Consider the following 72,089-nt stretch of genomic DNA (forward strand, 5'->3'; position numbering starts at 1 on the left):
AAGATTACAGAAATCCCCGTAGGTAGGTATATATATACGAACTCTTGAGCTCTCATCGGAAAGGATAACACCCGTCGATCACGAGTCCAGCACTTGACCCAAGACCATGGAGTGACCATGGGTGAAACTGCGCATTGGCTACATCCTGGTGGTGTCTGTGACAGTGGCCTTGCCAGGCGGAGTTAATGGCACTTGAACTATGTCAGCTGTGACCGACGTTGGTTAAAGGACACCTCACGCTCTCCTACAAGAACAGGTGGTTTCATAGAAGTCTCACCACACCAAAGAGGAACATCATGTTATCGTCGTCGTCGTTTTCGTTACTGGTACTAGTGGTGATGGTGGCGGTGGTGATGGTGATCGTGGTAGTGATGGTGGTGTTGGTGGTGATGATGGTGCTGGTGGTGGTTTCAAGACCACCGACCTCCATCATTCTACCTCTTCAGTAACTCCTCCTGTTCCCGAAGGTCCAGCGGCGGCGCCAGGAATTTTTAGTTGGGGAGGCTTAGGGGGGGGCTGAGCAAATTTTGGGGGGGCTAATAGTAATATGATATTACACATATATTATCCTCATTTCAGAAGGGGAGGGGGTTAATGGTAGGGCTAGCACTGATGGCTGACAAATCTTTAGCCCTGGCAATTAAAAATTCCACTTAATAAAATTATTTCAATGAGTGTTTTAAATTTTCAATTTGCTCATTTCAGTTGGGGGGCTAATGGGGGGGGGCTGGCCACTTTTTTGGGGGTCCTAAAGCCCCCCCCTGGCGCCGCCACTGCGACGGTCTCCCAGTCTTCCGTTTCTCTTTGCAGCACGCGCCTCTGCATGTCCCTTGTCACTTTTCCGTTTTCTTTTTATTCTCGGAACTAAACCACCAACTTCCTCGAACTCGTAGTACACTTTCCTCTTCTCTACGAACTACCGTCTCATATTTCACTAGCTTCCCCCCTTCGGAACACCTCTGCCTGTGTGCAGATCCTTTCGAACAGGGGTTCCCAAACTGGGAGAAATTTGAAAACTACCAGTGGGGAAATAATTACACTACCTACTAACTAAAAAAATCTCAGATGAATTTTCTCATGTCTGAGAGAGAGAGAGAGAGAGAGAGAGAGAGAGAGAGAGAGAGAGAGAGAGAGAGAGAGAGAGAGAGAGAGAGAGAGAGAGAGAGAGAATGCCTGTTTATCAGTATATATGTACATTTGAAAAATAAATTAGTAAATAGTCACTGTGTTTTAACTACTCTTTCCCTCATACACATGAAGGGGGAAATCTGGATGGTTGAACTGGGTGCAGGGGGGAAATGACAGAAAAAAGTTTGGGAACCACTGCTTTAGAACTACCTTTAACACCTAACACCTATATTTCTCTTGACACACCTCCCCGAACTCGCAACCCGCTTTTCGTACGATGTCCTGAATCTTTCCACCAAAACCCCGTCCATTTCAACTTGGCGAGTTTCTTCAAAAATGTCACTGAACAGTCGATTTGTTAGTCCCAAATTTCACCGAATTTACTTTTCTTTGCGATTCTTATCATGTTAACATGAGTGATTCTTATTGATAGTAGGTTTGTAATTCACAAATATCACCTAATTTTCTCTCCCTTTTCAAAAATTTGAACATGCATATTTCGTAAGAACAATAAGTTTGTAATTCCGAAATCTCAATGAATTAATTTTGTTTCGTTTTCCTATCCTCTCTTCGTGTTAACGTTAAGATCCTTATCCCGATGGTAAATACAAATATATTCATTTTCAATCAGATTTATTGGCTTGAAATAAACATCTCCCTTCCTCTTGCCCATTGATCATCACCTTCTGGTCCATGGATCACTTGGGACAATTCCATAAGTTGAGGTTAAAAAAAAAAAAAAAAAAAAAAAGTGGATGCCTGAAGATTATATTCAGTGTTGAAGAGATCTGCAGGGGGCTAACGAACGGCAATGTATGAAATACATAAAAAAATATTCTAAAATTCCCGTCTCTGGCCCCATCAAAGTCCTACCCTACCCAACCCCAGAACTCTCGTTTCTTCTTGACCATCATCAGCTTGACGCCTTTGGCAACGCTGAACACCTCGATGGAACTCTCTTCTAGTGCTCTTCTCCAAACTTTCGAACGCACCAAGCTCGGCCCCAATACACACTGCTGTCATCAAAGTCAAAAGAATGAAGTCATTACCCTCTTCACACCGGTTGTCACGAACATGTTAGCTACCCCCCCTCCGTTCACCTTCCTTCTTTCTTCCGGAGCCGTGGACGGGGAAAGTTTGCCCACTCGCTCCCCAGGCACCATCTTGCATCTATCGCTTGCAGCCTTGCTGCCTACCCGCCAGCCATTTCGGCCATCAATGAGAGCTTAATCTATGATACTAATGACACTGAATCTGTGCTCAGGTATGTTCAGTCGGCGAGTTTGGTCAGCGACTCCGGTCGGCGAGTTCAGTCGACTAGTTCACTCGACGAGTTTGGTCAGCGAGTGCAACCGGTGAGTTCAGTCGGCGACTCCAATCAGCGACTTCAGTCGGCGAGTTCGGTCGGCGAGTTCAACCTCTCTCCTCAGTTCCGTCCCTTCATGGAAAGCGTGTACACCATAGCTAGGTAGGTAGGTACATACGTAGGTACTAGCGTATTAATACTATGACAGGGGAGGGGAGGCAAAACATAGATGCAAGAAGGCACCTTGGGATCACATGACGCTTACCGACCAATCACGCGCCACCAGTTCAGTCCAAGCATGGCCAAACTCCCTATAAACGGCTCCGGTTTCTAACCCCCCCCCCACTCTACCTACCCTGTTCTCTTTCTACTACATACTTCACCTTTTATTACATTTTTCCTTTCTTGTACCTCCCCATTTGTTTTTCTTTTGTTGTTTTTCAAATGCTTATTTCCTTTGCAAAAGACTACTCTCCTCTATTTGCAATTTCTGAAGGTTACTCTTCTTTTCGATCCTCCACTTTCGTCTCCTTGCTAGCTGCCCCCGGAGCGGAACGAGAGCGGAGCGCGACCGGACCGATAGTGTGAATCAACCCTTATCCTGTTTCTAACCCTGATACATTTTCCTCCTCCACTCCATCTTTCTCTTTTGACCCGGATCCCCTGCTACCTCTGCCTCCTTGTACTTCCTTGGCCCTCTCCCAACTACATTTCCCCTTTTATCCTGAAGCACTTCTGACTTTTTGTCCTTCGCATGCCCTTTGCTTTCTGTTCTTCCTATCCCTTTTCGTCGTCCTACTCCAGTCGCCACTACCCTTTCTCTTCGTTAGCTCCTGCCTCCTCTCCTGACCCGAAATCGCTTCAGTCTTCTTTCCAGCTAGTCTTTACCGGTTTTACCTTTTTTTGGTCGGCTCCAGGTCCTACTCTTTCGGCGCTATCTGTCTGATCCAGATTCGTAGTCACTAGTGCCCACCTACTCTTTATCCAGTCGTTCCTCTTCTTTCTTCAACTACCCCAGCTCCTCCTCCTCCTCTTCCTTTTCCATCTCCAGCAACCCCTACTCTTCCAGTTCCTCATGTTCCTCTTTTCTTACTCTTCTTCCACAGGTATTCCTGTTCGTCTTTCTTCTTCTTCACTCACTCCTACTAGTCCTCCTCCCCTTCCAGCTACTCCTATTCGTCTTCCTCTTGATCTCCTAGCTGCATCTCGATTTCTGATATTCTTTCTCTTCTCTGCTGGCTGCCTCTCGATCCCCGCTACTTTTGCCACCCTCCTTCCTCTTCGGTCGTTCTTGTACGGAGATTATCCCCCAGCTCCCACCTCCGTCTTCTTCTCCGCGAGCATCTATCCCTCCTCCTCTAACCATTACCAACTTTTTATCCTTCCTCTGGCATTCCCGATGTACTCCCGTCCCCTCACCTATCACTTTTCTTACAAAGGAAAAACATACCGACAAGAGACCTTTTGGTCCATAACTAGAGAAATAATAATAAACAAATAAAATACATGAATAAACAGATAAATAAATAAATATGTGATTCACCATGGCCCTCAGTCAAGCAGCTCTCCCCGCCTTTTGTACCCATCCTACGCCTCTTCCACTTCCCCCTTTATCCCATTTCACTCCTTCTCCACTTCTAATTCCGCTCTTACTTTTACTCTGTTGGTTGCCAGGCCGGACGGACCTTCACCGTTTTCACTATGCCTCTCCAGATGGTTCTATCCTCTGACAATTCCTTCCAGTCCTCTCTTGGTGCCACCCTCTCCACGTCTTCTTTACTCCATCCATCCATCTGTACCTGGGTCTCCCTACTGGTCGTCTGCCCTCTACTCCTCCTTCCATCACCCTCTTTGGTAGTCTGTCTGCCTCCATTCGTACGCAGTGTCCACCCCATCTTGCTCTTTTTCCCCGTATTTTATCCTGAATATACGGTTGCAGAGTCTGATTTCTAATTTCCCTGTTATGTCTTCGTCTACTTTTCCCTTCTTCATCATATACTTCTAACTCCACCCTCTACATTTTCCCTCATCTTCTTCTACCTTCTCCCCATCTCTCTCTTTCCTACTCCTGAATATATTTTCTTTCTGTCCCTTCTTTCCTCATCCCTTCCTTATTTTCATCTTCTCCTCCCACCTCGTTATTCGCTCTTCCTTCCTTCCTCCCCTACTCATCCTTCTCTTCCTTATCCTTCCCTCCCCTCCTCCTCTTTTTTCATCTCCTCCTTCCACCTCTACTAATTATTTTTCTCCTCCGACGTAATATTAACTACAAGGATAGAAGGCACCGGCCAACTGTCAGCCATAAATAAAAATCACCCTCCTCCTCCTCCTCCTTTTCCTATATAAAGGAGGGTTCGACTTCAGCTGCCCGTGCCCTATACACCTGCGCCCCTCCGTTATCTCCTTTCCAGCCTTTCAGGTTCCCAAATTCCCGCCCCTCCTTTAGGTGCAGCATACACGCCCACGCGCACGTGCGCGCGTGGGCGTCACAAAGTCCTCTCCATTGCGGAACCACCGGGGACCAGCGACGGGTACCTGCAAGTGGTAGTTCTACAATACGGACGTCAGAGAGGATCATCTCCCGTCAATACTCACTGTCACTGGGAGATGCAGTCTCAATGGGCTGACACTTGATCTCTGGACTAGGCCTAAGATTTCTCTATAAGCTGATAACCGGCGACAGCTCTCTTCCTCCTTCCTACAAGCCGGTGACATAGTTGCTCCACAATAACAATCCAACGTTTCCTTTCGGAGAGATCTATGGAAGGACCCGAGGATCATTGTCAGCCGGTGCAGGGCTGCGGGCTTCCAGGCAGTGAACCTCGAGACATCAATTGTTGCCGTTACCATTGTCATCCGAAACCACGCTCGATTCTTCTCTCGTTCCATATCCTCATCGTTTCCTCCCGTTTCTTCTTGCACTTAATCTTCTCCCGACTTCTATTCTTTTCTTTCGCCTTTCCTCCCCCCCTCCCACCTCACCTTCACCCTCCTCCTTTTCCATTTGGCCCTCTTTACCCCTTTCTTCCTAATTCTCCACCTCTTCCTCCTCATCCTTCTTCAGGCGCGGGCAGTCGACGGCAGAGCCTGTGTCACAGCAATTAGTGGAGCCGGCGGACTCTGAGGACGGGCCGAAAGTGTTGCTGGCCGTGCGGACTTGAGGACCGATGCTCAGCCCCCGGTAGGAGCACCCAGACTCCCACGCCCACACCGCATTGACCACACGTCCGCACATTCCTCATATCTAACCCAGTCTCTTTCTCAGTTTCCCTTTTCCCTTCTCTTCTCAGTTCCCCTGATAGTTTCCTTGTTATGGTCAACCTTCCCATCTTTCTTCCCAAGCATCTTTTTCTCCTTAATCTCCTCTTATGTTTTGGTGAACAGGACACTCAGTTGGATCCTGCTGGACGTAATCGTAATCGTAATTGTATTAAGAAACAGAGTTCATCAATGGGGCACATTCATACTTACGTTCAGGACACCATCCAGCATCAGAACATATCAATACAGAGTAGGCCAAGTTACAGAATCGAACTGCCACACAGAGGACATTGAATACTTCATCCTACAATGCCCCACATTAACAGTCTCGAGACCACGCAATTTCTCTTCCCCCCGTGACTTGTGAGGCTTTCTGGTGGACATAACCGGTTGTCTGGAATGATTGATCAAAAGGTAGTTTATGAACCACATTGCAATGTTAAGTAAATGTTTACCCTCAATGGGAGGGAGGGTGGAGGGGTGTGGTGTGTTTTCAGTGATGGAATGGGTGGGAATGATTTTATGCCTTTTCATTTTTGGCTATCTCCCTAGTAAGGGGGAAAAAGCCTTGGCATATGTATGTATGTGACTAAATAATGAAATGGCATAATTCAGGGCAACATCTAGCATGGACTAGCATTATCTTGTTCATGTATTAATAATCCTCATTAACTCAGGAAAATTTTACCATTACAATTTTGGCAGATATTACTTTTTTCTCAAAGGTTAGATTTTTTTTAACAGTCAGGATAATTTTCACACACCAACTCCAAAAATATAATCCATTTTTCAGTCTGGTCAGGATTTACTGCTATGCTAAATTTTAAAATACAGTCGAACCTCGAAAGCCCGGACCCCGAATGCCCGGACCCTCGTATGACCGGTCGAAATGAACAAAGGGCGGACTTTTCAAGCAAAGTTCCCTATTTCTCCGGTAGGTGGCAGCGACGGCCGTACACGTGTACTCAAACCCGGCCCAGTCAAGCCGCCACCAGGGCTGCCGTTTAATAGAATTTTGTACCAAAATGTAGGAAAATAGCGGCATGTGGCAACTGCACAAGGACATGAGGAAATTTTTTCTACATATCAGCGGGCTGTTCAAAACATTCAAAAACTAAAACTTTTGTTTAAAAATCATAGAACTAGTTATCAAATAATAAATGGTACATCAAAATATGACTTTTATTGGTAATTGTGTTACTGTATACTCATACTATACACATCTCAAAAGGTGTTACTGGTATTTATGAATTATGTTGGGATCAATGACAGGTATCTGCTTATGGTGCTTCTGTAAAATGGACAATGAAGCTGCTGGTGACCAGTCATAATGTCCCAAATTCAAAATGTCCCACCCAATAATCAGTCAAAATGTCCCTTGGTCATAATGTCCCAAATCCAAAAAGTCCTTTGGTCATAACTTCCTAAATACAAAACATCACTAGGTCAAAACATCCCTTGGTCATAATGTCCCATCTCCTTCCTCAAACGTACCATTTCTATTTCTCACTTGTTACTTGCACTTATCCAATATATTCTAAGTAATTTCTAAATATTCGATAGTCTTTTCAGTAAGCTGGCCATTCTGAAAACCTATCAACCCTCCCACTTTCATTAGGAGGTGCAGTCTTAAGATCTCTCTTTTAACTTCAACTGTATTTATTACATTTTCTTACACATGGGAAGCTGAACAAGGTGACTACTCTCCTCTTCCGACCACTTTCAGCCAGTGACATAGATACAGTCCCACAATGATACAACATGGACAGCATTCCAAAGCTTCTTCCCAGAGGGATCTGCAGAAGTTTCTGAGGACTGTTTCTAGTGTGGACCCTGTGTGGAGCTGCCGGTGTTCCACCTAGTGACACTCAAGGCAACAACTGATTGATGAACCATATACTTGTTCTGACTTCACTTGGGAGCCTTTAAAGTAACTTTCTTTGCATCAGCTGACATCAGGGTGTCAAACAAGGATTAGTTTTATAACAAAGTCATATCATGCTTACTCCTGAGTCAAACTGGGTAACCAAGATAAACTGTTCACTTTCCCCATATCTGTTGTAAAGCCTTTGTTCAAAACCCATTGAATTAGATTTGAAAAAAAAAAAAAAAAAAAATGGTGTTCCAGTAGCATGTAAGGAAGAAAAATATCACACTACAAAGTGTTATTTCTGTATGACACACATCTACAGAACAACAATCACAAGAGCAAGCATCATGTGCAGTATCTTGCCATTCCACTAGCCATAAAACCAATCCCTCTTGGCAAAGGTGTTCCTATTCCTTAAACTAATCTCAACATAGGATCATTATCTGAAAAGACTAGAGATGTGACTGAACAGATTATTCTGGTACACTTGAGCTAGCAGACTGTCCAGTACCACTGAGCGAAGGAGTTTGCTCAGCCGTTGTTTTATTGCTTTCACGAGAAACATCTACTAGCACCTGAGATAACGTTCTTCTAGTATCAAAACCATGAGAAAAGGTTTAAGAAATTCTTTTCCTCTGATGCAGCATCTTCACCAGTCTACTACAACACCATAGCTAACCTGACCAAATTAATGAGTTTGAAGTGTGGTGCCACAGAGAAATGTTGTGTCTACCCAGCACAACTAAGTCACTGAAGAGGTCATTCATCACCTGATGAGCCAATTATAATATGCTGTACTCTTTTTGAGATCTATAAGAACCACATGTAAAATCTAAATATATATAAAAGTTGAATTATCCTAATAGGTCAATCATTAATATAATGGAAATGAATGTTTCAATTTACTTAATAAGATTGAGCTAATTGAGAAAGTTTCATTATTTTTTTTAAATCAGCACAAGAAACTAATCTAAGAACAATAGACATATCCTTTGCCTTTAAAATAATGCATACCAGTGTTTTATATATATGTATATACACATAAAATAACAGATCTAAATACTAAATACTGATCTATCATGCCATGTATTCCCTCCCCTTTGTAATTTTAGCTTCCTCTACCAACTGCCTTCCCCTGTCCTCATTCTTACAGATTTTCTATTGCTGAGGCGGCACTTAGGCATGTAAGGGCTCTGATTAATTCAGATATACTCATAGATGTATTACTCTAGTTAGATCATCACCTTCCTCTACAGGTGAAAAATACACTCCAACCTTCACCAGCCTTCAAGAGAATGCTGTGTGACTCTGGGTCATAGGGGTGTCACAAGTTCCCATAATACTGACTGCATAAATCTGTGAAATCAATACCCACAGATGGAGGAATTTGTCATAGTGCAAAAGCAAATATTCTGAAACACCTAACAACTCCATGGGAGTACTATACAATAAAAACCTAGAATTAACCAGAATAAAAGAACAAGTATCATTCACTCCAGAAGGGGCAGGTTAACTTGGCTACTAAATATAACACAACTACATAAAATTTGGCATTAGCCAGAATTTAACAAGTACTTTCATGAAAAGGAAGAAATTAAAGACAAACCCAAACACCATAATAAAAACTCATCATGCAAGCACCAAATTATTTACCCCATTATGTGTTTACCAAACAAATTACCACAAACAATCCAATGAGTAATCTGTCCATCAATGGTCTAAAGTTTCACTCATTGGAAAACCCACAGCCCCACAGTGGCTGGTATTGGTCTTTAAAACCTCCCACAGATCTCTCTGGGAAGAAACTTTGGAACATATTGTTGTATTAGTGTGGGACTGTTTCTACACCACTGGTTGAAAGTTGTAGAGAGAGGACAGCAGCCACCAGCTGTCAGTTCTCCATGTGTGAAAAAGTGTAAGAGGTACAGCTGAATAAACAATGTGGAGGTGCATTTCATTATAAACACATTCCAAGTACATATCTCATATAAAAAACCTACAAAAACAGTTGCTAACACAGAGAGGAATTGTAACTAAATGTTCAACAGAAGCCAAAGGCATGACAAACAGAAATATTAATTAAAACTGAATAAATGCCTGTGGAAAAAAAAAAAAAAAAAAGTTTGAGAAAGCAATCAGTCACAACTCTGAAATACATGGTTCTGGTCCGTTCATAGCAGATACCACAGTTGAACAGAAAACAATCCTCTGCTCGTTTAAGGCAGCCACTGGTTTTGAAGTAATTCCTATTCTGGTGGTGCTCAATTTAAATAATCCTGTTTTCATTCCATTTCACACTTACGAGTTGACATTTCTATCCTGCGAATGAACCATTTGAGTTGGTAATGATAATAACTTCTTGCATACTTTAGATAAATAGCTTACTCCACAGTTCTGTCAGAACCAAATCAGTTCTAAAAACAGGGGCTATTTTATTACCAAATTTTACTACATTTCTACATTACACAAAATCTTAAGGATGCCAGATTAGGTTTACTACTCTAAGAAGGAGGGAAGCTATTGCACGTTTCTTCCATCATATGTTCTGAGAAATAATTCATATGTTGCAAATGGGTGAGGCACTACTATGGGCTTAAACCTGTACAAATGGAAAGAGTTAATAAATTTGTAACTAAGCTGGTTGATATGAGGCAATTTGGAAACCATTATTCCAGGAAAGATAATAATGATTAAATACAACATCTACTGAAACAACCTCAGTCGAACAGCGTGTCCTATGAGTCACGATCCTCATGTAAATAGCTAATTACCTATGTACTAGGCTTGCCGCTCTTTGAGCGTAATAAAATGATTAAAAAAGAAAAAAAATACTGAAACAAAATTTGGCAACCCCAATCCCTACTCAACAATTTCATCTAACACTTTTCAACTAAAAATATTGATGACCTGATAGCTCGTCAATGTCATTCTTGTGCATTTTAGGAATGATTTCTCTTCAGTATTGATGTTTGGGTTTGATTGAATCATCAGATTTGTTGGTCTATTCTGAAATGTTTGTTATGTGATTTGTGCTTGTGTGTTTTTTGGATAGACAGACTTATTGTTCTTGTTTAGATCCTAGAGCAGTAATGACAAACCCTACCCAAGAGACTCCCAGGTCTCAACTCCTGACCCTATTCCCATTAAAATTCAAAAGCCTTTGGGATGGGGCTCAACCTGGAGCTTCCACCATATAACCATTAATTGGAGCAACTACGTCAGTCCTCATTAAAACTTTGTGTACAGGGTATTTACTGCATAAATATTTTGCAGTCAATATTTGAGGACCTTTATTGACATCTCCACAGACCAGAGTCATGCAGCATTATTTAGTAACTAGAGACTCATCTCTCTTTTGAGTAGAGAGAGGTCTCCAATAATACTGATCACTCAACTTCTGCTAGCCTTCCCTTCTGTCATCCTCATTCAATCTCATCTTCCACCTAGAGAGACAGAAAATTAAAAACTCCCATGTTGATCTCAAACAGGATCTCAAACATCCACCCCAAATACCATGGCCAATCCATGGGACCCTTAACTGATATTTTCAACTACAACTGGTTACATAAAATCTCTCACATCTGGAAAAATAGGTCAGATAATAAATTTTGAAACAAAACAAAGCCCAAAACTCCTGCATAATACAGGCCAATCTCAGTACTATTCACAATATCCAAAATAATAGAAAGGTTGGTAGCAGCAGGATCAGATCAGAAGTACCTACCTCCTTCAACCAACATAGATTTAATAAATGCCACTCCACCAGCACATTGCTCAGAAACATCACACAAGTGTAGGAACGATTCAATAAAAATGACCCACCAGAAAGAAGTTGTGGTACAGATAGATAAAAACACAAAGATCATTGGGCCTGACATTCATAACAATGGCAAAAAGTGACTAATCAGCTTCATTGTAGGATAAAAAGAATCCTAAAATAGGATTCTCCACATTTGCTAAAATACGGCCATCATATTGTGTGCTTACTGGTAGTGATGGGACTCATTAGGTTACAAAAAGAAACCAAATAACTACAGGCCTATAAGCTCGACTTCAATCATAGGAAAAATTATGGAAACTATCATCAGAGATACTATCAAACATCATTTAGAAAGTAACTGTTTGATAAATGATAGCCAGCATGGATTCAGATGGAAACATTCTTGCATGACTAGCTTACATTCTACAACACAATCATCTCGAATTATGACAAAAGAAACAATATAGATTTAATATATCTAGACTTTGCAAAAGCTTTCGATACCGTCCCCCACGAAAGACTAATTACTAAATTAGCTTCACATGGAATAAGTTGTAGCCTATTAAGTTGGACTAGTAATTGGTTGAATGATCAAAAACAGAGTTGTTCTAAATGGCAAAACTTCTAGATGGAAAAATGTTACGAGTGGAGTTCCTCAGGGTTCCATTCTAGGGGCAATTTCTATTCATACATACATACATATACCAAAGGATTTTCCCCCCCTTGTAAGGGAGATAGCCAAAAAACAAAGGCATAAAAACCATTCCCACCCATAACATCCCTAACATACTACACTCCCCTCCACCCTCATATCTTGGCACTTCATGGATGGTGGGTTATCCCTGCATCTTGCCCACTGCCCTGGGTCAGCAGTGTTGCAAGACACAGCACATCCACAGCAAGGCCTCTTCACTAAATCAGCAATCCCCCCTCTCCGTCCCCTCATGCAGAAAAGGAGATGGGGAGAAATCCCTTCGTGCTGAGTCAATTCATTTCTCACACATACTCCCCCAACCCCCATCCACACCTCCTCATGCATCACAGCATCATAGTATATATAGATTATATAAACCTCAGATTAAAATTATTGTCTCCAAATTTGCTGATGATACAAACTGTGCGGAATGACAAATGATCACTTAAACCAATTCGATATTCAAGAAGATTTAGATAAACTACAGCAATGGTCTGAAAAGTGGTTAATGAAATTTAACACAAGTAAATGCAAGGTTATGCACATAGGTAAAAATAACAGTAAGTACGATAACAAGTTATTTGGAAATTCATTAACAAAAGTGGATAATGAAAAAGATCTCCGCATAATTATCAGTAATGATCTCAAATCATCTAAGCAGTGTATTTCAGCCTCTGCAAAATCAAACAAGATTCTAGGACTGATTACACAGTCTTTTGACTTTAAATTTCCATCTCTCATTAACAAGCTATATAAATCATTAGTTCGTCTATATTTGGAATATGCTGTTTCCGTATGGTCACTGAATCTTAGTAAAGCCATTGACAGATTGGAAAAAGTACAACAGTGAGCCACAAAACCAATTCCAAAGACATACATACATACATATACCAAGGCTTTTTCCCCCTTACAAGGGAGGTAGCCAAAAAGGAAAAGGCATAACATCATTTCCACCCATTCCATCCCTGAATACACTCCACACCCCTCCACCCTCCCTTTTATCTTAGCACCTCCTAGATGACAGGTCATCCCTGCACCTTGTCCACTGCCCTGGGTCAGAAGCAGTGTCGCAAGACACAGCACATCCACAGCAAGGCCGCTTCATTAAATTGGCGACCCCCTCTCTCCGTCCCCCAATTGCATAAAAGGAGAAGACTGGGAGAAATCCCTTCGGGCTGCGTCAAATTTTGCTCACACATACTACCTCATTCCACCTCATGCAATCACAACATCATCCATATACAACCATTCTCCATTCACCCGTCTTCTGTCCTCTCCCGTCCTTCCTCTCCAGACATTCCCCTCTTCCCCAAACCCCCCTTCACCCCATCCATCCATCTCATCCTAGGACATCCCCTCATGTTCACTCCCTCCACATCTGCCTTCCATACCTCTTTTACTAGTCTTTCTTCACTCATTCTTTCCATGTGTCCAAACCATCCTAATATTCTTTCATCAACCCTATCTCCCAGCTCCTTTTCCACCCCTGTTCTCCTCCTCACCTCTTCATTTCTCACTCAATCTGGCCTAGTAACCCCTGTCATACTTCTCAGACACCTCATCTCAAACACATTCAAACTCCTTCTCTCTTCTTCTCTTATGTTCCATGTTTCTGCCCCATACAGTGCTGTTGGCACAATCACTCCTTCATACAGTCTCCTCTTAGCATCCATTCCCAAATGTCTATTCCTCATTACACTCTTCAATCCACCAAGGCATTTACTCACTTCTCTCAATCTACATTCTACCTCCACCTTCACTCCACCTTTTCCTGCCACATTTGCACCCAAGTATCTAAAACTATCCACTTCCTCCTATCGCTCTTCCTTAATGCTCACTTCCAGTCTACTGCCACTTTCACCCCTTACTTTTACCCACATTTATCTTTAGCTTTCTTCTATCACATACTCTCCCAAACTCTGCCACCAACTTCCTCAGTCCCTCCTCCGATCCTGCCACAAGCGCAGTGTCGTCCACAAACAACAGCTGGCTCACCTCCCACTTTTCTCCATTTTCTTTAACCATCTCCAATCCTTGACCCACTACCCTTGCATTTACCTCTCACACCACCCCATCCATGTATAAGTTGAACAGCCAGGGCAACATAACGCATCCTTGACGAAGTCCCACCTTCACCCCGAACCACTCACTATCTCCATTTCCAATCCTGACACAAGCTCTACTACTCTCATAAAAACTCTTGACAGCTCCCAGAAGCTTTCCTCCTATCCCGTATATCTGCATAACCTCCCACAGTGCCTTTCTGTCTACCCTATCATAAGCCTTTTCCAGATCCATAAAAGCCCAAAAAACATCCTTCCCCTTTCCTATAGCTTTTTCACATATCTGTCTTACCACAAAGATCTGATATACACAACCTCTACCTGTCCTAAATCCACACTGTTCCTCACCAATTACTCCTTCTGTTCATCTCCTAATCCTCTCAATCAAGATCCTCCCATAAGCCTTCCCAACTACACTTAACAAGCTAATCCCTCTGAAACTACTACACTCACACTTGTCCCCTTTTCCCTTGTAAAGAGGAACTATACAGGCACTCCTCCAGTCCTCCGGCACTCTACCCTCTCTCCAGCAAACATTAAATAACCTCACCAGCCAGTCCACCATCACTGTACCTCCCTTTTTCAGACATTCTGCATGGCATCCATCCAGACCAGGTGCCTTACCTGCTTTCATCATCTTAACAACTGCCTTCACCTCATCCTTCCTTATTTCTCCTCCATTCTCCTCACTCATCACTCATTTTCTTCGCATTTCCCACTGCAGCTATCTTTCCCTCCCTATCCTCATTCACATTTAGCAACTCCCTAAAATATTCTGCCCATCTTCCCCTTACTGCCTTCTCTTCCATTATCATCTCTCCATCTGCACCTTTTACCTTTTCTTCTCTACTTGATTCGCCTCCTCTTCCTCTTAATTTCTTTCCAAAACATCTTTTTATTACTTTCAAAATTTTCTGTCATACTCTTACCCCATTTCACATCTGCTCTCCTCTTTGCCTCCTTTACCTTTTGCTTTACTTCTTTTTTCTTTTCTTTGTACCTCTCATATGACTCCCTCGTCCTATCTTGTAACCAATCTGTGAAAGCTCGCTTCTTCTCTTCTACAACCTTCTGTTTCCTCATCCCACCATTCACTACCCTTACTTCTATTTCCCCCTGTCCTTCTTGTTCCACACACCATCCTTGCACACTTTGACTCCCTCCTTGAACCGTCCCCATTCCTCATCCACACCCAGCTCTACTCTATCCTTCACTCCCTCCCACTCCTCCTTCAGCTTCTTTTCGTACTCCTTCTCCTTTTCCTTTTCATTCAAAGAGTTCACTCTAAAAACCTCCCTACCTTTGTCCCTTTCCTCTTTCTCCATCTATCCTCCACTCTCAACTTACCTTCCACCAAAAAATGATCTGATATTCCCCCACCCTCTCCCCTTAGCACATGTACATCCTTAACTCTTCCTATCATAATCCTATTTACCACTACATAATCCATTAGTGCTCTATCTACCACCCTTCCCTCCACCACCCTCTCCCATGTGTTCCTATGCTTGACTTTCTTCCGAAACACTGTATTTGCTATCATCAACTCTCTTTCTAGACACATTTCCACCATCAACTCTCCACTACGATTCTTTCCTGGAACTCCACATTTCCCAACCACTCCATCAATTGGACCATTTCCTACCCTAGCATTAAGGTCCCCCAGAACTATTACTTTGACATTTCTTCCTAAATCCTCTATGCACTCATTTAAATCTATCCAAAAGGCCTCCCTTTCTTCTATACTCTTCTCACTGCCAGGCCCATATGCACTTACAAAGACCCACATCTCCTTTCCCAGTTTCACCTTCATCCACATTATCCTTGAGGAAACCTCCTTCCACTCCACTACACGTTTACCTATCTCTTCACTTACTAGAATAGCCACACCTTCCCTCCCTCGCCCTCTCTTCACTCCTGATAACCTCCCACTTACACTCCCAAACTTACACTCACCCTTCCCTTTCAACTTAGTTTCACTCAAAGCCAACACATCCATCTTTCTTCTCACAAACATACTACCTATCTCTTCCCTTTTACTCTCATCTGTACCACATCCACGCACATTAAAAGACCCAAACCTTAGGGTGCTGGTCCGAAAACTCACAGACCCTCTTATGCCTTTACTTTTTCGTTTAGGAATGTCCCCTGTGGGGCTACAAGGAGAAGGATGCCTAGTCCCAATCCCCATCCCTTTCTTCTCGCCTCTTACGATCCAAGTGGGAATACTTGGTGGCAGTATTTTTTTCCCCCACCAAATATAAAAAATAAATCATACAAAAATTGACTAAATCATATGAATCTGTTACAGGTTTTTAAGATTCTAAAGGGAATTGACATCAAAAGTGACAAAATTTTCAAACTGAATGAGAATCTGACAAGAAGTAATGGTCTCAAACTGTCAGAAAATACATTTTATTTGGAAGTGAGTAGAAACAACTTCACCAACCTTGTAGTTAATGAATGGTTAGTTAACGAATGTAGTTAACTTCCTGCAGAGGCAGTGCAATCTAGTTCAGTTCGAAGCTTTAAGATTTGTTTAGATAAACACCTAAGTAAGATGCTGTAATGCCTATTTATTTTATTACTTATGTTATTATTTGTCTGTTTATTTGCATGATTTTCATTTATCATTTATGTCAATAATACAAATATATATATAATATATATATATATATATATATATATGTGTGTGTGTGTGTGTGTATTACTATTTTTTTCCCACTTAATAACTTATGGACTGAACTGGTATCCATGGCCGGTTCCCTGGGGACAGCAGGTCTATTACAAGAGAACCACAGACTGAATGGTGAACATTCTGGATAAATAAAATTTACACTTTTATTTCTTGCATGTCACCCTTTAATGACTTGTCAATGGAAGAAAACTAAACACAAACAACTCTGTCAGGTAATTCTGTGTACTACTGCTTCTAATTCTAATGTTTAAGATGAGGTGAAAATATCAAAGATAAAACTTTACCAAAGTTCTATTTCTGACAATCCAGAAATCAGGCCCAATTAAAGGAATTCTCAGAATGGTTTCCATATAGCAAGAACTATATTTCTAGAGCTGAGAATAAGAAGGGCCAATGTCATAAAGTCCATTTCGAGCACGCATTTGAAAATTTGCTCCATTTATTGAAGTTCAACAAATGTGATTAATCAGGCTATGTTTTATTAATTTTATTAATCTAAGCTTTTAATCACATTTCTCTTTACATAAAAATAAATAACTAAATAAAAGTTACATTAACTTGTAACTTTGATGCTTTCAAAATAAACATTGCTGGTGTGATGTCCTTAATATGCTGATATTTTATAACATTGGTAAAACAAAAACTTCCAGTTCAGCAGTAGGTTACTTTCAAAATTTGCATTTTTTGACATTGGCCCTTCTGGCTCTCGGCCCTAGATTCAAAACATTCATATAGAAAAAAAAATCCTATAAAAATGAAAAAATCAAAATACTTTGAATTCCCTAGCATATAAAATTTAACCACTTGATACCAGTTAACAGAAAATATATTGGACACAGTTATAAAAGAAAAATGCATATCAACATGACAAAACCAATCCATCAGATGGCATTTTATCCAATTCTTTTACTATAAAGAGAGATGATGCATCATCAAGTACCTCTTGCAAAAAAAAAATTCAGGTATTAGTTTGACAGTCTTACTCTAGTCGAATATTTACAGAATCATGATATCCTTGACAAGCTCAAATATCAATTCACAGCTTCAACATCATAAGAAATGTGGCCTTTCACTCTTGAAGTTACCAAAATGTACATAAATACATACACCAGTCTTTTTCTCCCTTACAAGGGAGGTAGCCAAATTCAAAAGGCATAAGTCCACCCCCATTCACCACCCCTCCCTCTCATCTTGGCTCCTCCTATATGATGGGTCATCCCTGTATCTCACCCATTGCCCTGGGTCAGAAGCAATGCAACAAGATACAGCATATCCACAGCAAGGTCACTTCCTTTAATGTCACCCCCCTCTCCGTCCCCTCGTGCAGTAACATTGAAGATGGAGAGAAATCCCTTTGGGCTGTGTCAAAACATCATTCACACATAATTACTCCCCAACTTCCCCCATCCCCCACCCACTCCCTTCCATGTATCACAGTATCATCCATCCACAACCATTCCCCACTCACCCCTATCTTATGCATTCTCCCTTCCTTCCTCAACATACACCCCCCCCTTGTTCAATGCCCCTTTTAGCCCATCCATCCATCTCATCCTCAGCCATCACCTCATGTTCACTCCATCCACCTGTCTTCCACTCATTTTACTAATCTTTCTTCACTCATTCTGTCCATGTTTCTAAAACATCCCAATACTCTTTCAGCAACTCTATCTCCCATGTCCTTTTCCACCCTAGCTCTCCTCCTCATCTCTTCATTTCTCACTCTATCCAACCTGGTAACCCCCACCATACTTCTCAAGACATTTAATCTCACACACATATAAACTCTTCTTCTCCTATGTTCCATGTCTCTACCCCATACAGTGCTGTCTGCACAATCACCCCTTCATACCATCTCTTCTTAGCATCCATTAACAAACGTCTTTCTCGTTACACTTTTTAATCCCCTAAGGCACTTACTTGCTTCTCTCAATCTATAACTTACCTCCACCTCAACTTCTCCCTTTCCAGCCACAAAGTGTACCTACCATCCAAACGGCATGAATTAGCGAGAAATCTGACTCAGGCTGAATAGCTGAGTGAAGTCTTCACAATGCTGCCACCTCAGGTTATACGTATACACTATACACTATTTCGAGAGAGAGAGAGAGAGAGAGAGAGAGAGAAAAGAGAAGAGAAGAGAGAGAGAGAGAGAGAGAAAAGGAAGGAAGAGGGGAGAGCACAGTTTTTATTCCTACAGTAAAAAGTGCACAGCTTCTCATGATTGTTTGTATCAGTGCAATATTTAAAACTACTAGCCTACCCACCCCTGCTTTGCAGGTAACAGCATACAAGTTGGAGAAATAAAAGTATTGGTAAAAAGAAAAAAATATATTTCAGCAAACTCTCCAAATTATTTCATAACTGAAAGAAGGGGCTAAGGGGCAAAAGGACACAATGCTACCAATGTTATATTTACATATGATTATAATACTGGTATCATTATGGATGAATTTAAATAAGTATATATACCACAAAAAGTACTTCCTATGGAGGCACCATCCAAAGTATCTCTGAGAGGGGGAATTCCATAATGCTAAATTGAATCATACCTATTACTGTAAAGTAGCTATCATAATAAATTCATTTGTAATTATGTAAATGTACAGATACCATCCACCTGAAACATCTACAAATTATGGTAAATTACAAATATCTTCAGTAGTCTCATTAATACAATTCTATAGAGCAAGTCATGGCAAGAATTATCTCAACTTATGTAGGCATAATTATTTCACAGTAAATGTATTTTCACAATATTATGAAAAAATTTGCACTTACCACTTATGTTCAAATTTCTTACATTGAGCACCTCTACACAATTCATTATTTCATACCTTTCAAGCTCTTTGGACTGTTTACCAATGCTTCAGTCACATAGTTCCTTAGTTTTTATGTCCACTGCTTAATGATTTCTTCTGATAACATATGAACGCTCTTCCTTTAATCTGAACCAGATCCTGAGCCAGAGCCAGTGTCAGAATCTGAACCTGAATTGGACCCAGATCCTGAACCAGAACCCATTGGTGTTCCACTTCCACTCCTTGAAGAACGACCAGATTTTGCAGAACGCACAGACTTATTGGAACCTGCTGATCTGTGGGAAGCATTCGAATGCATTGAAGTATTGGATCTTCGGGATGCATTTGATCTTGCAGAGGCATTTGATCTTTGGGAAGCATTGGATCTTCTTGAAGCATTAGATTTAACAGATCTGTAATAAAAATTAATGAATACTTTTAATTACACTTTGTTTTACTCATCATCCTCACATTTCAATTAGTCTATGTTTCTACATTATCTTAGACATTACCTTTGTCACCAAGTTTCAGAAATGCAACTACAGTACAACTTCCAAAAACACAAAAATACCAAAAACTAGAGCTACCAACTCAAACAGAATGAGAGTATCACCTTAAAAATTAATTATCAGTGAACTGCTTACTCAAAACACCCATGAATCAAGGAAACATTAATATTAGACCAATTTTGCTCCAGTCACCTCTTCCTTTATACTGGGGACCCAGCACTCTACATAGCAGCTCAACAACACTGCCACCTGGTGTCTGTTCACTGAACCACACAAATTCAATATTGCTGCCATCAGCCAAATGACAACAATGAACACTCCAACAATGCTCAGTCTTTTCTCGCTTTTTCTCCAAAGTATTTATAAGCCAAGGAAACCTATTAACCAGTGAAGATTGTTCACAAACGCTGGGCTGAGGCCTCCCTCTTTGTATTTACCTAGTTGTATTATATGGGAAGGGAGCTATGCTCAGTGACTCATCTTTGTATCTTTCAGCATCAAGTTTGTTCTTAAATTCTTGAATAGTTGTTGTTGTTGTCGTTCCCTAGACTGTCTGTCCGAGCAGTCCCGTCTCCCCAAGGAAGGCCACAGCCGAAACTGGGTTTTCCCACAAATCCTTTATAGAGTGTATGTTGTGTTGTTTGCGTGCATGATTGTGTATAATGCAGTCTTCCATTATGTGTTGTATGGTATGGGGTGAAGTGTTACATCCTGGGCAGCTGTTCACAACACGGTCGTCCAGCCTCTTCTGGTAGCTTAGAAGTGCTGGGTGGTGACCGCATCGCAGTCTGGCCAAGTGGACTCTGTCCTTACGTGGGAGAGAGGATTCAGAAGGGTGGATATCAGGGGGTCTGGCATGCAGCAGTGTGTTGTCTTTCAGTGTGTTAATGGAGCGGTGAGTGATATGATTATGAATATGTTTCCGGAGGCTGGTATTTGGTGGTTGTGGAGGAAGAGAAGAGAGTATCTGTGTGTAATAAAGGTCTTTAGGTGTAGTTTTAATGTTTCTTGGTGTGTGTGGGTGTTCTGCTATGTAGTGTAGCGGGTGTGATGTGTTTGTGGTGGCTGCAGCAAGTGTTTGTGTGCCTCTCATGTCGAGGTGGTCCTTGACTTTGAGGACTTTTGTTTCATGGTGTAAATGGTCTGTAGGTGATGTATTTGTGCAGCCTGTAATTGTTTTTAGGGCTTTGTTTTGTATGATTTGAAGGGTGTTGTGGTGTGTCTCACTGAGATTAGGAGCCCATGCAGGACTCGCATAATTCATCACTGAGCGTATGCATTGTTTGTATATTGTTATATTAGTTTCTTTGTTTTGTCCAAATGTTGTTCCAGTGATTGACTTAAGTGCGTTAAGTCTAGGTGTGCATTTGTTTTTTATGTTTGTGAGGTGTTGTTTGAAAGACATGGATGTATCGTATGTTACACCAAGAATTTTCGGTATGTTTGTGTGTGGTATTAGAGTGTTGTTGATGTAGAGATGAGGTATGTATTTGTGTTCTTTTGTCCAGTTGGTGAGAAGTGTTGCTGTAGATTTGGTTGGAGCTATTTTGAGTCTGTTTGTGATGAACCATGTGTTGAGTGTGTCAAGGTAAGGCTGGATTATTTCTGCAGCTTTGTCTGTGTTACGATGTGTGCATGTGATTGTTATGTCATCTGCGTAGGAAGAGATTTGTATTTCTGAGGTGTCTGGCGTGGGTAAGTCATGCATGTATAGATTAAATAATGTGGGGGATAGAACCGAGCCCTGTGGTACTCCGTTCTTAATGTTTCTGATGTGCGATGATTGGCCATTATATGACACATGAGCATTCCTGCCTGCCAGATAATTGGCCAGCCATCTTTTGGTGTTATTGTGCATGTCTGTGTTATATATTTTATTTGTTAGGTTGTGGCGGGGGATAGCATCAAAAGCTTTACTAATGTCCAAAGTTATAAGAAGTGTTCTGTGGTGGGGCTTATCTGAATTGATGCCATCTAAAATTCTTTGTGTGAGGTTTGTCAGAAGAGTGTTTGTGGAGTGTAGTGGCCTAAAACCGTGTTGTGAGTCAGCAAGGGGAATATATGGTGTGACAAGTTTAAGTATTAGGCGTTCAATGACTTTAGAGGGGGTGCAGAGAAGTGTGATTGGGCGGTGCGATGTTGGGATTGTTGGGTCTTTGTTCGGTTTTGGAATGGTGATTATTTTACCATGCTTCCAGATGTCGGGTATTGTGTTGTGTGAATAGCTGTAGTTTGCAATGTTTGTGAGTGCGTGTATACCTTGTGGTCCAATGTGTTTTAGGTGTATGTTGCTTATGTTATCAGGGCCACAGGCAGATGAGTGCTTGAGACTATGTAATATGAGTTTTGTCTGACTGTCTATGAAGGGTGTATAGTCTGAGTCTGTGGGAAAGTCTTTCTTACGTCGAATGGTGCGTCGGTCGTCAGGGTGAGATGTAAGATGGCTCGTCTGTGCGAAATGACGTATGAGTGCGTTTGCTTGTTGTCTGTTTGAGGGTAGAATATCTGTTGTTGTGATTATTGCTGCGTGAGAGCGTGTAGTGTTAGTGTTGGATAGTGTGATGCTGTTGAGTGTTTTGTACAATTTGCTGGTGTTTGTTTTGTGATCAAGTGTATTGATAAAGTTTTGCCAATTTTGTGTTTTTTGTTCATGTATTTTATTGGCAATCACAGTGTTTAGTGTTTGTATTTGGTCTGCTATGTTTTGAGGGATAGGTGTGGGGGTATCGTGTTTAAGTGTGTCACGTTGTCTGATGAGGCCTTGGATTTCTGGTGTGAAGTTGGGGTTGTGTGATTTTCTGTTGCCTCTAGGGATGTATCTCTTGTCTGCGTTTTGTATGATTGTATTAAAAGCGTGCACAGCATTGTTTATGTTTGTGATTGGTGTACTGTTAAGTGTTTCAAAATGTTGTTCTGTCTCTTCATTAAAGGCTTCCCAGTTAGCTCTCTTGTAATTGGTGTAAGTGTGTCTGTGGCCAGCCGGGGTGCATCTTGTTTTGGTGGTGATGATGATTGGAAGGTGGTCAGAACCAAGGGCTCCGACCACTCTCCATGATGTTGTTGGGGTTAGGCAGGGGGAGCAAAAGGTGATATCAGGAGAGGAGGGAGTGTAGAGGGCTTGGTATGGGATATGTGTATGATTATGCGTGTTGTTCATGATAGTCAATGAGTCGAATTGAGTCTGTATATCAAGCCCTCTGTCTGTGTCAGGGTTGTCGACAAACCAGGCAGACGACTTGGCGTTGAAGTCACCACCCATGATCAGGTTGGGGATTGAGGTTAGTTGGCTGAGTTGAGGTCTGAAGGTGTTTGGAACTGTGGGGGATGATTGGGGGGGAATGTACATGTTAACTATTGTTAGTGTTGAATTGTTGCCTGTGCGGATACGAATGGATTGGGTTTCTGTTGTGTTATCTGTGGTAGGGAGGAGAATTTTGGTTGTGGCACTTGTGTCCACAAAACAGATGGAATGGTGGATCAGGGTGATGAGTCCACCGCCATTGCCGTCAGTCCGGTCTTGTCTGATGGTGGTGTAATTATGAAATGATGGTGTTTTGTGTGAGTGTCTTAATTTTGTTTCTTGTATAATTGCAATGTGTATGTTGTGTTGTTTAAGAAAGTGTTCAAGTTCATGTTTTTTAGTGTTTATACCGTCAATGTTGTGTTGTAATATGTTGATGTTGTGTGTTTTGTATGTGTTGTATGTTGCCGTTTGGGGTTGAGGTTGGGGTGGTAGTGGGGAAGGTGTAGGATCTGGGTCAGAGGGGGGGAAAGGAGAGATCGGGGACAAAGGAAGGGGAGTACTAATCGGGGGTAAGGGCAAAGGGAAATTGTGAGTGGGTAAGGGTGTTGGCTGTGGTTGGGGAGGTGGGATTGGGGTTATTGGAGGGCAGGTAGAACATGTCCAAGTGTTTGTGTATTGGTTTGTGTCAGCAAGTGTTGTACAAGTGAGGTGGGCCCAGTTTTTGCACATATTGCACTGAACTGAGCCCTTTGTCTGTCTGCTCGAAGTAATGGGTTTAGAGCATGTTGGGCATGTGTATTTTGTGGTGGGCCCAGGATTGCTCTCTACATCTCCGGCTAAAAGTAGAAGAAGAGGGGTGATCGCCGGAAAATGACCCCTCAGTGCAGAAAAAACGTAACATTGTGTGTTGGAATAAAAAGGATTGTGGTACTCCCCCAGGTAGGCGTAGCTCCTCCTTGGGGATCGGTGCCATCTGCGTAGAGCTGATGGCCAGGGGTAGATGCTGCTGTTTGGCCCCCAACTCTTGGGGTTGGGGGGTGGTCCCACGACGTAGACGTTGCAGCTCCAGGACCTCTTGAATAGTATTTGCACACACTGTTGCCTAATCCAATCTATTCCAGATATCCATCACTCTGTGTGGGAAGCTATTCTTTTTCAGATCTCTTCTATAACTATCCTTTGAGTTTCTTTTCATGTCCTCTTGTTTTTCTATTGTCCCACTTTAATAAATCATCTCTATCTAGAACTTCCATTCTTTTCATAATTCTGTAGTCAGTAGATCGCCTCTTTCTCTTCTTTGTTCCAAGGTTGGTTGTTCCAATTTGGGCAATCTTTGTATGTCAATTTGGAGTGTGTTGGCACCATCTTCGTCATTCCTCTTTGTATTCTTTCTAATTTCTTTATATTCTTTTAAGTACTGGGTGTCCATAGTGTTGCAGCATACTCCAATCTTGGTCTTATCAGTGTAACTAATATTTTCTTTACCATTTCCTCATCCAAATAGTCAAAAGCCACTTTCATCGACCTTAGTAAATTGAAGGTTTCTCCAACTATTTTGTTGATATGCTTGTCTGGTGACATGTCTGCTGATAATTACTCCTAGGTCCTTTTCCAAGCTTCCTTTTTTGACTTCTTCAGCACCAATGTTGTATTTCCTCGATATTCTATTATTACTTTTGCATTATACTACATTTCTTGATGATAAAGTTTACTTACCACTTTTGACTCCATTTCCAGACTTTATCTTTCTGAAGTGATTCACAATGTCCTCTTTCTGTAGTGATTCACAATCTTCCTCTACTTACATACATACATGCATACATATACCAAGGCTTTTTCCCCCTTACAAGGGAGGTAGCCAAAAAGGAAAAGGCATAAAATCATTTCCACCCGTACTTACTTTCTTTTATTTATTATTTATATTAATATTTTTATTTTATTTCATTTTTTTTTTTTTTTTTTTTTTTTTTTTGCATCTGACCTAGTAATGGACCAAAAGGTCTCCTGTTGGCATACTCTGCCTTTGTAATCCTTTGTAGTATCTTTGCATCATCTGCAAAGAAGTTCATATAACATTCCACACCTTCAGTCGGTAAGTTTTTTTTTCATTCAGTCCTCGGATCCTTTGCCCCACCAGCAGTTTAAATGGTCTTGTTTCTCTTCAAGAGTTCTCTGGCAAATCAGAGTTGCTTACAATATCATTTTGTCCTTGTTGTTGTTCCAGTACCTCGCCACTATCATCTACTTCCTCAGTGTTTTCAGATGTCGATGCAGATGAAGCAAACCCCTCTGAATCTTCATCCACCTCCTCTTAATCACACATGTCCTCCACATTCCTCAATGCCTCCAGAGTGCCAATGGATGATCCACCACAAGTCTGAGGACAATCTGTTTGACCTCTGGGGAAGTTTAGATAATTGGCAAATATGGGCTCTGACAAACACCCCCATGATGAACCAGAACCTGCTTGCCATCCCTGCCAATAAATATGCCTGGACCATGCCATCGCTGATCATCAGTATGCTTAACCACTTCATTACTGGCCAAAATCTCGCGGGCAGCATTAGCTGCCAGACGTACAATGTTTCGTCATAATACTCGCATCATAAAAAATAGTCACCGCTTATATCGATCGTTCTCTCTTTCACCCGTGAATTTTGATAACCATGGAAAATGTGAAGACAGTTTAGAGAGTATGTCATTATGCAGGGGCAACTACAATAAATATAATCAAGACGCCGATATGGCAGCCTCGCGTATCCACTTGCTCCTCATGCCGCCTACGTAGGCGGCACCGTATGGAAGGGGCTAAAGTACACCTCATCGCTGCAACACTATGGACACCTTACACACTCCACTCCCATTCACCACCCATTCATAAACTATTAAAAAGCAAACTGGCAACGATAGAGAGGAAATGGAAAAGAGCTTGGAGACCCTTCCCTTATATCAATTCTTTTCCACTGACGAAGCAGTGGAAGAGATAACAGTGACCATGCATAAAGCCAGTAAGATAAAATTCCATGAGGCTGCAGGAAAAATACCAAAAATAGAATAATGGCAATTTGGAAAATCAAAAATTCATATGAACCACATGTTATGCTTCCACAGCATGGTTCTCAACAATCAGCAAGACACTGCAAATTATACAAAATAAAGCACTAAGAATAATTGGATGTACTAAAACCACTCCAATAGATCACCTGCACAAACTAAAATCCTCTCTATAGAATATCACAAGAAAATGATTGGTATATTGTTCTATGCCAGAACCCTTTACCCCATTTACCCATATCATTATATCACATAGGTTCTATCATCTCAATGGAGGAGGAGGAGGATGAAAAAAAAAAAACTTACTGCTCAAACATATACAACCTCCTACCCATACCACATCAAAACTCCATGCAAAAAATATATTCATTTCTAGATCACTAATCTAGCTCTCCAGGCCAGATTACCAATTTCGATACTAAACCAACACCCCTTAAACAAGAAACAAGAACCATACTGGCATGCTTGTGTTCAGGACACAAAAGGCCTGCCAACTGTATCATACTGCCCTAAATACAATAACCACAAACTAATATCCCTAGACAACACCACCTATGGACCCACACTGTGGATGCTGCCAGTTACCTCAGAACCATGGATCTCCAACAGACTTGTGACAACATACTGATTGACTGATCAGTCTACATACAGATGGTACCCAACTTTCTCCAACAAATATATATATATATATTCCAGTCTTGGATAGATTATGGTTTCTAGGCATTTTTTCATTATCACTTCATCCATATAGTGATCAACACACTTTAATATTCTGCATCAGCATCAGCAGAGTGAGTGAGTGAGTGAGTGAGTGAGTGTGTGTGTGTATATGTGTGTACGGTTTTTCTATAACATACCATGCCATTATTTTTCTTACCTTTCAGACCCAAGTGGTGATCTGGACCTACTTCTTGACCTTGACCTAGATGGAGATCCATATGGCGTACGTGATCTTGACCGAGAGGCAGATGCCCTGGATCTATATGACCGAGAACGTGACCTACAAAATAAAAGGAGCAAAATTTGTCATTTGGTTTTCATAATACACCATGATGGAGGACAGACAGACAGACAGACATACAGACACACACACTCCACCCATTTCCTTCTTTTACAGCACATCAGTGTGTTTGTGTGTATTTACATACATACATATACCAAGGCTTTTTCCCCCTTTCAAGGGAGGTAGCCAAAAAGGGAAAGGCATAAAAACACTCCCACCCATTTCATCCCTAAATACACTCCACACCCCTCCCACCCTCCCTCTCATCTGAGCACCTCCTGGATGACGGGTCATCCCTGCACCTTGCCCACTGCCCTGGGTCAGAAGCAGTGTCGCAAGACACAGCACATCCACAGCAAGGCCGCTTCATTTAATCGGCGACCCCCCCTTGCATATAAGGAGAGGACGGGGAGAAATCCCTTCGGGCTGCGTCAAAATTTACTCACACATACTACCTCACCCCCACCCCCCCGCCCATTCCTCCTCATGCAATCACACATCATCCATATACAACCATTCTCCACTCACCTCTGTCTTCCGTCCTCTCCCTTCCTTCCTCAACAGACATTCCCCTCTTCCCCAAAGCCCCCTTCACCCCATCCATCCACCTCATCCTAGGACGTCCCCTCATGTTCACTCCCTCCACATCTGCCTTCCATACCTCTTTTACTAGTCTTTCTTCACTCATTCTTTCCATGTGTCCAAACCATCCTAATATTCTTTCATCAACCCTATCTCCCAGCTCCTTTTTCACCCCTGTGTATTTACTTAACTGTATTTACCAAACTGCAGCATACAGAAAAGGTGCAACACTATGGTCTTCTCTTTCTCTGCATGAGGGGACAGAGAGGGGGTTGCTGATTAAATGAAGCGGCCTTGCTGTAGATGTACCATGTCTTGCTACAATGCCTATGATCCAGAGCAGTGGGTGCAGTGGGTGGAATACAGGAATGAACTGTCATTCATTAGGAGCTAAGATGAGTGGGAGGAAAGGGTGGCAGATATGAGTGGAATGGGTGGGAGCATGTGTGTACCTTTTGACTTGGATTCCTCCCTTGTAAGGGGGAAAAGCCCATGGTATATAGATGGACAGCTTTAAATTCATGTATGGCTCCAACCTGGGTTGTATCCTTATTTTTCAGTTATCATAATTAGATGTGAATTCATGTATTATTTCAGCCTGGGCTATATCACCTTCTAAGATATTCCAAGTTGGATCCATACATGGATTTGAAGCTGATGATGATGATATGGTTTAACGTCACAAGCTCCCCCCTATCGGAAGGCTAGGACGGTGCTCCTCAGAGGGCTTTGTAGCATGGAATTTAATGAACCATGCCCTTGGTTCAACTTCGCTGGTGGCAGGATTCGAACCGCCATCCCCTCAACCTTCGCCGCAAGTAATGACGCCCTAACCCGCTCAGGTATGATAAACTGGAGAGTAAGGGACAGGACCCCAAGAGAATTGCTCCTTTTATCTATACTGCAATCCTGTAGATACAATTAGGTAAATGCAGATAAACATACTGATGTTCTGTAAAAGGGGGAAATGGGTGGAGTGTAAGTACTTTGATCTACAGAAAGCACTTGACAAGGTACCTCACTATCATCATTTGTGGAAACTGGAGTATGCTAGAGGTTTTAAAGGTAAGCTCTGATTGGATAAAGGATTTCCTGAAAATCCAACAGTAGTAAAGGAAAAGATGTCAAGATGGAGTGTGGTGACTAGCAAAGTACCACATAGCTCAGTGCCTGTGATGTTCATCTATATCTAGAAAGAGTGGGGAGAGTGTAATGGGTGGAAATAGGTATGTGCCTCTGACTTTGCTACCTTCTTAATAATTGGGAAAAAGCTTGAGGTATATAGATAGAATAGACACCATACCAATTGCTAGGACTATCAACCTGCAGTTCGAGTTCATACCAGCATTAAGGGAAGATGGTACAGGCACCCAATTGGTCCCTTTAGGTAAGACCCCCTTCTGGGTGTACCCCTTCTTCTTTATATATATCATACTTTGCTTCAAATCCATGTATGGATACAACTTGAAATAGCTTAGAAGGTGATATAGGCCAGGTTGAAATAATACATGAATTCAAATCTAAATTGAAAAATAAGGGGTGGGAGAAGTGGGTCTTGTAAGCACATATGGGCCTGGTAGTGAGAAGAGTGTAAAGAAAGGCTTTTTGGTTAGATTTAAACGAGTGCATAGAGGATTCAGGGAGAAATGTCAATGTAGTGGTATTAGGATATCTCAATGCTAGGGTAGGATATAAACCAATAGATGGAGTGGTTGGGAAGTGTGGAGTTCCAGGAAAAAAATCATAGTGGAGAGTTGATGGAGATGTGTCTAGAAAGAGAGTTGATAGCAAATAGTGTTTAGGAAGAAAGTCAAGCATAAGTACACATGGGAGAGGGTGGTGGATAAAAGGGTGGTAGATAGGGCTTTAATGACTATATAGTGGTAACCAAGAGATGAGCAGTTTTGGGTGTAGATGTTCTAAGGGAAGAGAGCGGGGGAATATCAGATCATTTTTGGTGGAAGGTGAATATCAGATCATTTTTTGGAGGGTAAGTTGAGAGGGTAGATAGAAAGGCACTGTGGGAGGTTTTGCGGATATACGGGATAGGAGGAAAGCTTCTAGGAGCTGTCAAGAGTTTTTATGAGAGTAGTAAAGCTTGTGTCAGGATTAGAAATGGAGAGAGTGAGTGGTTCGAGGTAAAGGTGGGACTTCATCAAGGATGCGTTATGTCGCCCTGGCTGTTCAACTTATACATGGATGGGGTAGTGCGAGAGGTAAATGCAAGGGTAGTGGGTCAGGGATTGGAGATGGTGAAAGAAAATGGAGAAAAGTGGGAGGTGAGCCAGCTGTTGTTTGTGGACGACACTGCGCTTGTGGCAGGATCGGAGGAGGGATTGAGGAAGTTGGTGACAGAGTTTGGGAGAGTGTGTGATAGAAGAAAGCTGAAGATAAATGTGGGTAAAGGTAAGGTGATGAGATGTACAAGGGGTGAAAGTGGCAGTAGTCTGGAAGTGAGCATTAAGGGAGAGCGACTGGAGGAAGTGGATAGTTTTAGATACTTGGGTGCAAATGTGGCAGGAAAAGGTGGAGTGAAGGTGGAAGTAGAATGTAGACTGAGAGAAGCGAGTAAATGCCTTGGTGGATTAAAAAGTGTAATGAGGAATAGACATTTGGGAATGGATGCTAAGAGGAGACTATATGAAGGAGTGATTGTGCCAACAGCACTGTATTGGGCAGAAGCATGGAACATAAGAGAGGTAGAGAGAAGTTTGAATGTGTTTGAGATGAGGTGCCTGAGAAGTATGACAGGGGTTACTAGGCTGGATAGAGTGAGAAATGAGGAGGTGAGGAGGAGAACAGGGGTGGAAAGGGGGTTGGGAGATAGGGTTGATGAAAGAGTATTGGGATGGTTTGGACACATGGAAAGAATGAGTGAAGAAAGACTAGTAAAAGAGGTATGGAAGGCAGATGTGGAGGGAGTGAACATGAAGGGACGTCCTAGGATGAGGTAGATGGATGGGGTGAAGGGGGCTTTGGGGAAGAGGGGAATGTCTGTTGAGGAAGGACAGGAGAGGACAGAAGACAGGGGTGAATGGAGAATGGTTGTATATGGATGATGTTGTGATGCATGAGGTGGAATGGGTGGGGGGATGGGGGGTGAGGTAGTATGTGTGAGCAAATTTTGACGCAGCCCGAAGGGATTTCTCCCCATCTTCTCCTTTATGCATGGGGGGACGGAGAGGGTGGGTCACCAATTTAATGAAGCGGCCTTGCTGTGGATGTGCTGTGTCTTGCGACACTGCTTCTGACCCAGGGCAGTGGACAAGGTGCAGGGATGACCTGTCATCCAGGAGGTGCTAAGATAAGAGGGAGGGTGGAGGGGTGTGGAGTGTATTCAGGGATGGAATGAGTGGGAATGATTTTATGCCTTTTCCTTTTTGGCTACCTCCCTTGTAAGGGGGAAAAAGCCTTGGTATATGTATGTATGTATGTAAGTTGAGAGTAGAGGATTGATGGAGAAATAGGTAAAGGACAGAAGGTAGGTAAGTGCTTAGAGTAAACTGCTTAAGTGATAAAGACAAGGAGAAATAAAAGAAGCTGAGAGAAGAATGGGAGGGAATGAAGGATAGAGTAGAACTATATGTGGTGGAGGAATGGGAATGTTTCAAGGAGGGAGATCAAGGTGTGCAAAGATGATGTGTAGAGCAAGGAGAATGGGGGGAAATAGAAGGAAGGATAGTGATTGAAGGTTATGGAAGAGAAGAAATAAACACAGATTGGTTACAAAATAGGACACGAGAATCATACGAGCGATACAAAGAAAAGAGAAGTAAAGCATAAAATAAGAGAGGCAAAGAGGAGAGCAAATGTGAAATGGGGTAAGAGCCCGACAAACTTTTGAAAATAATAAAAAGATGTTTCGGAAGGAAATTAAGACAGGAAGGGGAGGCAAATCAAGTAGAGAAGAAAAAGTAAAAGGTTCAGATGGAGAGATGATAATGGGAGAGACAGCAGTAAGGAAGATGGGCAGAGTGTCTTAGGGAGTTGCTAAATGTGAAGGAGGATAGGGAGGGAAAAGTAGTTGCTGTGGAAAGCATTAAGAAAATGAGTGATGAATGAGGAAAATGGAGAAATAAAGATGAGGTGAAAGCAGTTATTAAAATGATGAGAGCAGGTAAGGCACCTGGGTTAGATGGGTGTCATGCAAAGGACCTAAAAAACAAAAAATACTATACATTACCTAGAGCGTGATGCAGACCTGCTCCTTGATTTACTTCTTGACCTGCTCTTGGATCTGCTTCTACTTCTTGATCTACTCCTTGACTGACTTTGAATTTCTGGCTTTGCTCCCTTGCTTCTTGATCTGCTGCGTGATCGTGAACTGGATCTACTACGAGATCGTGAGCGTGATTTGGACTTAGATCTTGAACGTGACCTAGACTTGGACATGGACCTGGAATGGGATCTTGTCTTGGAGCGTGACCTTGACTTGGAACGTGATCTTGAACGTGATTTTGAACGCGACCTTGAACGTGACTTGGAATGTGATCTTGATCTCGATCTCGTTTTTGAGCGTGACCTCGATCTTGACCTTTCACTTCCTGAGCCAGATTTCTGTGAAGCCTTGTCATCCTCATCATCTGACCCCTTGGCACTTCCTATTGGGAGAAAATGTAATCAGAGTGAATAAAGATTCAATGGATACCATTCCTTTCAAATTAACTCTAATGGACAAAAGATATACATGTGCATGAGTGTATATATATGTAACTATGTATGTAGATACATTTATATATACAAACCTACATAACATAGGAAGGGGCAAAAGTAGCCACATGAGGTAAAACAGGCCATTGTCTTTGTTACATACCTAATGTTTGTAAAGAAAATAAAAGACGAATTATACAAAACACATAGCAGTTGGAGGTTTTATTTCCCTGTCTACTGTCATAATTAGGTATCTAACAAAGACAATGGCCAGTTTTACCCCATGAGGCTACTTTTGCCCCTTTCTACAGTATATACATAGCAGCCTTACTGTAGATGGTATTAGTAAGCAACAGGCTTCCTTCAAACATGTATTATCAAAAATAATAGCAGATTCTGCATTGATTAAATTCTGCCTTTGTTTTCAATCCCAGATTAAACTTCACTGTTCAACACTTAATTCTTGAAGTACTCTATCAAAGTACTTTTGGGACCGATTACTTGTCTGGTGACTGAATGTCTGGGAACAAACCATCCAATGAGCACTTATCCAGTGAAAAAAATGTCCTGGAGATTTCAGATGAAAAGCAGCAATGGGTGTTTGAAGATTTATTATGAAGCTTTCATCCCAATTCTGGGATAATTGTGATATGATCAGCACTAATGACACAGTAGAATGAGCATATATATAAAGAGGAAGGAGTACACCTAATAAAGTGTGTGACCCCCAAGAGACCAACTGCCTGGACCATCTTCCCTTAATTCTGGTATGAACCCGAACTGCAGGTCGATAGTCCTAGCAATTGGTATGATGCACAAATCATTACATTGACAATCTAAAATAGGATCTCTTTGTTTTATATATACACTTTCTTATTTTTTGTAATTTATATACCTTTTCCTGTTCAATAATATTTATTCTGTCCCCTAAATCTTTTCTAGAGAGGGTGGCCTAGTGAATATCCATGAAATGTTTTTTAATAACACCTTCTTGTAGGTGCATCATAAATCTTCTATGATGCATATCCAGCAAGGCACTGCCTTACAACCTAATTATATAGGCTTACTTCTTCTCTTTCACTACCATTTTTTCACTCCACCATTCCCTACCCTCCATTCTATTCCTTTTCATCCTCCTCATCCCACATACCATCTTTGCACATTTTGTAATTTCCTTCTTAAAACACTCATTCTTCATCTACTACCTCCCCTCTATCACTCATCACCTCCCACATTTCTCTCAGTTTCTTCTGGTATTCCTTCTCCTTTTCCCTCTCATTTAATTTGTTAATTCTTATCACCTATCTACCTCACATTTTTCCCTCGTCCACTTTTTCTCCACTCTCAATTTCCCTTCAACCAAAAAATTATCTTAAACTCCCCACTCTCTCTCCTGAAATCATGAACATCCAGAACACTTCTTATACTTCCTTAGAATGACACTACATAATCCATTAAAGCCCTATCAACCACCCTTTCTCCATATTTATTCATGCTTGGCTGCCTTATACATTATGTTTCCTACCATTAACTCCCTTTCTAAACATTACCATCATCATCTCTCCACTACGATTCTTACCTGACACCCCAAACTCCCCTACTATTCCATTTACTAGCTCATTCCTTACTCTACCAATGAGATCCCTTAACCCTTATTGCCCGGAGCACATATGTAAACAAAGCATTTGCTATGCGTTCATAAAAACAATGGATACAATGGCCCATACACTCACATTTTAATTTTATTTACAAATGTACTTGTTATTAAACATAATATGGATGATTATACATCAAAATAAAAAAAAATGGGCAAAATATCGACGCACTTTGATCAGGAAAGCGAATGTGCCGCTACTGCTGATAAGATTCAATTTATAAGCCACCCTGTGATTGGTTGGCTGGACCACCTCGTGGAAATGATAGGCCAATGGTTGGTCTAGATACATCAAGTCTCGGCTCAGTGTAAACAAAGACGAATATCTTTAAGAACCGCGAAATTTAAACGGAGCCGAAATATCGTCATTAGGACTCTGTCGAACAAACCGATATCTCGGCTCTGTGTCCGATATGGGTTAACACCACTATGTTCACATTCCTCCCAAAACTATCTAATCATTCAGCTTAACTGACCCAAAAAGCCTTCTTTTCATCTTCACTTTTCTTGCTACCAGACCCATATGAACTTACAAAAACCCACATCTATCATCCCAGTTTCACCTTCACCCACATTAATCTTGAAGACACTTCCTTCTACTCCATGAAACTTTCCTATCTCATCACTTATCAGCTGAGCTACTCTTTCCTTCTCCCACCTCCTCATCACTCCTGAAACTCTCTCTACTGGATTTCAAACTCAAAATCTATCTACCTATCGATACACCAAGGGCTTTTTCCCCCTTACAAGGGAGGTAGCCAAATCAAAATGCAAGTACCCACTCCCATCCATTCTATTCCCATCCACCACCCTTTCTTCCCTCCCACCCTAGCTCCTCATGAGAAGCAAACTCAAAATCACCCCTCCCTTTCATAAGTTTTACTTAATGCTTATATCTCTATCTTCCTTCTCATAATCATACTGCCACTCTCTTCCTTTTTAATATCATCTGTACCATAACATTTAAGGACTCAATTTATAGGATTCTGGTGGGAGTTCTCCCAGACCCTCTTGTGCCATGACCTCTTCTGGGATGAACATACAGAAAGCAGGTGCCAGAATTCCCCCAACACCACCATAGAGGATAATAAAAGGTAGTCATAGAAGTGTTAATGACAGTTTCAAGGAAATAGGATAAAGGAGGGACAGTTGTAGTACAAAAGTAGCATAATTTCTCTATGAGTAGAAATTTTACTATAATGCAGGCAAATGATGTGTGGCTTCAGTCTGTTGGGGCACCCCAAAACAGTCCCTACAGCAATGACTCCAAATTACCATAAAATCACTATTGCATGATAATAAGCAGATAATACCCCAGTACAGCCTCCTTCTACCTGAAAATAATCTGACAATTGGGTCACATGAAGAACTGTCACCCCAGAACACACACATGAAGAATTCTCACCCTATGAGATCCCACCTGAAGAACGGTCACCCCATCACCGAATATCAACAGCGGAATAAAAATTAGATTAGATTAGATTAGGTTAGGTTAGATTAGGTTATGTTAGGTTACATTAGGTTAGGTTGGGTTGAATGAAGGTTATGATTATTGTCATCAACTTATACAAATGAAGAATTGTAAACTCAGGATGGCCCACATGAAGAATTGTCACCCTAGGATAACCCACATGAAGAATTATCACCCTGTCAAAGTCTGGGGTGACTATTCTTCACATGATCCTGACAATCCACTGTTCTCCCTCGAATACACTAATGTTCAAAACTCTTCAAATCCTCCCTTTGAGCATCACTATATAGTCCATTAATCCCCTCTCAATCATCCTCCCATTCACCATCATTTCCTATACATATACTTGCCTCTTTTCTTACACAATGTGCTTGCTATCATCAACTCCCTTCCTTAACACATCTCTAACATCTCTCCACTGTAGCTTTTATTTGACACCCCAAAACTCCCTACTACATCTCTTGGCTCATTTCCCACTCCAGCACCAAGGTCCCCAAATTCCACTATATTTATATCCCTCCTAAAACTAGACTTATTTGAACAAATCCAGAATGTTTCCAGATTTTCACTATTCTTACTACCAGTACCATATTCACAAATCTCCTTATCTCCCACCCTAATTTCAATTTCACCAACCTTATCCTCAATGTCACTTCCCTCCACTACACCAAGCACTTTCATATCTTATCACTTACCAGTGCAGCCACTCCTTCTCTCATGACACCCTCTACACCACACTCCCAAACTCATTCCCTCAACTTTCAACTATTTGTTGTTATTGTTGTTGTCCTTTGCTAGACAGTCTGGCCAAGCAGCCCTGTCTCCCTGAGGAATGCCATGGCTGGAACAGGGTGTTTCCACAAATCCCTCATAGAGTATATGTTGTGTTGTTGGCATGTGTACATTGCAGTCTTCCATAATGTCTTGTAGTATGGAGTGAAGTGTTACGTCATGGACAGTTATCTGTGATGCAATCATCCAACCACCTCTGGTAAATTAGAAGGGCTTGTAGTGGCCACATTGCAGCCTAGCCAGGTGGATTGTGTCCTCTTGGAGGAGAGAGGATTCTGAGGGATGAATGTTAGGGGGTTGGGCATGCGGTAGTGTGTTATCTCTAACTGACCTTCATTCTCCATTGTTTCCATCTCTTCTTCTTCCTCCTCTTCCTCTTCCTCCTCATCTTCTCCAGGAGGCTCAAGCATCTTCTCTCTGTATCGCTGTGTCTTATGCTCCTGAGCATTAAGAGGACGGTGTCGTACAACAAGACGGGAGTTGTTCGGCTGCTGACCTTGCTTCAATCTTCGTTTGCTAAGACGCACCCTGATGAGATAGAGTTACATTGTGTTTTATTTTATGATACAGTTAGGTCACAAGAACTCCAAATGTTGATCTACAAAGGAATATATACACCTGAACCCCAACATTTTTAATGTTATTTTGTGTTCAATTGAGTTGGTTTTCGTGATTTCGCTATCTAGGTGTTGAAGTTGCTTTAAGTATCTTTAGGTGATTATTGCTTTGCACATGGCATTTGTCTGGAGGCATGGAAATTATTGTGTCTTCTATCATGAATATTTGAGGACAAATATATCTACCCAACTATACTAAGTTACCAACATGGTTAGATTCATTCCAGTGCTGGTACTCCTCAACTTACCATGTATGTGACTTGTGACTACTCAAATTTATCAACATAGTGGTTACTTGTAACTATTCATATTTATGATAATTATGGGTAGACATCTCAAATATCCTATATCCCACTGCAGAATTTGTTTAAACTGCATTCCTACACCATGCATAGTCTCTCACTTAACCCATGTGCTCCATACTCTGAGTTCTTACATTTGTCTCACACTGGGTAATGCCACCAACTATACATGTTTTTGCTTACAACACATGTCATTCTTTTTGACACTATTATAAATGGCAAACTTTTTCATAAATGATTAAATTTAATGTCACAAACTCCCCCTTTCAGTAAAGGCTAGGATAGTGCCTCCTTATGATGCATTTTCTAGCATGTAATTAGTGTTTCTACTCCACCATTTTTGTGATCTTTTTTTCTCTTCCTCCTTCTTGAACAATCTAATATTATCAGCTACCTGCTTTGGCAAAACTAATATGCTTTCACCATCTCCATTCCTCTACCAATATTCATCAACCCCATGACCCTCTGTCCATCCCCACAAACCCATTAATTCCCACCAAGTTCATCTGACAATGGCTATCTTTCTCAAGTGAGGTGGAGGAGGATTTACAACATTGATGTCGACATGATGCGTCGGAACAAAACATGCTTCCTCCACCACCGTGCTTCCCATTCACTGGAAATCCCAGTGTGCAATATCCCTTTACTTTTGATTCTAAAGTTGGAAAAAAGGGAAGACAAGTTGTCTTTTTTTTTGCCAGCAATGGTATCTTCAAAATAAAATTTCAAGTAAAATATTGGTAATAGATAAGTTATTTCCATAATCAGCATGAAAAATAATATTGATAAAAAAAATGTCTTAAAATGAAACATTTCCTCCAAAAAAAAGTTGCCGGGTGAGGGGTTAAAAACCCAAATAGCAGACTAATATATTACCAAAAGTATCACATCTATATTCTTAAAGCATGTCTATAACATTTATTAGGCCCATTTCAAACACTAACAATTATCAATGCATCTCCTCCCGACACTATTTATTACCATGGCAAATAGCAAACAAGAATCTGTACTAATATCATCATAGGATCTCAACCAAAATAGTTTAAGAAAAAAAATGTAATACTCACCTAGTCTCAAGTTCATTATAATAAACACCATCATGTCTGACGACAAGGAAATAGTTCTCCACATAACCCTTGGAGGCTTTGTTCTTGACATTCCAGTTGTATTCTCTTGCCATGACATACTCGTACTCGTCCTCATCCATGTAATCCATCCCTGCCTCCACATCACGCTGCCTCTTTCGCAGTGTGTCCTCCAGAGGCAGGAAGTATGCCACAAACTGTTCTCCTGATTCATCCATCACACCTCTGGGGAAAGAAAATAACATTAGATTTTGTATTCATTACAGAATCACCTCCAAATCAAGTCTTATCATTTCTAGCTACATGGATTTCTAAGTCACCGGATAAAGGCATAAAATCCACTTTCACCCATTCCATCCCCACATATTCAACTCCCATTCACCCCCCTCCCTCCCTCTTATCTTGGCTCCTCCTGGATGATGGGTCATCCATACATCTTACCCACTGCCCTGGGTCAGAAGAAATGCAGCAAGACACAGTACATCCACAGAAAGGCCACTTCATTAAATCGGTGACCCCCCCACTCTGTCCTCTCATGCAAAAAAAGAGAAGACGGGGAGAAATTCCTCTGGGCTGCATCAAACTATCATTCACACTTACTCCCTCGCATCCCCATCCCCCACCCATTCCCTTCCATGCATCACAGAATCATCCATATACAACCATTCTCCACTCACCCCTATCTTCTTGTCTTCTCCCTTCTTTACTCAACAGACATTTCCCTCGTTCCCAATACCCCTTTTACCCCATTCATCCATCTTATCCTTGGTTGCATCCTCATGTTCACTCCTACTTCTGCCTTCCACACCTCTTTTACTAATCTTTCTTCACTCATTCTTTCCAAATGTCTAACCCATCCCAATACTCTTTCATTAAACCCTATCTCCCAACTCCCTTTCCACCCGTTCTCCTCCTCAGCTCATTTCTCACTCTATTAAACCTAGTAACTCCTATCATACCTCTCAGGCATTTCATCTCAAAACATATTCAAACTCCTCCTCTCTTATGTTCCATGTTTCTGCCCCATACAGTGCTGTCGGCACAACCTTCATACAATCTCCTCTTAGCATTCATTCCTATCTGTTTATTTCTCATTACATTTTTTAATTCTCCAAGGCATTTACTTGCTTCTTTCAATCTACATTTTACCTCCACCTCCACTCTTCTCTTTCCCACCACATTTATACCCAAGTATCTAAAGCTATCCACTTCCAGTCTCTCTCCCTTAATACTCACCTACACACAGAAAACAAAATTCTACCCATAAATCACATGAAGATGACAGGTGTACAGTACTTTGCAAGAACCTTCAACCCTACCTAGTGATATTGCATCACATAAATGAATGCAACATAAACTACACCAGCAGCATCTCAATCATTTACAGCCATCACTCTCAAGGACCCAACTTCCTCCTCGATCATATCACTCCAGACATTAGCATACATACATACATATACCAAAGGCTTTTTCCCCCTTACAAGGGAGGTAGCCAAAAATCAAAGGCATAATAACCACTCCCACCCATTCCATCCCCAACATACTCACTTCCCTCCCTCTTATCTTGGATCCTCCTGGATGACAGGTCATCCCTGCATCTTGCCCACTGCCCTGGGTCAGAAGCAGTGTCGCAAGACACAGCACATCCACAGCAAGGCCGCTTCATTAAATTGGCGACCCCCTCTCCATTTCTTCATGCAGAAAAGAAGACAGGGAGAAATCCCTTCAGGCTGCTTCAATTTATTTCTCATACATACTCCCTCACCCCCCATCTCCCACCCACTCCCCCTCATGCATCACATCATCATCCATACACAACCATTCTCCATTCACCCCTATCTTTTGTCCTCTCTTGTCCTTCCTCAACAGACATTATCCTCTTTCCCAATGTCCCTTTTACCCCATCTATCCACCTCATCCTAGGTCACCCCCTCATATTCACTTCTTCCACCTCTGCCTTTCACACCTCTTTTACAAGTCTTTCTTCACTCATTCTTTCCATGCGTCCAAACCATCCCAACACTCTTTCATGAACCCTATCTCCCAACTCCCTTTCCACCCCTGTTCTCCTCCTCACCTCCTTGTTTCTCACTCTATCCAGCTTAGTAACCCTTACCATACTTCTCAGACACCTCATCTAACACATTCAAATTCCTCCTCTCTTCCTCTCTTATGTTCCATGTGAATGGAGAATGGTTGCATATGGATGATGCTGTGATGCATGAGGTGGAATGGGTGGGGATGGGGGATGAGGGAGTATGTGTGAGAAAAAATTTGATGCAACCTGAAGGGATTTCTCTTCTCCTTCTCCTTTTCTACATGAGGGAATGGAGGGGGGGGGATGCTGATTTAATGAAGCAGCCTTGCTGTGGATGTGCTGTGTCTTGTGACACCGCTTCTGACCCAGGGCAGTGGGCCAGATGCAGGGATGACCCATCATCCAGGAGGTGCCACTAATATCTAATAATTAAGAATAAATAATAATAATAGTAAATAATAACAATAATAATAATAATAATAAACACACACACATACTAACCTGATCATAGCCTGAGACATTTCCTCAATTTGAGCAGGCACAGGTCTACCCACAGGAGCTGGGTCAGAGTCGAAGATAACCTGAGCACATGGGTACTTCCACAGGTCAAAGTCTGGGAAGACAGGCAGTTCCTTAACAGCTGTGACACCAGGTTTGCTGTAGTGGTTTCTGAGGGGAACCTTAACATCTTCAAAGGTTCTCTCAATAGCTTCAAGTTGGCTGTCACGATCTGTATACAGTTCTTCCTCCTGACAAGGCCCATAAATGATTAATATCTCAACCATGCTGATGCTACAGATATGTTAGATTATGCCATGCATGTCAGTCACTGCTTTTATACAAGTTAGGATGTATGGGGTTGAACTCCAACTGAAGTGCATGTGTAGAGTTCCTTTCTTAGTTCACTAGTGATGCATCTTTACAATTTACTATGTTTATATACTTCTGTACTTTATTTATATATACAAAGCTGAGGGAATGGCCAGGACATCTTTTTTCACTACTCATCTAATAACAAAATTAAAACTGAACTTCCTTCTAACATTATTGGGATCTGTATGACTATCATCTGTTCGTACGAGATGGCATGCCCTGATGTTTTCAGTTATCAGTGAAATTTTCAAAGGGATTTCAAGATTTTTTACATACAAGAAAAGATATAAATTTTGCAAAAATATATAGACTTTCATCCTGGGAACAATACTATCATCATGCTTCTAAAGAGTGAACATCTTACCCCCTTGTTCTTCCTTCTTGTGGCAAAACCAACAGTAGCCTCAATCTTCTCAATAGTCTGAGGCTGGAATCTTGTGGGTTCAGTTGAGATATACTCAGTTCTGCGCAGCCAGGAGACATTAACATGATGATGGCGGGATCTCTTGGCATCCTGTTGTTGAAAGTATTAATCATAGTTAATGTTGCTAAGTTTCACAAATTCTGAGTAGTCAAAAAGTCGACCCTCCTGTAGATCCCATTGGGAAGAAATGCTGGACTTTTGTCTGTATGGTAACAGTGTGAGTCTGTTTCCATGTCACAGCTAACAGAACTGTCAAATGCTATCTTTATGCAAAAAAGTGGAAGAAAGACTGTCAAAGTTGATGGAAAGAGATCTTGGGCTTGGACCAATGACCAAGTGTGAACTCCTTGATCTTGTCTCTCTACAGCTGCATTACTTCTGACCTGGGCAGTGGGACAGGAGTGACCATTCACAAGGAACTATGATAAAATCATAAAAAGAACACCATATGGATGCTGGACAGGCATGGGATGGGTGTAGGACTTGGCTGGGCTATTTCTTTTACAAGGGGGAAAAATATTGTGAGTGTGTCCAAAACTATCCATGTCCTCCAGTCTCTCTCCCTTGATACTCACTTCCAGTCTGCTGCCACTTTCTCCCCTTGTACATCCATCACTTAACTTTTACCCACATTTATCTTCAATTTCCTTCTTTTATACACCCTCCCAAATTCTGTCACTCATTTCCTTAATCCCTCCTCTGATGTTGCTACGTGCAGTGTCATCAGCAAACAACTGGCTTATCTTCCACTTTTCTCCATTTTCTTTAACCACCTCCAATCCCCGACCCACTACCCTTGCATTTACCTCTTGCACCACCCCATCCATGTATAAAGTGAACAGCCAAGACAACATAACACATCCCTGACAAAGTCCCACCTTTACTTCAAACCACTCACACTCTCCATTACAGATTCTAACACAAACTCTACTACTCTCGTAAAAACTCTTGACTGCTCTTAAAAGCTTTCCTCCTATCCCATATATCTGCAATACCTCCCACAGTACCTTCCTGTCTACCGTCATAAGCCTTTTCCTAATCCATAAAAACCCAAAAAACATCCTTACATTTTCCTAGTTTTCTCACATATCTATCTTACCACAAAAATCTGATCCTAATCCTCCCACAAGCCTTCCCAACTAAACTTAACATACTGATCCCTCTGAAACTACTACACTCACACTTGTCCCCTTTTTCCTTGTAAAGTGAAACTATACAGGCACTCCTCCAGTCCTCCAGCACTCTACCCTCCCATAAACAAACATCAAATAACCCCACCAGCCAGTCCACCATCACTGAACCTCCTTTTTTTATTTATATTATTGTTGTTGTTATTATTATTATTATTATTACTATTATTAAAGAGGAAGAGGAGGTGAATCAAGTAGAGAAGAAAAGGTAAAAGGTGCAGATGGAGAGATGATAATGGAAGAGAAGGCAGTAAGGGGAAGATGGGCAGAATATTTTAGGGAGTTGCTAAATGTGAAGGAGGATAGGGAGGGAAAGGTAGTTGCAGTGAGAAGCGCTAAGAAAATGAGGGTGATGAGTGAGGAAAATGGAGGGGAAATAGGGAAGGATGAAGTGAAAGCAGCTGTTAAGATGATGAGACTAGGTAAGGCACCTGGGTTGGATGGATGCCATGCAGAATGTCTGAAGAAAGGAGGTACAGTTATGATGGACTGCCTGGTGAGGTTATCTAATGTTTGTTTAAGAGAGGGTAGAGTGCCAGAGGACTGGAGGAGTGCCTATATAGTTCCACTTTACAAAGGAAAGGGGGACAAATGTGAGTGTAGTAGTTACAGAGGGATCAGCTTGTTGAGTGTAGTTGGGAAGGCTTATGGGAGAGTCTTGATTGAGAGGATTAGGAGAGGAACAGAGGGAGTAATTGGTGAGGAACAGTGTGGTTTTAGGACAGGTAGGGGATGTGTAGATCAGATTTTTGTGGTAAGACAGATATGTGAGAAAGCTATAGGAAATGGTAAGGATGTTTTTTTTGGCTTTTATGGACCTGGAAAAGGCTTATGACAGGGTAGACAGGAAGGCACTGTGGGAGGTACTGCAGATATATGGGATAGGAGGAAAGCTGTTAAGAGCAGTCATGAGTAGAGCTTGCGTTAGGATTAGAAATGGAGAGAGTGAATGGTTTGAGGTAAAGGTGGGACTTCGTCGAGTGTGTTATGTTGCCCTGGCTGTTCAATCTTTACATGGATGGGGTGGTGCGAGAGGTGAATGCAAGGGTAGTGGGTCAGGGGTTGGAGATGATTAAAGAAAATGGAGAAAAGTGGGAGGTGAGCCAGCTATTGTTTGCTGACGACACTGCGCTTGTAGCAGGATCAGAGGAGGGATTGAGGAAGTTAGCAACAGAGTCTGAGGTGTGTGAAAGAAGGAAGCTAAAGATAAATGTGGGTAAAAGTAAGGTGATGAGATGTACAAGGGGAGAGAGTGGCAGTAGGCTGGAAGTGAGCATTAAGGGTGAGAAACTGGAGGAAGTGGATAGTTTCAGATACTTGGGTGCAAATGTGACAGGAAAGGGAGGAGTGGGGGTGGAGGTAGAATGTAGATTGAGAGAAGTGAGCAAATGCCTTGGTGGATTAAAAAGTGTAATGAGGAATAGACATTTGAGAATGGATGCTAAGAAGAGATTGTATGTAGGAGTGATTGTGCCAACAGCACTGTATGGGGCAGAAACATGGAACATAAGAGAGGAAGAGAGAAGGAGTTTGAATGAGTTTGAGATGAGGTGTCTGAGAAGTATGATGGGGGTTACTAAGCTGGATAAAGTGAGAAATGAGGAGGTGAGGAGATAGGTGGATGAAAAGAGTATTGGGATGGTCTGGACACATGGAAAGAATGAGTGAAGAAAGACTAGTAAAAGAGGTATGGAAGGCAGATGTGGAGGGAGTGAACATGAGGGGGTGACCTAGGATGGGATGGATGGGGTGAAAGGGGCTTTGGGGAAGAGGGGAATGTCTGTTGAGGAAGAACAGGTGATGACAGAAGACAGGGGTGAATGGAGAATGGTTGTATATGGATGATGTTGTGATGCATGAGGTGGAATGGGTGGGAGGATGGTGTTGAGAGAGTATGTGAGAAAAATTTGACACAGCCCGAAGGGATTTCTCCCCGCCTTCTCCTTTTCTGGATGAGGGGACGGAGAGGGGGGGGTCACCGATTTAATGAAGCAGCCTTGTTGTGGATGTGCTGTGTCTTGCGACACTGCTTCTGACCCAGGACAGTGGACAAGATGTAGGGATGACCCGTCATCCAGGAGGTGCCAAGATAAGAGGGAGGGTAGAGGGTAGAGGGTGGAGGGGAGTGGAGTGTATTAGGGATAGAATGGGTGGGAATGGTTTTTATGCCTTTGTTTTTTGGCTACCTCCTTTGTAAGGGGGAAAAAGCCTTTGGTATATGTATCATTATCATCATTATTATTATCATACATACATACATATACGAAGGCTTTTTCCCCCTTACAAGGGAGGTAGCCAAAAAGGAAAAGGCATAAAATCATTCCCACCCATTCCACCCCCGAATACACTCCACACCCCTCCACCCTCCCTCTTATCTTAGCACCTATTTATATATATATATAGATATGGACCAAAATTTTAAAATTAACATTTTGTAAGGCATAATTAAGAACATTAAAATATACATCTAAATACATATCCTTTTTTAAAGCCCTAATTTTTACAAATTTGTGTGCAATAATGTAACAGTTCAAGTCTCAAATTACTTATTCATAGACATATATGGTCCTTGATACCATTGCACACCAAAAATGTAGAGTACTGACCTTTATCACACTAAGACTATTATTCTCTTAACTTAATCTTCATTTCTTCCTATCTTACCTGAGGAGCCATAATGTCATCTTCAAGTAGCCTTTCATCAGTAGGGTGAAGCTGTAAACTAGGTTGTGGTATGTAGGCATCTGGATTGATGAGGTCAATTGTCACTCCCAAATCATGCTCCGTTAATACATCATATTTGTAGTTCTTCTCAAGGGATGTCTGTTTATATTTTACATATCTAAAAAAAAGAACAAATAATAAAAAGTTACAAGGATGAAAGACAGGTACAAAAGATTACCTACTTCATGAAATAAATGTATAAAGACATGGGAAGAAATATTTGAAGGGTGATAAAGAAGACTTTTGCCATCAATTACAAGAACTGGTTATCAACGATAAAATACAATTATCTTGCAGTGACTGATTTCCTACACCAGTTAAGATGACGTGCCGGGAACGTGGGTGCAAAGGAGGGGTACGGGTTCTATGATTAAGCAGACAAACATATACATATACCAAAAGGCCTTCCCCTCTTATAAGGAGAGCAGTGGTTAAAATATGTACCCAGCTGTTGTCACTCATAACACCTTGTAGAAGAAGACATCCCTGTCCCCTGCCACAATGCATGGTCACAGGCAAAAGAGCATGACACAAAGCTCCCACAACAGGGCCCAAAAACTGGGCTGTTTTATTCCACCACTGTATTATACTGCACACTACTACTACTACTACAACTCATCTTCTCATGAAAAGGCTTCTTCTCCTACCAAGAAATGTACCCATTCTCCATCCAATATCCATTGTTTTCCATTTTATCCTGGCTCCTTGTGAATGATGGGCCATCCTGCTCCCCCATCTTGGATCAGAAGCAATATAAGACAACACCTCCACAGCAAGACCCACCAGCCAAGGCCAATTTACCCCCCCACTGCTTCTTTTAAGTGGCAGCCCTCCCTCCTGGTCCATCCATCAGTACATAAAAATATAAGAAAGGGGGAGTCTGCAAGACCATAAGGCTTACACTAGGCAGTTCTATGTTCCTTACCACCTGTCACCCCTATCCATAAAGTTATCTAATCTTCTCTTCAAACAACCTGATGTTTCAGCCCTCACTACATTGTTACTAAGTCTATTCCATTCGTTAACCACTCTATTGGTCAAAAAGTTCTTGACTATTTCCTTCTTAAACCTAAATTTATCCAATTTAAATCCATAACTATAAGTCCTGCCCTGCTGCTTCAATATGATAACCTTGCCTCCATCACCCTTGTTAAAGCCTTCAACCCATTTGAATACCTCTATTAGATCACCACCCACTCTCTTTCTTTCCTGAGAGTGTAAGTTAAGTTGCCTAAGCCTGTCTTTCTATGGTAAATTTCTAAGCCCTTGTATCATTTTGGTTATTCTCCTTTGTACCGATTCTAGTGAATCAATATCCATTCTACAGAACAAGACTAAAACTGTACCACATAGTCAAGGATAGGTCTTACTTCTAACTCACCAGAAGCATGTTCATGATCACATCATTCATTGCTCGCTAGAGTATCCCTATTAAAGTGCAATCTGCAAACTTATAATCTGTAAACATTTTCCAAGTTGTTTACATACATACACCAAGGGCTTTTTCCCCCTTACATGGGAAGTAGCAAAGGTCAAAAGACATAATTCCACTCCCACCCATTTCATCCACACTCACTCCACTCCTTTTCACTGCCCATCCCTGCCCCCCCTCCCTCTTTTCTTGGCTCCTGGATGACAGGTCATCCCTACATGTTTATAAACATAATGAACAATAAGGGATGCAAAACTGAGCCCTATGGGAACTCCAGTAGTATCTCTTCCCCCATTTGGATTTTACACCATTAACGGAGACCTGCAGTTTTGTCACTGATCCATGCTCTATTTCGTTCAAACACTTTTCCTCCTATGCTATGGGTCTTGATTTTATTTAGTAGTCTCTGATGGGGCACTTGGTCAAACACTTTGCTAAAGACGAAGTGTATAACATCATAACAATCATTGTTATCTGCCACCCTGTAGACATTAGAATAAAAGGATAAAAGATTTGTCACACATGTCTTAGCCTTCATGAACACATGCTGTGAGTCATGATTCAGATTATACCTCACTAAACATTCTCTGATACTATTTACTATTAATAATTCCAGCATTTTATGGGCCTTGATATTATTCAATTAGAAATTACTTTAGGCTGCATCAACATATCATCCATTCAGAACCATTCTCCACTCACACCCATCTCCTATGTGTAGTTGGAATTAAATTTTTTCTAACCTCTGGGAAAATGTTTCTTTTGTTTGAAGTGTGTATTTATCTAGTTGAATTATATGGGAAGGGGAGCTATGCTCATAGTGACCTGTCTTTGTATATCACATCTAGTTTGTTCTTAAATTATTGTAAGGTGTTTGCACACACAATTGTTTCATCCAACTTGTTCCAGACATCCACCACTCTATGCGGAAAACTTTTTTTTTTCTTCAGATCTCTTCTATAACTATCCTTTTTGAGTTTTTCATGTCCTTGTTTTTCTTTTATCCCACTTCAATAAGTCTTCTCTGTCAAGGACTTCCATGCCTTTCATAATTCTGTAAATGGCCAATAGATTGCCTCTTTCTCTTCTTTGTTCCAGGGTTGATAGTTCTAGTTTAGACAATCTTTGTTCATATGTCAATTTTGAAAATGTGTGGGTTTTTTTAAACACACCCTCACACCATCTTTCCTCTATATTTCTTGCCCAACATCCCAAACTTCCCAACTATTCCATCCATTGGCTCATCTTTAGCATCAAGATACCCCAACACCACTACATTTATATTCTTCCCAAAAGTATCTGCACACTCATTCAAACTGACCCAGAACTCCTCCCTTTTCTCTTCACTTTTCACACAACCAAGACCACATACACTCACAAAACTCCACATCCTCCATCCCAATTTCACCTACTCAAACTATCCTTAAATACACCTCCCTCCCCTCTACCATGCACTTTCTCATCTCATCACTTACCAGCAGACCCATCACTACCTCATTTGCCCACTCACCACTTAAGACACCATCCCAAATTGAAACTTGACTCTCCCTTTTAACTTAGCTTTATTTCTCTCTTATGTCTGTCATACAGGATCATTTTCAGGTTCCCATTGTTGGTCCCTCTATTTACATTAAATCTACTAACCACATATAAAAAAGGAACAACTAAGCAGTAAATAATTCAATTTTTACCTGTTAGCGTCAAATGGGTAATTGATGAACTTTGGGTCAAAGGGAATATCCGGAAGAGTGTTGCAATACTTTACTCTGCAAACCAAGTCAGACCTGAAAATATTTAGAATGTGTTATTTCTATCACACCTAATGTCCATGATAAACATTTTATAGATCATTTACCTTTACATATTGTACTGACAACACTTCCCAAAGTATGAGGATCTGGAATTATTTATATTCTTCACCTAAAACTATCAGTAAGTATATTTCTTGAAAATAAATAATTATTTTTCCAAGAACAATTTGTTACCTAATTCCTAGCTACCTCCATTGTACATCTGAACACGAAGATATAAATGCATCAGTAAATGAACAAGCAATACAATATGGGTTGCATTCAAAGTACAACAACACTACATAAAACAAATCTGTTCATCAACAATATGAGAAACTAATTCAATATTCTCCTGCAATAACATCCAAGCAAATCTGTATATAGTTTATTACCAAATCCTTTGGCTATAATACATATATGATACTACAACAAATTGCATTTACAAAATCCATATATAATATAATTATACATACTCATATATACAGCATTTCATAACACAGTATATGTACTACTTAGTAGGGAGGCCTTTTCTCTCTTTTATCATCTGGAAGTCTTAGTTGGACAAAGTTTTTTTGATGGCTCCCTGAGGCTGACATTTCCATGGAGGTCACTCTTGATGAGGTACCAGAGATGTTCAATTGGATTTAAATCAGGACTGTTACACAGAAGGGCCTTTATAAAAAGGTACATGGCAGATACTAAGCCTAAGACACAGATTTTGTGGTGTGAGCAAGGGTACAGTCCTGCTGGACCACCTTGGGCCCTGTGCAATTGAATGCCTCTGGTAGATGATCACACAGTAGCTCCAGATAATTGTTCTAACTTTCTCAACAGGCACTTCTTTTGTTGAGCATTATATATATATATATATATATATATATATATATATATATATATATATATATATATATATATATATATATATATATATATATATATTATATTTATATATATATATATATATACATATTATATTTATATATATATATATTTATATTCATATATATAATATTTATATTCATATACATGTATATGAATATACATATACATATATACATATACATATATACATATACATACATATACATATATACATATACATATATACATATACATATATACATATATACATATACATATATACATATACATATATATATATATATACATATATATATACATATATTTGGATGATGGAGAACATAAACACAGGGGAAGGCTCGGAACCCTAAACACTCTAACGTTTCGTTCGCGTAGAACTTCTTCAGAGAGTGTATGTAGAACTGCAATTGAAGTTTATGTACTAAATCTAATTATCTTTTCGGACACTTGGGAAAGGTTTTTCTGGCGTGCTTTAGAATTAAAATACTAGTTTCTTTAGCTAAATTGATAAACCCTCCTCGATGATTCGAGTACCTGGCTCAGAAATGTCACCAATAATAGACAAATATTTAACAAAATCAGGTATGAACATAGCTAAAATAACTAACAAGAGGATAGGTGATTTAATAAAGACTTCTGAAAAGAGAACCAATTCCGAAAACAGCGTCGTATACAAAATCCCATGCAATAGTTGCTCAATGGCTTATTTTGGCAAATCATCAAGAGGATTAGAAAAAAGAATTTATGAACATAAAAACGACATAAAAGCACATAGGACATCTAATTCTTTAGTAGTTCATGCAGAAAAATTCGATCATTTACCAAACTGGAGAGAAGCTGAAGTGCTACATAAAGGTTTTGATAAATTCACTAGAAGAATTGTTGAATCAGCATATATTTCAACTAATAATTCATCGAATCATCGAGGGGGGTTGATCAATTTAGCTAAAGAAACTAGTATTTTAATTCTAAAGCACGCCAGAAAAACGACCTTTCCCAAGTGTCCGAAAAGATAATTAGATTTAGTACATAAACTTCAATTGCAGTTCTACATACATTCTCTGAATAAGTTCTACGCGAACGAAACGTTAGAGTCTTTAGGGTTCCGAGCCTTCCCCTGTGTTTATGTTCTCAATCATCCAAATAATTTGTCTAAAATACTTATCAATATATATATATATATATATTATATATATATATATATATAGTATATATATATATTGTACATAAATACATATACATATATACATACATATATATACATATAAACATATATACATATACATATATGTACATATACATACATATACATATATATACTCACATACATATATATATACACATATATATATATACATATATATATATATTACATATAAATATATATATATATGTATATATATATATATATGTACATATATATATATATTTATACATATATATATATATACATATATATATACATATACATATATATATATATATATATACATATACATATATATATATACATATATATATATACATATACATGTATACATATATATATATATATACATATACATATATATATATACATATATGTATATATATATATATATATATATATACATATATATATATATATATATATACATATATGTATATATATATATATATATATATATATATATATATATATATATATATATATATATAGATATGTATATATATATATATATATATACACACACATTATATATATCACACTTTTCTTGCCACATTTTTTGTTTTAGTTCAAACTGACATTTCGGTCCTAGGACTAGGACCGAAATGTCAGGCATTAAACCTCCCACTTTGAGTCTGGTGTTTATGCTTCTCCCCTTCAACAAGCATCTATCTATACAATGGAGTATAAATTGTCACATGCAGATATATAACTGCTGATGCACTGCATAAAAGTATACAAATTTCAACATGCTTACATTTTCTATCACATCATTCCACCTATGTCAAAAGAACATTTTATACAAACTAATGTAAAGACAACTGCCCCTTGCTTACCTTCTAATGTGTATTTGCTCCTGAAGTGGCAAGCTTGTAATGATAAAACATTCCTTATATACACATATATACCAGGCATATATACTGTAGTACACAAGGAATATATCAAACCTATCTTCAAACTCAATTATAGTTCTAACTTCGGCTATACCCTTACTTTCCAATTACAGTAATCCCTCCCATATCCGGTTAGCCATTATTCGGAACTCGCCACTATCCGGATGCCCTGTAACTACTGGAGTTCCCTCCAGTATCCGAATGGTGACCGGGATCTGGCGAACATATCTGGAGTGATTCAAACAGCCCGCGTGTCACTACAGTCCGAGCGTCCCACCCCCTTCCTCCCCCATGCCCCATTCCCTGCCCATGCCGTCTTCCTTCTTTCTCATGATGAGGTTGTTGTTGCAGCAAGGCCTAAGTTTTCTGAGGTCAGGGCAAGCCTTGAAGTGCTCCTGGATTTTATTGAACATCCTGCTGCTGACGAAGAAATGTGCAGCTACACCTCATCATTACGGATGATTCGAGAAATGCTGATCAGAAAACACAGGAAGTGGCCGACGAGGCAGACCAAGCTGGACACCTTCTTTAGGGTAACAACATCATCATCTTGTGAGGATGAACCATGCCCAGGGCCATCGACTCGTCATCACCACCACCACCACCAAAATCAACTCGTGAGGATTCGCCACACCCAGGGCCATTGACTCATCACGAGTCGTATCACCACCACCACCATCGACTCGTGACGGCCCACCACCACCAACTCGCTCTTCTCCAGCAACACCTTGGTCAACTCCATCACCACCTTGGTCAACTCCATCACCACCACTGCCCACACCATGACGTAATCATGTAGTACTGTACAGTATGTACTGAGTGTGGGTTTTTTTTATATATGTGTGTATATACATTCATTTACAATAAAACAACAGTGTATTGGGCACAATAACATTTTTTTTTTTTTTAACCCTCGTTTTCTTTGAAAATAATGGCTCAAAAAAAAAAACACTGCGTATTCGTCAAGGCCATGGCTTAATTGATCTCGATATGGGAGGGATTACTGTATCACACTTCGGCAGTATCACATTCTAACCATACTGTATTTGATGCATCTGTATGGAAAACTACCTCTTCACATCCTTTAAAATTTTATACTTGTCAATTTCTGTGTCCATTTACTTAATTGAAGTATAAAGGAAAGGAGCAACACTTATGGGATCCTGTCTCCTACTCAAAATCAAGTATAGTTCCAATTTTATCAATATCCTTACTATCCAATAATCTAGATTTTAATTTATGTATTGCTCTATCTTGGGCTATATCACCTGAGCTATTCAAATTATTTATACTTCTATAAGGAAAACTATTTCTTCACATCCATAAGTCTTTCTTAATTTGTTATAATGACCTTTGAAAGCCTTCCTATTCTAGTTTTCAATGGATCAGGGTTCCTGATTTTCATCATTTAATGCATATAGTTCAGCCTATATAATTAAGGAAAGCAACAGTGATGTGTCTGTATTTTTAGACAGCATATATAGGAGCTTAAGTAACCTAGCCACCATCCTGTATTTACCCAACTGTATTTACTTCATTGTAGAATACAGGAAATGAGCAATGCATGTGGGATTCTCTCTCTTCAACTAACATCCCTAGCCTCAAATTCATGTCTGCTTCCAACTCATTCTATATCATTACTTTCCAATTATCATAATTAGACTTCAATATATGTTTTGTTCCAACTTGGGCTATACTACATAAGTTACTCCAAGTATTTATACATCTATAGGGTAAACTGTATTTCTTCACATCCTTCAGACATTATAGTCTTGCTTAACTTGTTCTCGAGACCTCTTAAGGCCATATCCCTTATTGATATAAATGTAGTCTATCCCCTTTAGCAAACAGGATACAGTAATCACATCACAGCATTCTCTTTCTTTTAAAGTTAGCTGACCCAGTGCTTTTAGTCTATCTTCATATGCTAAGCTGGGAACCATTTTGATTGATGCCCTTTGTATTCTTTCGATTTTGCTTACATCCTTCACTCTGTGTGGGGACCATAACATTGATGCATATTCTAATCTTGGACAGAGCAGGTTTTCCACATTTTTCTTTATCATCTCTTCACCCATATAGCAAAAACTAACTTTAATCTTCGACATACATTTCTCCTACAATATTGTTGACATGAGTCTGTGAATGGTTGCCTTTTATCAATACTCCCAAATCTTTCTCCTCTTTTGCTTTTGTAATGGATTCACTTCCCAAGGGATAGTTTAAAGATAGTCTTTTTGCAGCTACTGCCCATCTATTGAACTTTGCATTTTTTTGGAATTTAAATTAATTTTCAATTTCTGGCTCCATGTAAAAATAGTCTAGTTTTGTAATAGCCTACAGCCTCATTTTCAACCCTTTTCTTGATTTTGGCATCATTTTTAAACATGTTGGCATAACTTCCATCATGTTTTTGACATAGATATGAAACATTATAAATGCTAACACTGAAACTTGCAGAACTTCACTGGTCACTGCTTTCCATCCTGACATCTTACCCTTTACTGATGTCCTCTATTACCTTTCCTTCAGAAAACTCTTTTATCTATTAGAGTAGGTTGCCCTTAGTCCTCCAATATGCTCCAATTTCCACATAAAGTGATTGAGGTACTTCATCAAGACTTCTATTGCCTTTTCTGTGAAGAAACTGATTCTCACCCAGGTGCAGATGGCCCCTGTCAAGACTTTTACTGTTCTTTGGCTTGGGTGTTTAGATACTAGAACTTCTCCATGAAAGTTTTTCAGCATTTTAACTTTTCCTATATATTTGTTGAAACAGAAGAGTGGTATTGGTGTCTGGTTTTGTCTAGCACATTATTTTAGTCATCTACCTACTTCCTGAAGTTATGCATTTGTAGCTTATTATGGAGGCATATTTGTTGATGTGACACTTTTGTTTTGTCGATGGGATTATTTCTTGAGTTGTTCCATCTGCACAGTTACAAAGACAATACAGCTTCCTTGGACTTTATGAGATAACATAGGGTTCTGCCGTCATCTGTTAATTGCCCAAGGTACAATAATATCAGGCCATCAGCATCTGTGACGACAATGACCCGAATGATCTTTATAATTACAGGTACTGAATTACTAAATGTAGGTTAGGTTACAGAGGTTATGAAGGAATAGACGAATTTATCATCCTTTCTTGGTGGAAATCAATTACAAAAAAGTTTTTAAACCCAATTCACTAACTAACAAAGTCACAGTGACTGATATGCCATGTTTGTTTTGATAGATGTTGGGTCAAAGAAATGAAAGGATGATAAATTAGTCTATTCTAACCTAACCTACATAACCTAACCTCAAATTCTAAAGATCATCCAGGTTGTCATCGTCGTCACTGACGCTAACAGCATGCTTATTATTATATCTTGGGTAATTAACAGACAAAAGAACCGTGTTCTCTCATAAAGTCCAAAGAAATCTTATTGTCTTTGTAGCAGTGCTTATTAACGCCACCTGGAGTTGGAGGACACCCAGTCCACAATGTGAAAGCCATTATCTAATTGACAGTGACTGTTCTGGACAGACAATGACATGGCACCTGAACTGTATCCTAGATTCTTCGTTCGCTAGTAGATTTGCTGGTATTATTTTAGTTGTGCACACCTATGCGATATAGCATTAGAAATTTAAATATTAATCTAGTATATTATAATACATGAACATAGTATGCAATTTTTTTTTGGCCGAAATAGAAAAAAAATAAATAAAATAAAATACTACAAGCACATCTACTAACGAACAAAGCCACCATGCTGTCATCTGTCCAGTCCTGTCAGTGTCAGTTACAAGATGGCTTTCACGTTGAGGACCAGATGTTCTCCAACTCCAGGTGACATTAATAACCCGTTACAAAATAACAAAGACAATAGGGCTTCCTTGGACTTTATGAGAAAACACTGGGTTCTACCATTATCTGTTATTTGCCCAAGATACAATAATTATCAGGCTGTTAGCATCTGTGAAGACAACGAAGACACAGATCTTTAAAATCTGGTCATCTTAAAATGCATCCAAACATGTCCGATGGCAACCTATAGCATCCAATCACTTTAAATGTTTATCAATTTGTCTAGAAACAATTCAACAATAAAGATATATTGCAAGTGGGTCGTCTTTGTAAGTTTCAAGTACTTTGTGCCATTAACAGTGAAGTTGTCTACATTGGAATTGGCCTGATCGAGATAGCGCCCAGACCACTTGGCCGCCATCTTTGTTTTCACTGTTCCCGGTCTGGTCGGTGTAAAACATGGAATCGGCACGGACATCAGGTTGGCATGTCGAGAACACGTTTTTCTAGTTTGGTTCCCAACCTCACTGCTAGGGCTGTGGAGGTTTGGTACTGGCCAAGGCAATTTCCTTATTTGGAAATCCTCTGCACCGGATACTTAGGTGTCTGACGTCACGTGAACCATGGACAAAATGGCAATGAAATGACAATCCAACATTAAATCAAGACTTTTCCCAGCTGTAGAATTGATGCAAAGACTATAATTTGGTTGTTGTGGTCTTGTCATACACAAATTCTTAATTGGACCATTTATGTCGAGTTTTGACAATTCCGACCCATGTGCGTTTGTAAGTGTTACTAAAAAGTTACACAAAATCACAGCCGACACCGCCTCAATTATGAAACTGTGCAATAGGGCCCTCAGGTAGGTTGTAATGAGAAATTCATTTGCCAAGTCCAGTCAATGATTATCATCCATCAGATGACAGGTGAAGGATCCTGTTGACTGCATGACATCCTGTTAATATGTTGTTATGTATCCTGGTTACGCACTGAATACCTGTTAATGTGTTGTTATGTATCCTGGTTACGCACTGAATACCTGTTAATGTGTTGTTATGTATCCTGGTTACACACTGAATACCTATCTCATCCCTGAATTCCATGGAGAAATAATACAAAAATATAATATTATGTTTTCCCTAATTCTATTTTGTTGAGCATTAGTTTTATTGAGAAAACTTTATGAAGTTTCACCATGAATACTGTCAGTATAATTCATCATAACAATTACACTATCAGTATATTTCCTCCAAGCCCCAATTAACCAAGTTCTGCAAACATGATACAATAAATTATCTTTCTGGCACTATGTTTAGTCTTGGGATGAACCATATGATTGACTCTTGAAGGAAATGTGAAAAAATTGAAAGTGCCACACCCTGCCGTGTGAAAAACGTGTTTTTGGCTCGTCCGCCACCTTCCATAGAAACCTATCCAGTGTATGTTTGAAGCTGTCCACTGAGCATTTGATTCTCTCTCTCACCTCTTTTGGGAGGGTGTTGAAGATTCTTGGACCCTCGTGCCCTTGGATGGATGCCAGTAAGGTCTTAACTTAAGCCTTTCCGGGGCTCTTCGTGGGAGAGTTCGTCTCTCACACTTATGCCCGTGCCTTACACTGTGGTACGGCTTGATTGTTGAGGGCGTGGGGTCGGCAACAAGGCCCTCTAGGATTTTCCATGTGTAAATGGCCCTATATCTTTCTCTCCTCCTTTGTTGGGAGTAGAGACCCAGAGCTTCCAGGCGATCCCAATAGTTGAGATCTTTCATCCCTCTGATGTGCCTGGTATAGTTCCTTTGGACAGCTTAAAGCTTCTGGATGTCTCTGCATTTGTGTGGCAACCAGAGTTGGCTACAGTAGTCCAGTATCGGTTGAATAAGCGCATTCCAGAAGGTAAGCATTACTTGTACCTCTCTTGAGAAGAAAGCCCTTAGTACCCAGCTGGTCATCCCTCTTGCTCTTTTCAGTGACTGCATGGTGTGGTGCTGAAAAGTGACATCATCACTTAAATGAATGCCCAGGCATTTTACATGGGCTTTGGGTGTGATTTGCATGCCTCTTTCCATGTGCAGTTCAGTGGTGTCTTTAATGCCTTGGTTTGTGCCATATCTCAAGACCTCAAACTTCTCTTCACTGGATTGCATGTGTTGAGATTGTTTTGTAGATGGTGCACATCCTCACTTACCCACACTGCACGACTGATGTGGGTATCATCAGCAAAAGATAGGAGGGTTGAGTCCACTCTCCTATTTATGTCATTTATATGAATTAGGAATAGGAGGGGGCCGAGGACAGAGCCTTGTGGTACTCCGCTTATTACCTTAGTTTCACTGGACTTCACACCGTCAACCACAACGGTTACGGTACGGTCTGTCAGGAAGTTGTGAAGCCAAACTCCTAGCTTCCCTGAGATTCCTAGGTCCCTTGCCTTGTGGAGGACACCAGGGTCCACCTTGTCGAAGGTTTTTGTGAAGTCTAGAAATACTACGTCAACATTCTTCCCTTCTGACAGGTTTTGTAGTAGCCAGTCGTAGTGTGCCAGTAGGTTTGAGAGGCAGGACCGACCTTTTCAGAAACCATGCTGATTCTCTGTAATGAGGTTTTCCTCTTCAAGGTGTATGAACAATTTGTCCCTTACGCATTTCTCGATTACCTTCATAGTGTGGGACGTGAGGGCAACATGTCAATAGTTCTTTGGCAAGGTCTGATCACCTCCTTCATATATTGGGCTTATTATGGCTTGCTTTAGTAATGCCAGGTTCTCCCCTTTTTCTAGGGAGGATAGCCACAACATATGAATTGGGATTGCTAAGACCTCACTGCATTTTAGGAGTAGTATCGCCGGAACGCCATCTTGTCCAGCGGCCGAGTTAATCCTTAGCTCCCTTATTGCCTTTTTGACGTCCTCTACTGTCACTTGAAGGTCAGTAAGTTGGTTCTAGTTCAGTCACTTGGTTGAAAAAGGTTGTGGGATCAAGGATTTCTGTCAGTGGTAAATTTTTAGTTTCGACTATGGGCGCAATAGAAAATTAATTATTAATTTTGTAAATTATATCGTATCAACGTAATATACAATATAGTGAGCGGAAATAAAAACAAAAAAAGGTGCTAAAACATATTTCATAATGAAGTCGTGTCGGACGAATGGTACGCCATGTTTGTTATGATAAATGCCGTCGAAAAAATGAAAGGATGATAAATTCATCTAACCTAACCTGTGTTTAATAAATCATTACCTGCAAATTAAATGTCATCCGGTTCATCCTCATTGTCGTCATGAGATGTTGGCGGGCTTTTCAAGCACTCTCTCAGCTTGCGGGGTATACAAAGTTCTTGCAGCTTGAAGGAATGCATGTATTCCCACTCCTTAACATTCCTTCAAGAAAACGTACCTGGCGAGGTATTGTCGGAAATACTGAGGCCATCAATTAACAGACGACAAGATGGCGTACCAATCCTATGCTACCGACTTCATTCATTAGCATATTTGCTTGTAGAAAGGTATTTTCATTTTTTATTTTCATTTCCACCCACAAAATTGCAAGTTACGTTGATACATTATAATTTACAAAATTAATAATTAATTTTCTATTGCTATATTGCACCCATGGTCGAAACTACCCTCTCAGTTTCTTTGGTATGCTGAACACACTGTCGTACTGGTGTGCTGTACTGTAACTATTGTCTAGATCTAGATGACAGTGAGGTTGTTGATCTTCATGGCTGTAGACTGTAATTGTTTTATTTTCTTTCCCGTTTCATTTTACAGGCCAAGTGGCCGTAATACATCCCCAGTGTCCATGAAAAATTGTCTCCCTCTGTATCTCAGATTATCAGATAAAACATTCCCTTTCCTGGTTCCTGAATTTATTGCCAATTCAACACTAAATACTGATGTCGGGATGAGGCAATGGCCAATGTAACGCGGAAAGAGCATTACTGTAGCTAATTCTCCCAGCACATGCACTCCTGATGTAAGTAAGTAAACCTTGTTCACGGGTCAATTTTGTCTGCCTATTCCTACTGACATTGTCACATTGTAACTGTTCCCTACTCAAAACCACCATGATAAATTCAATTGAGCAAGATACCATAGATACATTTCCTATATAAAAGAAATTCTTGTCTTACCTTCTTTCCCCTCCTCTTGGCCGTTTTTCATTGTCCACTGCATGATTCTTGTTTACTGTAGGTGGCATCTTTCATATAAATATGCGTTCCCTACTCCCTGACTTCTACGTGCGCCGACATAAGCCAGACCATCAAATAACAACAAATGGAAGTTTAGATTCAAATGAATGTCGACAAGCGTTCGTCGTGTCTCCCATTCAGGTATGTCTTTGGGTATGCAGCATGATAGTAAAAATTGAATGCAGCCATAAGCCTAGAAAGGAAGTGAGTAAAATATAAGAATAGGTTAGTATTAAAAATTGTATAGTTAATTTCTCAACAAAAGAGAATGGAGCTTATACTTGAAACCGAGGAGAGCGGGCGCGTGTGCGTGTGGTCTGTATTTTGGGATTTTATCACGGGTCGGTGGGAGTGCTTCAGGAAGAGTTAGGTAATATAAATGGAGTGCTGGTGAATAAGCCACCTATGCATTGATTACAGGTTTAACAAATAGCTACAAAAATAAGTGAAATTTTGAACAGAATGAATCCAATGACCAGGCGTCGGGAATAAGTACCGACAGAAGCATTTGAAATATTGCGATGTGGCCCCAACTTCAACCTAAAAAGCTCCACCACATAACACACTAGGGGAGACAAAACTATATCCTAGAACCCTATGATCAAATGCCTAGGAATTCACCTCAATGACGATGTCACCTACAAACACCACATCTACACTACTACTAGTAAAGTCAGGCAAATGGCTGGGTTGGTTCCTAGGACCTTCAAATCAAGGGAAGAACACTTAATGTTCACACTTTGGAAAGCCCTCATACAACCAATACTCGACTACTGTTGTCAACTCTGGTCACCACACAAAAAGGAAGACATACAAAAACTGGAGTCTGTCCAAAGACACTTCACCAAATATGCAAACACTTCACAGGTATGCAAGGCCTGAATTATTGGGATCGCTTAAAAAAAAACTAGGTCTAAATTCACAACAAAGTAGACGAGAGAGATAATGGGCCATATATGTGTGGGAAATACTGAAGAAATAGGTATTTGACCCACCAACTACATAGTCTTTGCAAGAGACACAAGACAGCAAAAACGGTCGCATGTGTGAGGAGAAATAACTACCTACATCTGTTCCAAAAAGAATCAGGACCATTTTGGCCTCCAGTTTTACTTACAACGGACCCAGAGTTATTTAGTGACCTAGCCATAAATAATAGGGTAGAGGCTCAAGGGGGGGGGGGGATAGAATATACTGTGGGTAACCGAGTAGGGCGAGGCATTAATGTCGATAAATATGTCAGTAGAGGACAAAAATCACTTTAGGATATAATGTCAAGGAGGGACAAAATATCATGATAGGATTAATGTCAATGATGAACAAAATATCACTGTAGGATGTAATGTCAATGGAGGACAAAGTATCACTTTAGGTTGTGATGTCAGTGAAGGACACAATATCACTTTAGGATATGATATCAGTAAAGGACAATTTTTCTATATAGAACAAAATGATAGTGAAGAACTAAATGCCAGTGCTGAACAGAATATCAACGAACGACAAATGACCAGCGTAGGACACAATAGCAAAGAGGGACAAAATATTCATGAGGAACCAAATGTCTGTGAGGCACCGAATGTCAATGAAGGACCAAATATCATAGTAGAACAAGGTCAATAAAGAACAAATGACAATGGAAGGCATGATAAAAAAATCATAACGAGTCAGAAAGATATAATCGCGAGTTTATAAAAATGTACTTTAATATTCGTGATATTAGGAAAAATCCAAGGAATCCACAAGTATATCAAAAGTAAAAATCCCGATATGATAGGAATAACCGAGACATGGTTAAATGGTAGTCTGAAACTGAGTTTAATGTTACAGGATTTAAACAGTTTCATCAAGACAGAAACCAAAAGAAATGTGAGGTTTTCTATTGTATTAGAGACAGTGAAACAGTATCCATGTGATAGTTTATCGGTACAGCTAACCCAAACAAAATGACAAAATATGAATATAGGTGTAACATGACGGCTAAAAACGTTATCATTAACAAACAAGCTGTTGTCTCATGAAGTTAGTTTCTGAATTGACACAAAGAATGGGTGATTTCAAATTTACCGACATTGATTGGATGACCCTCGTATGTGGTAATATAGACAGTCGCCTAATAGATTTTAACTCCTCTTTGACAAACGAGACTGATAGCATCTAAGATGGCGTATAGTTCGCACAACGTGGAGCTGGAGTGATGTTCTGAGTCGACGGCCGACCCAGCCCTCAGGAGGCAGTGGTAGGTCAGGTGAGAAGACTGCTCCTCCATCTGATTGTAGTGATCCGTCAGTGTAGAGGCGATGCGGAGCAGTGATGGAGAATGTTACCTGGGTAACATGTTCCAAGGCCAGCTGTAGTTGTAGAGGAGGTGGGTCACATTTTGCTGTAGGAGTGAAGCTAACCACAGGCGATGGTAGCGCCTGGGGGTCCCAATGGAACAAATAATAAAGAAAGAATAGAACCAATTAAAAGCAATGAAAATGTCATGTTAGAATTGTAAGTAAATTTGAAATCACCCATTATCTGTTAGTGTCGGTGCAGAAACTAGACACTTCATAGGACAACAGCTTGTCGTCGACAAATGATAACGTTTTTGGCCTTTATATTACACCTACATTCATATTTTGTCATTTTGTCTGGGTTAGTTCTACCCATAAACTGTCATATGGATCCTGTTTTACTTTCTCTAATACACATGCATGGATATTGATTTTAACGTATAATAGAACACCCCACATTTCTTTTGGTTTATATCCTAATGTTTCAAACTATTTACCATCTAGCCATGTCTCAGACTCTCGGTTATTCCTATCATATCGAGATATACGCGTGGATTTAATAAAAAACATTAAAGTACATTTTTATATAAACTCGCGATTATTTCTTTCTGACTCGTTATGCTTTTTTCATCATGCCTCCCATCGTCATTTTTTATTGTTTGTTGACATTTGGTGCTTCATAATTCGGTGCCTCATGGATATTTGATTCCTCATGAACATTTTGTCCCTGTCTGGCAAATTGTCGTCCGTTGATGTTTTGTTCTTCATTATCGTCTTGTTCAACATACTGACATATTATTCAACATTAATGTCGGTAAATTTGAAATCACCCATTAACTGTATTTTTTTTAATTAGTCCCAGCGGAGGGATCTGATTTAGGGACTGTCTTTTAGTTTCTCAATATTAGCTGTGTGTCTACATCTAATTCGTCTCCGGGAAGATGTCGAGCGCCAGTTGCGCTATAATAAGTGCGGTGAGGTGGAGATTAGGTGGGCTGCCATGATTATGCTGTGGTGGTCGGTGATTGAATATAACATTCTTGGGGGGTTCTTCCCAAGGAAGTTCAGCAGCGGTTGGAAGTGGTTACGAAGGAATAAGCAGTGTAGGAAAGAGACCAGCTCCGTCCCGTGTTTTACACCCTAACATGAAAATACTCTGTATGTCAATAACAGATTATATAAGATCACTGTTCCGTATTCTTATCACATCTCCGATCTGCTTTCATGCCAATGTCAAATGTCAGATTTTTGTTTCATGAAAACTCCGCCTAACGAATATGAAATATTAATAGCCATAAATAATATCCCTTATTCAGCTACCAAATTTTCCACCAAACGGCTGTCTTCGGAGATTCTCCCCGCCAAATCACAGATGGTGTGGTATAGAAACTTTAAATAGAAAAAAATGTGAAATAAACAAAGTAGATATTTACAATTACAGCATATAAGTAAAAGGTCAAAATCATTTGCATTAAAGTCAAGCGAAATGTAAATTTATCATTAATGTCAATAACAGATTATGTAAGATCATTGAAATGTCATCATACACACCCGGGATTTGGCATTGAAAGACAATCTACTGCAAAGCCACAATAAGGAAAACCCACAATAGGTATAAAGACAAGCAAAAAGGACGTCCAAAACGAAAATAAAATGTTTGCGCTATTTTATTTATATTAGCAATGCACATTTACAACAGGTCAATGAGAGATGGAATCACCATTATCATCATCAAAAAGCGGCATGGATGGAAGTGAGGTAGCTGATTCCGGGAAATGTAATGGACAAACCCCAGCTCCGGCAGGAGTGGCATCCAAGATTTGTAAGCAGGCATCTTCGAACAACGGCCATTGTCTCATATGGTGAGGCGGGAGAGGGACTCCTACCTCGCATAGGAAATGAAGTAGCTGATTGAAGTCGTCCAACAGAATTTCGAAGCCCTGTCCGTACATAATCTTGACGGCATTGGTAAGGACCTTCAGAGGAAACTTGCTGTATGAGATAACGGTGTGCGGCTGACTGCGGTACTTGGCCCAAAACGGGAGGAACCGACTGAAGGCGTCGAAATGGAGCAGAAGGGAGCCGTCCTTGCATATGATTGTGGTGTCGAGGTGCAAACCATTAAGACGGTCCTGCCACAGGGCAGACAGGACCCGGTCAGATTTGCCGAGGAAAACGATTGAACGCATTGTCGAACAAGTGGACTTTCAGTAGAGAATGCATATCCCAAATTAGCTCTAGACGCTATAAGAAAAACGGGCGATCCCATACCTTTAACAGGGAAAGCTCACTTTACCTAGACTGCGTCTATATGAGTACCGCAGTCCTACACATTTCTGGTATTGCTCTAGCATTTTTATTGCAACTTAAAAGTTGCCTATATATTCTCTAACAACTATTATAAATTTATAGCAATAAACTCTTAATACTTAGAAACGGGCATTTTTGTAGTACGCAAAATTGAAACTTAATCTCTGTATCATAAAAGAAACAGAAATTCATTCTATAAGTGATGTTTCCCGAAATATCTTTCGAGCATTTGATATAATTCACAAAATATTTACAGGCATGACGATTCCCACAGTATCATGTTGAATTTTATGTGATTTCCAAAATAAGTATGAGTACTTCATGTGTACAATCCCCAAAATGTTTACATTCGAAATACACAGACAAATTGTGTTTGTTTTCCCATTTATCATCACCGGCTGTTTGGTTAACGATAGCTAAGTATTACAAAGGAAGAGTATATCGACAGGAGACCTTGTGGTCGGAGGTATACGGACATTTTCCCACATGGACATTTTCCCACATGGACATTTTCCAACATGACATTTTCCCACACCCATTTTCCAAATGGACATTTTCCCACACCCATTTTCCAAATGGACATTTTCCAACATATTGTAGGACATTTTCCCATATTCTCAAAAATATATCTATTTATTTATCAGATATTCAATATTTATTCTGGATATGATACTAGGGTAATATAGGGTAATATGGTACTTAGTCACGAGTGATAATTTATATTGTTCTGATGATCAAAGTAAGGGCAAACTTTAGCGAATAGTCAATGGGTGGTAATTTATATGGTCGAGTATATGGTCTTGGAGATCAAAGTATGAAGGCAAACTAATTAACTAATTAATTATTCTTTGAATTAATCTAAACACACACACAATACATACTAGACACTAGAAATGTGAGCTCAAGTCAAGACGCAATACTAATTTATAAGGGCAAACTAATTTATCGGTTAATTATCCTTTAATCTAAACAAACAATGCAGACTAGAAATGTGAGCTGAAGTCAAGATGCAATACTAATTTTTATGATGAGGGCAAACTAATTTACTAATTAATTATTCTTTAATCTAAATGCATAATAAATATACCCTAAGACTTTTGATGTCCAGTTGGAAAATGGATATTGGAAAATGTCCAGTTGAAAAATGTCCGTGTGGGAAAATGTCCCTGATTCGTGGTCGGACACGGAAAAATAAAATAAACAAATAAGTAGATGAATAAGTAAATAAGTAACTATATTAAATGAAATGAATAAAGAGATAATGATGAATTGTAAACAAACAGATAAATAATAATTATTAATAAATGAACATTAAAAAATAAACTTATGAATTATAATAGATAAATAATAATGAGTGATTAAATAAATAGAATAAAATAAATGGCAGGCATTACAGTATATTGCTTAGGTGATTATTAAATAAACTTCGAGCGGTACTACATCGCGGTGTCCGGACATAATCCCTCCTGGACACAATCCCCCCGGACAATATCCCTCCTGGACAGAATCCCCCCTGGACAGAATCCCTCCTAGAGTATATGTTTATTTATGTATTTTAATGTATTTATATATTAATGTATTTTGATATATATTCTCATGAGATTTGACTGCATATGGGAATATATGTTTATTTATGTATCTTAATATATATATATGATATTTTCATATATGTTTGTAAGGTGTAGTAGTGAAGCAATAAACTGTTTTCATAAAGGATTTATTCTAACAAGTATATAAATGTCTGTACTGCATGCATTAGCACCTCGGTAAAGTACGATGTTAATTACTTTGCATGTGATGGTATATAATGGGAGAGCTGCTAATCTGAATAATGTGGGGGGATTTTGTCCAGCCCGCTCACTTTTGTGGAGGGATTCTGTCCAGGAGGGATATTGTCCGGAGGTATTTTGTCCGGGAGGGATTATGTCCCGGATCCCTACATCGCAATGCCTCTGAAGGAAGTTTATTCCATTTATGTTCTACATGGTTGGCGAAGTTGTTTCGACCCACTTCAAAATTAAATTTACTTCCTGACATTTTGAGTCTTTGTGATCCGGTGACTATACAGAAACAGCATATTCCAAATGGTGACGAACTTGTTATGTAACTTGTTAATGACAGATGAACTTTTAAAATAAAAAGATCACGTAATTAGTCATAAAATCTTGTTTCCTTCTCTGAGGCGGAAATACACTGCTTAGATTATTTGATAAGTAATCGTACTTATTATTATTTTTTACCAATATGGATAATATTACATTTACTTGTGCTAGCTTCATTAGCCACTTTCAGATAATTGCTGTAGTTTATCTAAATCTTCTTGAATATCCAGTTGGCTTAAATGATCATTTGCCATCCCCCAAAATTTTATAATCAACAAACTTGTGATAATGCAAATGACAGCAAAGTAATAAAAGGTAAAAATGATTTGCATTAGAGTTCAAGCGAAATCAATTTTAACTCTACAGCTTGAGACAGTGTAAGAAAGTAGGAAGGTTTTGGTAAAGTAATAACGAGTTCAGGAACAAAGATGATTAGCTAGTTCCTTCCAGTTTCTCGGTAAAAGAGAAATAGAAAAAGAAGGGGAACAGTTTTTGGAAAGAGTGTCGGTGCGGATTACGAACATCAATGTCATCATACACTATCGGGATTTGGCATTAAAAGACAACCTACTGTAAAGTCAGAATAAGGAAAACCCACAATAGATGTAAAGACAAACAAAAAAGGACGTCCAAAACGAAAATAAAAATGTTTGCACTATTTTATTTATATTAGCAAGGCACATTTACAACACGTCAATGAGAGTTGGAATCACCATTATCATCATCAAAAAGCGGCATGGATGGAAGAGAGGCAGCTGATTCCGGGAACTGAAAAGGACAAACCCCAGCTCCGGTAGGAGTAGCACTCAAGATCTGTAAGCAGGTATCTTCGAACAACGGCCATTGTCTCATATGGTGAGGCGGGAGAGGGACTCCTACCTCGCATAGGAAAAGGAGTAGCTGATTGAAGTCGTTTAACTAGTTTCTGCAACCGGGATTTATTGATAATGGGTGATTTTAATTTTACTGACATTGATTGGATGACCCTTGAACATGGCCATATAGGTAGTCGCTTGATTAATTTTCTTGGTGACAATTACTTAATTCAGCATGTAAAAGAGCCCACAAGATATGGAAACTTACTCGATCTTTTGATCACTAGCCGCGAAAGCATGGTAACTGATGTAGAAGTCGGTGAATCAGTTGCAAATAGCGATCACAACTTAGTTAGATTCAAACTCCTAAATTTTTTTAGAATAGATACTTGTGTTTCCAAAATACCAGATTTCAGTAAACCTCAGTTCATAGGACTACGTCAGGAGCTTCAGCTTACAGATTTGGAGGCAAAATTAAACGAAAGACCTGTAGATCAGATGTGGGAAATATTTCAAAATACGCTCACCAAGATGATTCAAACTTACATTCCTTTTAAGGACAGACGTCCCCCAAATCAGGCTCGCCCAAAGTGGCTCGACAAAGAAACTGAAAAAAGTATTGCTAAAAAGAGACAGGCTTATAAGAAATATAAGTGCTCGGGTGCATCTAATGACTATGAAAATTATGTATCAATACAGAGAGATTTAAAAAAGACAATAAGGAAAAGAAAACGACAATACGAAATGAACATCGCTGATAAATCCAAAGAGAATCCCAAAGAATTCTATAGTTACATTAGAGATAAAAAGGTTGTTAGGAATCACATTGGTCCACTATTATCTGCTGACGGTCAACTTGAATATTCAAATGAAGGAATGTGTAATATCTTAAACAATTATTTTAGCTCGGTATTCGTAAACGAAACACCTCAAGGTGAATTCCAAACTGAAACCTGTGAAAAGTCTGGGGTAAACTTACTCACTACGGTAAATATAACAAAAGAAAAAATTAAAAGGTGTATAGACAAACTCAAAGTTAATAAAACACCAGGGCCTGATGGTTGGCATCCAAGAATCTTAAAGGAAATTAAAAATGAGATTGTTGTTCCATTAGAAATTATTTTCAAGAAATCCATCATATCCGGAGATGTCCCAAGAGAATGGAAGCTAGCTAACGTTACTCCCATATTCAAAAAAGGTGACAAAAAGAAACCAAATAACTATAGGCCTATAAGTTTGACTTCAATCGTAGGAAAAATAATGGAAACTATCGTCAGAGATGCTATCGAACATCATTTAGAAAGTAACCGTTTGATAAATGATAGCCAGCATGGTTTCAGACGGAAACGTTCTTGCGTGACTAACTTACTCGAATTCTACAACACAGTTATCTCGAATTATGACAAAAGAAACAATATAGATTTAATATATCTAGACTTTGCAAAAGCTTTTGATACCGTCCCACACGAAAGACTACTTACTAAATTAGCTTTGCATGGAATAAGTGGTAGCCTATTAGGTTGGACTAGTAATTGGTTGAATGGTCGAAAACAGAGAGTTGTTTTAAATTGAAAAACTTCTGGATGGAAAAGTGTTGCAAGTGGAGTTCCTCAGGGTTCCGTTCTTGGGCCACTTCTATTCATAGTATATATAAATGGTATAGACCATGGACTAAAATCTACTGTTTCCAAATTTGCTGATGATACAAAACTGTGCGGAGTGGCAAATGATCACTCAAACCAATTAGATATTCAAATAGATTTAGATAAATTACAGCAATGGTCTGAAAAGTGGCTAATGAAATTTAACACAAGTAAATGCAAGGTAATGCACATAGGTAAAAATAACAGTAAATACGATTACAAGTTATTTGGTAATTCGTTAACAAAAGTGGATAGTGAAAAAGATCTCGGCGTAATTATCAGTAACGACCTCAAATCATCCAAGCAGTGTATTTCAGCCTCTGAGAAAGCAAATAAGATTCTGGGACTGATTGCGCGATCTTTTGATTTCAAAAGTCCATCACTCATTAACATGCTACATAAATCGTTAGTTCGTCCACATTTGGAATATGCTATTTCCGAATGGACACCGAATCTCATTAAAGACATTGACAGACTGGAAAAAGTACAACGGCGAGCCACAAAACTGATTCCAAATATCAAAAATAAATCATACGAAAATGGACTAAAACACATGAATCTGTTTTCCCTAAAAAAGCGTAGACTCAGAGGTGACTTGATACAGGTCTTTAAGATTTTAAAGGGAATTGACAACATCAAAAGTGACCAAATTTTCACATTGAATGAGAATCAGACAAGAAACAATGGTCTCAAACTATCCGGAAATAGATTCAATTTGGAAGTAGGTAGAAACAACTTTGCCAACCGTGTAGTAAATGAATGGAATAAACTTCCTGCACAGGTAGTGCAATGTAGTTCAGTTCGAAGCTTTAAGAATCAGTTAGATAAATACCTAAGTAAGATGCTGTAATGATTATAATTCATCTTATATTATTTGTTTTTGTTTTGTTATTATTTGTCTGTCTGATTTTCATTTATTTTGTTTTTGTTTTGTTATCATTTGTCTGTCTGATTTTCATTTATTATTAGTTATATGTCAATTTATCATTATTTACTATTTACCTGTTTGTTTATTATTCAACTATACCTATGCATTTATTTATGTATCTTATTTGTTATTTACATTATTATATTTTTTATTTATTGTTTTATTATTAATATGATTTTTTTTTCGCATCCGACCTAGATATGGATCAAAAGGTCTCCTGTCGGCATGCTCCGCCTTTGTAATCCTTTGTAATCTCAAAACCCTGTCCGTACATTATCTAGATGGCATTGCTGAGGACCTTCAGAGGAAACTTACTATATGAAATAACGGTGTGCGGCTGGCTGCGGTACTTGGCCCAAAACGGGAGGAACCGACTGAGGGCATCGAAATGGAGCAGAATGGAGCCGTCCTTGCATATGATTGTGGTGTCGAGGTGCAAGCCATTATGGAAGTTAGCTAACGTTATTATCCCCATATTCAAAAAGAGTGACGAAAGGAAACCAGTGAACTACAGACCTATAAGCATAACCTCAATCGTAGGAAAAATTATGGAAACTATCATCAGAGATGCTATCGAATGCTATTTAGAAAGCAACTGTTTGATAAATGATAGCCAACATGGATTCAGACGGAATCATTCTTGCGTGACTAATCTACTTAAATTCTTCAACACAATTATCTCAAAGCATGGCAATAGAAACATTATAGATATCATATATCTGAACTTTGCAAAGGTTTTTGATACCGTTCAGCACGAAAGACTGCTAAATTAGATTCACTCGGAATAAGCGGGAGCTTATTGAACTGGACTAGTAATTTGTGAAACGATCGTAGAGTTGTTTTAAATGGCAAAACTTCTAGATGGAAAAAAATGTTACGAGTGGAGTTCCCCAGGGTTCTATTTTCTGTGCAAATTTTATCTATATTATATATAAATGATATGAACCACGGGCTAAAATATGTTGTTTCCAAGTTTGCCGATGATACAAAATTTTGAGGGATGGCAAATGATCACTTAAACCAATTGGATATTCAAGAAGATTTAGATAATCTACAGCAATGGTCTGAAAGGTGCTAATGAAGCTACCACAAGTAAATATAATGTTATCCACATAGGTAAAAATAATAATAAGTACGATTACTTATCAAATTATCTAAGCAGTGTATTTCGTCCTCGGAGAAGGAAACAAGATTTTAGGACTAATTGCGCGATCATTTTATTTTAAAAGTCCATCTGTCATTAACAAGTTATATAAAAAGTTCGTCCACATTTGGAATATGCTGTTTGTAAATAGTCACAGGATCACAAAGACTCAAAATGTCAGGAAGTAAATTTAATTTAGAAGTGGGTCGAAACAACTTCGCCAACCATGTAGTACATAAACAGAATAAACTTCCAGCAGAGGCAATGCAACGTAGTACCGCTCGAAGTTTTAAGATTTATTTAATAAACACCTAAGCATTATGCTGCAATGCCTGCTATTCATTTTATTCTATTTATTTAATCACTCATTATAATTTATCTATTATAATTTATAAGTTTATTTTTTGATATTCATTTGTTAATTGTTGACTGAATTTTTATTTATCTGTTTACCATTCATCATTATCTCTTTATTAATTTCATTTAATACAGTTATCTATTTATTTATCATCTACTTATTTGTTTATCTTATTTTTCCGTATCCGACCAAAAGGTTTTCTGTCGATATCCTCTTCCTTTGTAATACTTAGCTATCGTTAACCAAACAGCCGGTGATGATAAATGGGAAAACAAACACAATTTGTCTGTGTATTTCGAATGTAAACATTTTGGGATTGTATACATGAAGTACTTGTACTCATTTTGTAAATCACATATAATTCAACATGGTACTGTGGGAATCGTCATGCCTGTAAACATTTTGTGAATTATATCAAATTCTCGAAAGATATTTTGTGAAATATCACTTATACCATGCATTTTCGTTTCTTTTGTGATACAGACATTGTGGTTCAATTTTGCGTACTACAAAAATGCCCGTTTTTAAGTA

The 72,089-nt window shown here is 39.7% G+C and overlaps 1 protein-coding gene across 2 annotated transcripts; it reads right to left on the reverse strand.

Moving 5' to 3' along the window:
* Positions 1-19,093: 19,093 nt before the first annotated feature.
* atms (RNA polymerase II-associated factor 1-like protein antimeros) lies at positions 19,094-60,126 on the reverse strand. 2 transcript variants are annotated; one of them, XM_076202584.1, is made up of 11 exons: positions 59,923-60,126; positions 51,938-51,970; positions 48,914-49,006; positions 45,731-45,908; positions 41,817-41,966; positions 41,081-41,328; positions 38,524-38,766; positions 36,869-37,065; positions 32,154-32,571; positions 27,263-27,385; positions 19,094-19,991 (listed from the first exon to the last, which is right to left on the reverse strand). In XM_076202584.1, exons 1-11 carry the CDS (start codon positions 59,988-59,990, stop codon positions 19,721-19,723), a joined length of 2,022 nt encoding a protein of 673 aa, XP_076058699.1. In that variant the 5' UTR covers positions 59,991-60,126; the 3' UTR covers positions 19,094-19,720. The 2 variants fall into 2 exon arrangements, with proteins under 2 accessions (XP_076058699.1, XP_076058700.1); XM_076202585.1 differs by lacking the exon at positions 51,938-51,970 and having other exon boundaries at positions 59,923-60,123.
* Positions 60,127-72,089: the final 11,963 nt, after the last annotated feature.

This window comes from Oratosquilla oratoria, chromosome 19 (genome assembly GCF_046742065.1).
Source record: "Oratosquilla oratoria isolate Oo_2021 chromosome 19, ASM4674206v1, whole genome shotgun sequence".
NCBI classification, from domain to species: Eukaryota; Metazoa; Arthropoda; class Malacostraca; order Stomatopoda; family Squillidae; genus Oratosquilla; species Oratosquilla oratoria.

Bases quoted from the DNA above. Each gene is read 5' to 3' on its own strand.
- atms (XM_076202584.1), bottom strand. From the start codon at position 59,990: ATGCCACCTACAGTAAACAAGAATCATGCAGTGGACAATGAAAAACGG. The intron at 45,909-48,913 runs GTAAAAATTGAA...TCTTTTTTTTAG, and splicing joins TACCCATTTGACGCTAACAG to ATATGTAAAATATAAACAGA. The intron at 19,992-27,262 runs GTAAGAAAAATA...TTTTTATTACAG, and splicing joins TCACCACTTGGGTCTGAAAG to ATCTGTTAAATCTAATGCTT.